Source organism: Sapajus apella, unplaced genomic scaffold, assembly GCF_009761245.1.
Source record: "Sapajus apella isolate SASKATOON/1434 unplaced genomic scaffold, GSC_monkey_1.0 scaffold52, whole genome shotgun sequence".
NCBI lineage: Eukaryota > Metazoa > Chordata > Mammalia > Primates > Cebidae > Sapajus > Sapajus apella.
In genome coordinates, this window is record NW_022436992.1 from 828 (window position 1) to 72713 (window position 71886).

The 71886-nt window shown below is 44.9% G+C and overlaps 1 protein-coding gene and 1 pseudogene across 2 annotated transcripts; both read left to right on the plus strand.

Moving 5' to 3' along the window:
- Positions 1-7285: 7285 nt before the first annotated feature.
- On the plus strand, positions 7286-41298 carry TET3 (tet methylcytosine dioxygenase 3). Its single transcript, XM_032243359.1, has 8 exons — positions 7286-7676; positions 13879-13972; positions 21156-21364; positions 22902-23052; positions 25769-25858; positions 26716-26853; positions 32435-32771; positions 33525-41298. The coding sequence occupies exons 1-8, from the start codon at positions 7561-7563 to the stop codon at positions 35306-35308; spliced, it is 2919 nt and encodes a 972-aa protein (XP_032099250.1). The 5' UTR covers positions 7286-7560; the 3' UTR covers positions 35309-41298.
- Positions 41299-55855: 14557 nt separating this feature from the next.
- On the plus strand, positions 55856-57014 carry LOC116526787 (annotated as a pseudogene). The gene is made up of 2 exons (XR_004258279.1): positions 55856-56234; positions 56555-57014. The product of XR_004258279.1 is annotated as a eukaryotic translation initiation factor 1A, Y-chromosomal-like (transcript).
- The last annotated feature ends 14872 nt before the right edge of the window (positions 57015-71886 follow it).

Consider the following 71886-nt stretch of genomic DNA (forward strand, 5'->3'; position numbering starts at 1 on the left):
TTTTCTGATTTTTATACTTGTACCTCCTTTATCTTATATTTAATAAGATACTTAATATCTTAGTTCCTAGCTCAGGATCCTTTAAGTACCATATAGACCATTTATTCACTATATAAAGTGATAAAGTGAAAACTGTATGAAAATGAGACATTTACATAACAATCAATGGGGTAGTGTATATATATGTTACACATATGCATGAACAGAAGATAATATATATAATATATCTATATGTTTTCATATAACATATATGAGGACAATAATTAAATTTGTACATGTATACTAGTTTTATAACTTTGTTGCAAGTCAGCAACTTGGTTGTCAGATTTCTTTTCTAAAGTATCTTCTCTTCTATACAGACATATACTCAGGGGAGGGGAACATAATTAAAAGAAACAATGCTTTCAGGAGACTCCTTGGGCTGCCCTGTAAACTGCTCAAAGTGGCTTTGGTTTTGTTTGGCACTTGGAGCTTTCTCTGCCCTTTGTGTTTTAGTGGCCTTCCCAGAGAAACCTGACCAGCCAGTTCTAGGTTGGCTTGGTTTTAGATCTTCGTATCTTCTTTTCCAGCTGTTGGGAAGGAGTTGCTAAGATTTAGTTTGTGCCTTCTCCTTGAAAACTTCCTTTCTCTGCCTTTAGCCATGTAAGTTTTGAGTTTTTGTGATTTAGGGCAGAAGGTGGTGACCAAAAGCTACATGATGTTTCTGTTCCCAGCATAAGACCCTGCAGTCAATTTGTTACTTTGAATTTTCTCCAGACGATAGAAACTGGAACAGAGCCCGGAAGTTCTGGCATATTCTTATGTTCTATTTTCTATATGCCATGTTGTCTTCTTAAACTTACAAAGAGCTTTCAGACCACTGCCTCCAGCACCCATATTCTCATATTCTCTTTCTCCCCTCCCCACTCCCCCCTGCTCCCACTTGGCCTTCCGCTCCCCCCACCTCTTTACATGCATCCTTCTATAATTCTATTTTATGGTTCAAAATAGTGCCCACTTGGAATGAGTCATTTCTAACTCTTTAGTTGAAAATATTCATGAAATGTTTAAGCACTGGTACCTTGCATCTCATCTAATATTTAACAGTTCTATTATGTAAATTAATTATTTTAACTACGTTAAGGCTCAAAGGTTTTGTAAATTGCCCACAGTCATGTAACTTGTTTGGCGGAGCCTGGACAACAGCTACCCATTGAGCTTGTGTTATTTGCCAAATACTGTGCTAATAAGCCTTTTGTGTATTTTACACATAGAAGCATGAGGATTTGAGAGGTAGGGAAAGTAATCTATTGTAGTTGCCCAGGTTTTCCGTCTGCAAGATCTGTATTTGTTATTCTGTGCCACACTAACAATTACATAACAATTATATAATGTATATATATACATGCCTCGATAATTGACACTGTATACAAGATGCTCTAGAAGTCCAGAGGGAAAACAGCCTGAGAAAGTCCAATAGGGCTTCACAGAAAAGGTGGCAAACTAGGCCCTTTCTTGAAGCTGGAGCTCCAAGGAAAGAAAAGCAGAAAAAAAAAAAAAAAAAAAAAAAAAAAGAGTATTTCCAAAGGGAGACATCTAGGAAGGCACTGTTGTCAATGAGATAACATATTTAAGGACACAGGGTACTGAGTGGTTGTGTGGCAGAGCCCCTGGTGGCTGGGGCAGGTTGCAAGGCAGGGAGGTGTGTGGAGATGGTGTGGTGGGGGCTTTGTGGACCGCTTTCTGAAATTCGGATTCTATCTTCTGTCCATTGTGGCATCATCAGTGGAAAATGATGTAAACAGATTTCTGTTTGAGGACTATAACTGGTGGTATTGGATAGGATGACTTAGAAGGGCTCATACCAGCTGTTGGGGGACGATGGTGATAATTCAGGCAAGAGCCTAACCCAGGACAGTAGGGAGGGACGAGGAACCTCCATGAGTAGATGCCGTCAGTGGTAAGCCACTTTGATCAGGTCATCTGCTCGGCTGCACACTCCGTGGCTAAATTTTTTTTTACTGGAACACAACGGAACTCAGTTTAAACTTGCTTTTCTTCTGCTATTCTTAGAGTTCATAATGATATATGTATATACCTTTATGTTTGTACATGTGTGTATGTACATATGTATGTGCGATTGTGTGTACATGAACTGTAGCATCTTATACATGCTGTACTGAATTTTTTTTCCTCCCACTTAAAATATCTTGGAGGTCATTTTCTGTCAGTAAATCTGAAGCTGCTTAATTCCTTTTGACAACTGCTTAATATGGTTATTTCTGATATTTTTTCATTATAAACAATGATATAATGAGTATTCTTGTTACATAGGTCATTTTTGACATATACAATTATAACGAGATTCCTAGAAATAAGTTTTTTGAGGAATTTGAAGTTCTTTGAAATTTCTAGTTCAAACAGATTATGCATTTGTCATTTTAATGTATTGCTAAATTACTCTTCATACTGCCTGTATCCTCACCAACACAATGACTTATCAGACTTTTTGATAGGAACTCCTCTGATAGATGGAAAATGATATCTCATTGTAGCTTTATGTGTGTTTGAGCCATTTGCATTTTCTGAGGACCCACTGGTATCTTTTTTTCATTTCTCTTGTGTTGCTGACTTTGTTTAGCTGCAGTAGCTCTTGATCTATTAAGGAAATTAGCCTTTTGATTGATGTGAGTTCCAGATCTCTCTTCCCAGTGTGGTGTTTTTCTTTCAGCTTGACTTTCAGTAGTTATTACCAAGTTTGCTTAGTTGATTTATCAGAGTTTTATTTATTTTGGGGAGTGGCTTCGGAATTTTATGTTATACTTAGGGAAGACCCTTCATGATTATTTTTTAAAACTTTCATCTTTTTCTTTCTAGCACATGTATAGTTTTTGTGCGTGTGTGTGTTTTAATCTTTCAGCCATTTGGAATGGATTTGGGGATTAAGGCATTAAGTATGGATGGAACTTTTTTCCCTAGTTATCCTAACACTATGCATTGAAAGTTTGATCTTGCCCTATTGATAGGAAATGCCATTGGGTATCTTATGTGTGGGTCTTGTCTACCTGGCTAGATCATACAGTGTTTAAAGGCAACAATCAGGTATTACTCTATCTTGTATCCTCCTTAAAGCTGAGCGTAATGACCTGAATAAAATGGGGGTGAAATTAATTTTTTACATTGAAAAAGTTGTGATTTGTATACGTAGGAAAGCACCCAAAATATTCATGTAGAGTTCAATGAAATTTTATAAAATGAACACCTGTGTAACCACCACCTGGATCAAGAAATAGGCTACTTCTAGCCCCCCAGGAGTCACCTGTATGCCCTTTCTTCTATTTTCTTTTCTTTTTTTTTTTTTTTGTTTTATTTTTTATTTTTGTGTCCTTTCTTATTTATTTATATTTCTTGATGCAGGGTCTTGCTCTGTCACCCAGGCAAGAGAGCAGTGGTGGAGTGCAGCAGCCTTGAACTCCTCACATCAAGCGATCCTTCTGTCTCAGCTTTCCAAGTAGCTGGGACTGTAGGCACACACCAACAAGGCTGGCTAGGTTTTTGTTGTTATTTGTTTGTAGAGACAGGGTCTCACTATGTTGTCCAGGCTGGTCTTAAACTCTTGGACTCAAGTGATCCTGTCACCTCTGCCTCCCAAGGTGCTGGGATTACAGGCGTGAGCCACCATGCCCAGACCTGTGTGCCTTTCTAGTCGCATTCCTCTTCCATCCCCCAAAAGTAACTATTCTCTTAACTTTCACGACAGTGATTTCCTTGCTTTTTTAATGTTAAGGTTGAACCATATAAAATTACCATTTTTTGGTAGGTCAAAAATCATTGACTTTTTGAAATTTCATATTTTTAACCTAGTAGTTTTTACCAGCTATGTATGGATCTCTAAGCAGTATAGTTTGAGCCTGTTATTGAATATCTTAACTGTATTCTGCTGTATTAGTCTGTTTTCATGTTACTGATATATAAAGAAAAAGGCCGTGCACAGTGGCTCACACCTGTAATCCCAGCACTTTGGGAGGCCGAGGTGGGCAGATCACGAGGTCAGGAGATCGAGACGATCCTGGCCAACATGGTGAAACCCCCCCTTACTAAAATACAAAAAATTAGCTGGGCGTGGTGGCGTGCACCTGTAGTCCCAGCTACTCAGGAGGCTGAGGCAGGGGAATTGCTTGAACCCAGGAGGCAAAGGTTGCAGTTAGCCCAGATCATGCCACTGCACTCCAGCCTGGTGACAGACCGAGACTCTGTCTCAAAAAAAAAAAAAAAAAAAAGGTTTAATGGACTCACAGTTCCACATGGCTGTGGAGGCCTCACAATCATGGTGAAAGGCATGTCTTACGTGGCAGCAGACAAGAGAGAATGAGAGCCAAGTGAAAGGGGTTTCCCCTTATAAAACGATCAGATCTCATGAGACTTACTCACTACCACGAGGACAGTATGAGGGAAACCACTCCCTTGATTCAGTTATCTCCCCCCACAAGACAGAGTTATGGGAGCTACAATTCAAGAGGAGATTTGGGTGGGGACACAGCTGGACAATATCATCTGCATTGTGCTGCTTTCGCTCACTGTGCTGTTGTAGTCAACCAGGCTGTTGCAGATTTCTGATTTTCATTGCTGAATATATTCCAAAATAATGACTACTGCATTTCAAGAGAAATCTATTCCACTGTTGCTGGATTATGGGTTGTGTCTTTATTTGGACTACTTTAACAAAAATACCGGCCAGGTCTGGTGGCTCAGGCCTGTAATCCTAGCACATTGGGAGGCCAAGGCAGGCAGATCACTTGAGCCCTGGAGTTGGAGATTAGCCTGGGCAACATGGCAAAACCCTGTCTCTACAAAAAAAAAATATAAAAATTTGCCAGGCGTGGTGGTGTTCACCTATGGTCCCAGCTACTCACGAGGCTGAGGGGGGAGGATCACTTGAGCCTGGGAGATCAAAGCTGCAGTGAGCTGTGACTGTGCCATTGCACTCCACCCTGGACAACAGAGCAAGACCTTGTCTCAAAAAAACAAAACAAAACAAAAAAAACAATTCTCACATGGGCAAGAGGGGAGAGGGAAAAGGGAGGGAAGCAAGCTCTCTGGTATCCCTTCCTATAAGGACACTAACCCCATTCAGGAGGGCACCACCCTCTTGAACTAATTACCTCCCCAAAGCCCTATCTCCAAGTGCTATCCCACTGGGGATTAGGCTTCAGCATACAAATTTGGGAGGGGCACAAACTTTCAGTCCACAGCAGGCTATCTACAGCTTTGACTCTTGCAGACAGTGTTGCTGTGAAAATCTTTGTATGTGGGTTTCAATGTGTGTAACTAAGATTTCTCCTAAGGATCAGCAAATGATGGCTCACTTTTCTTCTTCTACTCTTTAAATATTTTATTTTGAAATAATTTTACATTTATGGGAGAGTTACGAAGTTAGTGCAGAGAGTTGCTGTATACCCTTTATATACCTTCTCTTGCTTATAAATGTCTTATATAGTTATGATATATTTAAAACAAAGAAATTAATGTTGGTGCAATACTATTAACTACAGACTTTTTGAATTTTATCAGTTTTTCCACCAAAGCTCCTTTTTCTGTCATAGGACCCAATGTAGGATACTCTGTTACATTTAATTGTCATGTCTTTCTAGATATGAAGCAAACTCACCAACTGTAGTATAGTAGGTGCACCACTGTGTATGTAGTTTTTTGTTTTCAGTCTCCTAACATCCAGCCAAAACACTCTTTTCCAGAGCTGCTACTATGTAGCCTTTTGGGTCTGTTTTTATTCACTTAGAAAAACTCTTTTAAAATTCATCCATGTTGTTACATGAATGGTCTGTTCCTTTTTAAAAAATGAGTTGAGCTTCACATAACATAAAATTAACCATTTTAAAGTGAACAATTCAGCGGCATTTAGTACATTCACAGTATTGTACAACCACCATCTCCCTCCAGTTTTAAAATATTTTCATCACTCCAAAAAAACCCCTGTACCCATTAAACAGTTACTCCTCATTCCTGCCCCCACCCCCTCCCCCAGCCTCCAGCCTCTGGCAAGCACCAATTTGCTTTTTGTATCTATAGATTTACCTATTCTGAATATTTCATATGAATGGAATCATACACCCTGTGGCCTCTCTTGTATCTAGCTTCCTTCACTTAACAAAATATTTTTGGCCAGGCACGGTGGCTCACGCCTGTAACCCAAGCACTTTGGGAGGCCGAGGCGGGTAGATCACCTGAGGTCAGGAGTTTGAGACCAGCCTAGACAACATGTGAAACCCCGTCTCTACTAAAAATACAAAATTAGCTGGATATGGTTGCGCAGGCCTGTAATCCCAGCTATTCAGGAGGCTGAGGCAGGAGAATCACTTGAACCCAGGAGGCGGAGGTTGCAGTGCGCCGAGGTCGTGCCATTGCACTCCAGCCTGGGCAACAAGATTGAAACTCCGTCTCAAAAGAAAAAATGTTTTCGCGGTTCATCATGTTGTAGCATGTATCAGAACTTTTTTAATTTAAATTGTAAAGTCTGTATAACATAAAATTTGCCATTTTAATCATGTTTACATGTACAGTTTAGTGCATTAATTAGATTCACAATATTGGGCAACTGTCATCACTCTGTTTCCAAAACTTCATCAGCCTAAACAGAAACTCTGTCCCATTAAGCAATAACTCCTCATTTCCTGCTCCTCCCAGCCCCTGCTAACCTCTAATCTACTTTCTGTCTCTATGAATCTGCCTCTGCTAGATAATTCATATCAGTAAACTACAGGATTTGTCCTTTGTGTCTGATTTATTTTACTTGGCATATGTTCTTAAGGTTCATCCATGTAATAGCATGCATCAGAACGTCAGTCATTTTTTGGCTGAGTAATATTTCGTCATACAGACATACACATTTTATGTATCCATTCGCCTGCTGATGGATAGTTATGTTGTTTTAACCTTTTGGTTGTGGTGAGTAAATGCTGCTCTGAACATTGGCATACAGGTATCTATTTGAGCCTCTGTGTTCAGTTTGATTGGGTATTTAGCCAGGACGGCTTCTTTCACTTAACAAAATGTTTTTGGCTGGGTGTGGTGGCTCACTGGAGGGGAGTAGCTTGCTGACCCCTGGTCTTGAGTGTGTGTCTAGAAATGGAATTACTGGGTCATGCAGGATGCATTGATAATAGTAGGCAGAATCCCAGTGTGCTTAGATCACAGCCTTGACAACACTTGGTTTTATCAGATTTTTTTTATTTTAAGATGGGGTTTCACCAGGTTGGTCAGGCTGTTCTTGAACTCCCGACCTCAGGTGATCCACCCACCTTGGCCTCCAAAATGTTTGGATTACAGGCATGAGCCACCATGCCCGGCCGGTTTTATGAGATTTTTAAATTCTTGCCAATTTGGTCCATGTGTGATGGTGTTCTATTGTGATTTTAATTTGTATTTTCTGATTTCTAATGGAGTTGAACACCTTTTCACATGTTCATAAACCATGTGGGTTTCCTGTTTTGGGATATGCCTATTAACTTTCTTGTTGGTGGTTAGTCTTTTTAAATGAATATTGACTAATTCATATTCCAAATAATGTTTACTCTTTGTGTTTCTGCAGAACAAATAGTGGAGAAAGATGAAGGTCCATATTATACTCACCTGGGATCTGGCCCCACGGTCGCCTCTATCCGGGAACTCATGGAGGAGCGGTGAGTGATGCACAGATGTCCAAGGAGAAATGGGTATGCTGTTAATCAAATGTAGATATTAAGCAGCTCTCAGTTTTCATTGCCTTGTAATAGACAACATACAGAAAGGAAGCCCTGATAACTGGGTTATGGAAGTCTGACTGTGGGATCCTCACTTACATTGTTTCTGAGTTTCTTCATTCTGTAGTTCTGCCCAATTTATGTCCCCCTGCTTCTCTCTGTCTTGAAATGTTTTTATTGAAGAAACATGGTTATATGGCTCTATGTCCTGTAGAGTTAATTTCCCACAGTCTGAATTTTGCTAATAGCTTTCCCATGGTATTGTGGTATCATTAAAAGTGTTTAACATGCCTCTGTGTCCTGTAAATTGGTAGTTAAACCTAAAGCCCTGATTGGGATCAGGTTATTTTTTCTATTTTTTCAAAACTAATTCATAGGTGGAATTTTTTACCTCCCCTAAAAGGAATGCAATATCTCACTCCTGGGCAGTGGGAAGCTATTCAGGTTGTTCCCTAAATCCTTTGGACAGGATCGTAGGAATCTTTCATAGCTTTCTTGATTTCTCATATGACAAGATATCCTGGGTTCACATTGTATGTTTATCCAAGAAGTCCCGGTTCCTTTTATTGGAGGAAAAAGTATTTAGAAAACAGACTCTGCCTGCTAGGGTTACTCATGACCTCACAGTGTTGTTGTTCATTGTTTTAGGCCGCTTAAGTAGAGTCATGTTGAGTCTGTGAATTTTTCATTTTTGTTATTGTTTAGTGATTATATACATCATAAGTTTATATTGACACTCCAATTCAAATTCAGGAATCTAGGATTTCTGTTTGCTAGTTGTGGTTTTTAAGCAGTTCATATAGACAGAGACTTGGAAACCCAAGTGTGTGTCCACGTCAGTTAGTAAACACTCAGAGTTCCAGTGTGTGGCTCTGGGACTGAGAGCAGAGACTTGTGCCAGGTTAAGGCCCAGTCCTGGCCCTGCCACTCACTGCTGGGTCCCTAGCAAGCTGTTCTGCTCTTCTGTGACTCAGTTTTCTTATCTGCAAAATAGAGATGATGATAAAAGCACATACACTGTAGGAGTGTTGTGAGGATAAACCGAATTGATGTGTGGAAACATGTAGTGCTTGTCATGAGTACTACAGAAAAGGTAGATAGTCATTAAGTACCTCACATACAAATGTACTGATTGCATTTTTTAGAACAAACTTTAGCATTTTAATAATAAAAGCTAAGGTGATGCAGATACAGGCATATACTTGCCCACACATATACGTACAGATACATGGAAAGCTGTGTGGCTTAGAGTTCTCACAAATTTGGGAATCAGATTTTGTCTGACCATGGGAGCCTAATACTTTCTTTTTTTTTCTTTTTGGAGACGGAGTCCGCTCTGTCACCCAGGCTGGAATGCAGTGGCACAATCTTGGCTCACTGCAACCTCTGCCTCCCTGGTTCAAGGGATTTTCTTGCCTCAGCCTCCCGAGTAGCTGAGACTACAGGCATGTACCACTACACCCAGCTAATTTTTGTATTTTTAGTAGAGATGGGGTTTCACCATGTTGGCCAGGCTGGTCTCGAACTCCTGACCTCAGGTGATCCACCCACTCGGCCTCCCAGAGTGCTGGGTTTACAGGTGTGAGCTACCATGCCTGGCAAGGAGCCAAATACTCTTGTCTGTGTAGTGGGGAACGCGATTTTGAACTGAATGACTATAACAGCTTCTCTGAATGAATAAAACGTAAGATACATGGAGGACAGTGCTCTGCAGTCATCACTCTTAATTTCCTAGACCATCTGGGAACATTTATATTCACCAATCTGTAAATTCCAGCCTGGTATGAGGGCAGTTCTGAGTCCATGAGCATGAGACAGATTTGATGCTGTGTAAGTGTTGTCATGCTTGCCTGCATGTGCTCACATGCCTGCGTATTGTAATTTGCAGATTAGACCGGGCAGCTTCTGGGCCAGTGATTTTTGTAAGGAATCCTGACACTATCATTTGCTGCTGGGGAGTCAAATGTACAAGTTTGATCTGGGGCAGGTTTTTTGTTCTGGGGTGTTTTGGGGTAACAATTTTATAAGATTTCCAGACAGCTCTCTTAAACAACTTTTCATTTTAGAAAAGTACATTTTGAAACAAGGATCAAGAGATCTTTGAAATTTGGTAAGATAAGGCTGAAATGTGTCTTTTTTTTTTTTTTGCCCCTGATTGCTTTAAAAATAACAGCCAGCTGTAGATTCTTCAGAAACTGATCCAAGGGAGGAATTCCTCTCAAGACCAGGAATACTTGTGTTTTCCCTTAGCAACTGGTTTATTTTTATCTTAAGGACCTTGCAAATCATGTAACAGATTGCATTTCCATCTTTATGTTGCCTGCTAGTAAACTTGGAGCCAGATTTGTGTACCCCATCAGGAGGAAGGTAATTTCTCATCTTTGGCCCATAGAACCTGTTCAGGTTCACTCCTCTGGGTTGTTTGATTTTGTTTTGGTTTTGACATGACCCTAACAAGCCTTTTTTGGATTTCTCATATAACAAGATATTTCAGGCTCATCTTTCAAAAATACACACAAAACCCCACTGATTGCATTTTGTGTACCAACATACCTTTTTTTCTTTCGCCCTTTACTCTAATTTCATCACCTGTTAGTTTAATCTAAGAGACATCTTCATAAGATCCTTTCCGGAACAAGAGGAGTTATGAGTGATTGCTGCAAGTCCGCTGGGTAGGGGTCTAGTTTGTGAATGACGGGTCTAGGCTGTCTCTTTGCCTACCTACACTCGTCCTCAACCCTTTCTCTTCAGGACTGCTCTGCTGTTAGGAGTTGGCTGAAGGCAGAGAGGGGAAATAAACAGAAATCAGGGAAAGTTGGTTCTTTTAACTCTTCCAGTAAAGATTTGGAGAAAGGAGGGGAAGGTCTAAAGCAAATCCTAAAATATCCCAACTTATTTATGGGCTTCATACTTTGTGGGTATCTAGGCCCTTATCTTCACAGATAATTGGAGTCAGTTGTCAAACCCATATCTGAGATGGGTGCACAGCATAGAGCCTCGTGTGTTCTGTCTGGGAAGGAGATTCTCTGCAGCCTAGGAGTTCGTTAAATGCTTGTTCCAGAAACAAAGAACCAACACTGCGCTAGCAGGTTCTGTGAACTTTGGGAGAGCTGGTCTCATTACTGTGTGACAGAGACAACCCTGAAAAAGTAAAGCTTTAGAGCAGTGGTTGTCAGACTTCACTGGGCCTCAGAGTCTCCAGAGGGTTTGTTAAAGCACAGATGACTGGGCCTCACCTGAGTTTCTGACCCAGCAGGTCTGGGATGGGACCTGAGAATTTATGTTCCATACCTAGCAGATTTCTAGGGGATGCTGATGCTGCTGGCCCTGGGACCACCCTTGTAGAGCCACTGTCTTGGATGATCAGTTATCCTTTAGAATAAGATTTTAGGCTATCTATGCAGACTTAGTTTAGGGTCTAATAGTTAATCTGAATACTAGAAAGGCCTCCTCATGATAGGCCAAAAAGTAAGACACTTAAGAAGAAAGAGCTAAAGGGAGAGTTGATTGGCTGTCTTTAAACACAAAGAGACAGTTCTGGGTTTTTTTGTTTGTTTTGTTTTTTAAAGTCTAGCTGATCAGACAGTGCTTGGCCCTTTTATTTGTCTAATTCGAGGTTCACTGCAGGTCACATTTCTCACAGGGGCGGAATGGTGGGGAAGGACCTGGTTGGAAAGTGGTGACAGTGTCCTCAGCTCACCCTCCTGTGAGGAACTCGATAGTGCTTCCGTCTGAGCGAGAGGAGTGTGGTCACCTCAGGCTGTTCTCCCGACAGGGATCACCAGGACACACCAGGGGCCCAGGCCCTGCCCTTGTGGGTAGCTTCCTGATAAACACTTGTTGAAATGAAAATTGTTCAGGAACCAGACAAGAGCAGCATTATATGATCTTTTCCTCTTCATCCAGACCACACTATATAAACTCCTGAGTCCTGTCTCCCAACACTTTCTATAAGGGACAAACAGAGCCTTAGAATTTTAATGTTGTAATTATCAGAAACACTTTTCATCCTTTTGCTAAGGTCTTGAGTGAAATAGAGAACATGGAACTCAAAGGAACCTTAGATTAGCATTTAAAAAAAAATCTTTGTGGCCTGACAAGAGCTTGTTTTAAAAAAATAATTCATTAATTAAAAACATTTAAACTCTGTTTTCTTTTTCAATTATAAAAATGAAACAAAGGCTTTGAAAGAAGTCTAAAGAATGAATAAATCTCTAAAGTTTGATGCTTACCTTTCAGTATTTTCTAAGCATTTACAAAGGTGTATATATGTATATACACAAAGATAAATGTATTAATATGTATATAGAGAAGTTTTAAACCAAATGGCGTCCATCATAATATACCCACTGTCTGTAGCTTGCCTTTTTCCCCCCACTTAATTTCTTCCTATGTCAGTACACAAAACCTAATCATTTTTGATGGGACATGGTTTTTCATTGCATGAAAACTGATTTTATTTTTTTGTGAAATTTATTATAATTTATTTAACCAGTCTCATGTTAGATACTTAAGTTTTTTCATTTTTCTGTTGTTGATGAGACAGTGAATTAGTTTTGTTCCTAAAGCTCTGTGCATTTGTACAGTTATTTCTGGGGTAGAGGTTCCTAGAAGTGGAGTGGATCAGATAAAGAATATGGGTATGCTGAACTGTAGAAGCTATGATAACGTTAATGCTCTGTTAAATAGTATATTAAAATAATATGCCATGATCAAATTGAATTTATTACAGAAATACAAGGGTAGTTAGATTCAGACAAGCTGCTAAAACAGCATGCTATGTTAATTGATCAAAGAAAAAACATTCAATCATCTGTCTCCTTATAAATACATTTATAAAATGTATTTTATAAAAATAATTCTTGATTAAAAGTCCTTAGGAGAGGAGACTCTTAGTGGCACTCTTCAAAGTAAGGAAGTCTGTCTCTTTCCCAAAGTTAGCCAGTTTCCTGCTCAGGGATGAATTGTTGGAAACATTTTCAGTAAAGTCAGAAAATAAGCAGAGATGCCTGCAAGCCCTTCAGAGAGCACCTGGTCAGTTCAGAGAGACAAGAGTCAGGCTAGAGATATGAAGAATGGAAAGTAGTAGGTGGCAAATGGCCATTATCTGCAGGTGATATGACATTGCACCTGAAACTAAAACACTGCTAAAAATAAGATTCTGTAAGATGGCTTTTACATTATTAAAAATAATCACTATTTATTGGGCTCTTCTTTCATGCCAGAAACTTCAAAGCACTTTAAATAATATACTCCCTGTGGACTGTTGTTTGATCTTTCCAAGCCCAGGAGGCAGGGACCATTTTAATCTCCATTTTACAGATGAGAAAACTGAGGCTTAGAGAAGTTTAGTAATTTGGCCACAGTTATATAGCAAGAAGGTGGCAGGGCTGGCATTCAAACTTAGTCTGTCTGATATCCTGTGCTTAGACCACTGCTGCCTCTTTGTAGTTGTGTGGCCTTGGACAAGTCATTTCAGCTCCAGGAGCCATAGTTGTACCATCTCTGAATATAGTGTGGTTGTTTAGACGGTCCTAGGGAGCTGGGATTCTGAAGTCCTGAGTGTGTGTGTGTTGGGGGGGTGGGCAGGGCAGGTGGCGTGTGCAGGAACCAGATGTGTGTACTGTCCAGGGGAACCTCAGAGCTGGCGTTCGGGCTTAGTAGAGCTGCTTCTCCTTGGCCTCAGCTGTTTGTCATCATCATGGTCCAATGTCAGCTGGGGATTATTCAAAGAGAACAATAAAGGTTCCCCCATTTATTTTATTGTATTTATAAATAGCTAACTCTCAGGGTGACTCCTCTAACAGGGCTGGATACAAATGCCTGTGTTTAGCCTTTGGTTTCAGTTCCCTTCTGGAGCTCGGAGGTAACAAGACATTCTGCTTGACTGTCCTTCTGCCCTGGATCAGAGGGGGCCTGATGGACAGGAGCAGAGAAGGAGCAGGTGAACCTGGAAGCCCAGAAGTGGCCACTGTGTCTCCAGAGCCTTTAGGTACCAAATAACATTTAAACCTTTTCTTCTCTGTTGCCCTGACAGTAACCAGAAACTCAAACAAAAGCACACTGAGGCTGCCTTCTGACTGAAAGTTGTTCTCCTTTGGAGTTCTGCTGTGTTAATGGTAGCTTCTGTCTCCCCCTTCAGGTATGGAGAGAAGGGGAAAGCCATCCGGATTGAGAAGGTCATCTACACGGGGAAGGAGGGAAAGAGCTCCCGCGGCTGCCCCATTGCAAAGTGGGTGAGTGTTGAGCCCACCCAAGAGCCATGGCTGTGTCTGGTTGCCCTTGCTGCATGTAGCTGAGCGGGTGGGGGTGGGGGTGGGGGTGGGGGCCGGGGCGGGGCAGGGGCTGGGGCCAGGGGTGTGTGTTGTGTGTGTGTAGAAGACGACATGTTGACTGTCCAGGGGATCCTTGGAGCTGGAATCTGGCTCAGGGTTGGGATCATTTCTCCCAGCCTCAGTTGTTTGTCCTCATCTTGTTTAAATGCCAGTCCCTGGGTCTTGGGCTGGCCTTGGAAGAAGTGTGAAGCCGTTAGTCTTCACACTCGGCTCATTCTGTCCCCATGGCTCAGGGCTGTAGGGGTAGGAAGGGGGAAACTGGGATGCTGTCATGACTCTATGCTGGGCCCCCCAGTGGACTGTCAGCCGCCTCATCCCCTTCCATGTGCCCTGGAGCTGCTAGTGCTTCTGTCTGCTGCCTGGAAGCCAGGGGCAAACCTGAAGGCTGGCATGCTGAGATCCAACCTGAGGGAAGAGGCCAGGCCTCCAGGCAGCACTGTGGGCCAGTCTTGCCCCTGCCCTGCTTCTAAGGAATTTCCTACCAGGCAGCCTGGACATCTCTGCAGGGAGAACTTCAGTAACTCAGACCCCAAGTCACCAAACAGAGTCCTTCTGACCTTGCCCTCCCAGTCCACAGGGAGATCTTTAAATAGCAGAGCATCTGCCTCTGCAGAACAAATGTTGAGGAGGAGCAGCCAGGTTCCTTAGGTGCCTGTAAGCTCAGCCTCACGCTGTATTGGGCAGGGGGGTATGGGTGGAAGACGAGGGCTCCGTCCCTGTGTTCAAGCTGTTTGTGCTCCAGAGACACATGACATAAAGTCATGGAGATGGGGATGACTGAGAGGCAGACCTGGTGCTGTGGTTCAGAGGAAGAGGAATGCTCAGGCTAGGTTTCCTGAGAAGGTGGGAGTGCGGGGGCTGTGAACACTGGGCCGTTATTAGTCAGGCTGAGGAGAGGGAGGAAGCATTCCCAGTGAGGAGACTCATGTGGCCAGAGGCAGAGAGGCTGGGTGGACAGACCCATGGCTGACTGTGTGAGGGAGGCTGGTAAGATAACCCGTCAGCACATGTCCTTCTGTGCACACGCCCGTCTTTACCTGGGCTACACCCTGTGCCTTTGTGTCTTTGTGTTTGATGGAAAAAAAAGTGAACTTGAACTACCAAGCTTACTATTTTTAGCAATTTTTAGTCAGCATTGCAGGATAATATACAACCAAAGAACCTGGAACCACTTAGTGTATTCACAAGTATGAAGAAGCAGGCTACCCCTACCCTCATGAGAGGTGGTCACTGCAGTGAGAGGTCTGATGTGGCTGATCATGGTGAGGTGTTACCTTCCCAGAGAACTCATCAGAGAAATGACATCAGCCGTAGAGTGACAGCTGCCCCTTTTGCCTGCTAATTCATGCAGTTGTTGAGGAACTCCAAAGTCTTGGACATAAAAATGAAAATCTTGGGGCAGAGGTAGAGTTGGAGACTCTTCCAGCTTCAGTAAAGTTGGCCCCTTAAAGAACAGCTGGCCCTGTGGGTGGCATTAAAGAAGATGCATTTGTAGACCCCGGATACAGTGCTAAACCCTGGCCAGGGTCCCTGTGGCCCCACTGAGGGCTGGGAAGCACATGTGTGCCTGGAGACCAGGGCCCGTGCCTGGAGACCGGGGCCAGTTCCTGAAGCTGGGAGAGGAAGACAGGAGGCTGGAGGGGCAGAAACTTGGTCCCCAGTATGCCATTGCTCTGGGGTTTGTGGACAGATGCCCAGAGCCGGGTGCATGGGGTGCAGTGAACTGGAGGTCACATCCAAGGAGGGAAAGGAGGGAACAGCTTGTGGGTATCACTGAGCCCTGGTGGATTAGCATAGAAAGGAATGCGTGGTGATAATGTTTGCAGAGGGTGGAACTCTTCCCATGTCTGATGAGTGAAAAGAAGAGGAAAGATCATTTTTTATGGGAGGAGCAAATGGGTGGTCAATCACAGAACTATTGTAGTGGCAAGAAAATGGCAGTACTGGGGGCTGCTTTGTTTTTCTTTTCTAGCCATCTCCTTTAGTGTGATGGATTTCTCGGGTTTTCTTTTGGCTACACAGCTCCCAAATACCCTATGTATTTTGGTGAGAAGGCTCAGTTTAAAGAATTCCACCTCCTTTGTAAGTTGGAGAGGGGTTGGGTGCGCCTTCTCCCTGCTACGCTGGGGAAAGTGACCCACAGATGCTTAGAAGAATGGATTATTCTTGGTGGCAGTGTAGTGTCAGGAGCCTAGAGCCGGCTCTGTGGCCACGGGTAAGTTCAGGCATCCAGCGCCTCCTGGTCCCGTGTCCAGAGCCTGGCTTTTGTTTTCCAACCAGGATTTGTGTCTGTGTTTCAGCCTCTCCCAAGCCCCCAACCAGTACCTTCAGCTTAAAGCAGTGTGCCTTATACGTTTTGCACTTGACTTACAGAGTCAAGGCACATCATGGGTGCCCAGCAAATATGTGTTGAAAGAATGACCTAAGAAGCAGTGGGTCAGCCCAGAGAGCCTTCTGGTCATCTGTGATTTTAAGGTGGCCTGTATAAAATATGGAAGATTCCAGGCGTGCCCCGGTTTTGCACTCTGAAGGCTCAAACAACAGAGGCATGCCAAAGACAACATCTGGGACAGCGAGATGGGCTCTGGGAAATGAACTCCAGAGATGCTGCCCAGACCAGTGTGTAAAGGTCACAGAAGTCAGAAGGCAGGTATTTGTAGGCTTACTGGGGACACAGTGAAGCAGACTTAGGAAGCTGCATGTGTTGGAACCAAGCACCATGGGTGAGCTATGGGAAGGCAGGGTTGGGGTTCTGCTGGGGGTTGTGTTACCCTTCGTCTGGTGCTCAGCAAATTCCTGCCCAGAAGCTGGATGAGCTGTTAAGGATTCTGTGGCTGAGTTGAAGCTGTCTCTGTTGTTCTGCTCAGGTATGGAAGTATTTGTGCCTCTGTCCACCTTTGACTTTGACAGTCCGCCCTACCAGACTCCTTCATAGGAGTGTGGGCAGGGAGCTCTTCTGTGCTGTTTTCTTAGTTTTTTTTTTAGTGCGCCCGCAGGCCTGTGAGGATGGGCCACAGAGCTATCTGCTTGTGTCTAATGACATTGTGTGTTTGCCATTTGGGAAACCAGAATGGCACGGCCTCAGTCACAGCCACGACTGGTTGGGTGACTTTTGTGCTCTGAACACCTCTCCCATGAGTGTGATTGGCTGCGTTACCCTGGCCGGGAGTGGAAGTTAACCGTAGTGCCTCGCAAACCCTAGTCACAGAGCCTGCTGCCTTATCAGCGTCCACAGATGTGTGTCGATGCCCGTGATGCACTCAGCCTAATCTGCAGGAAGCCAGGCAATCATGCAGGGAGTTCTAGCACAGTATCTATTTAATATCATGTTGAGGTGTTACTGATACCCAAAATACACATTTCAAAAGATTGATATACTTGATACTTTAGTGGGGAAGCACTGTTCTCGCTGTGCCTCAGAACAGGAAGGAACTCATGGCCAGAGATGTGCTTTGTTCAGCCTGCAAAGTATCCTTTCAGAGTCTGAAGGAAATGCTGACACATGCTACAACATGCGTAGGACTGTCCACTAAGTGAAATAAGCAAGTCATAAAAGGATAAATCCTGTATGATTCCACTTACGTGAGGTACTTAGAACAGTTAAATTCAGAGACACAAAGTAGACCAGGCACGGGGTCTCACTTTGGGAGACTGAGGCAGGCAGATCACCTGAGGACAGGAGTTCTATACCAGCCTGGCCAACATGAGGAGACCCTGTCTCTACTAAAAATACAAAAAATTAGCCAGGCATGGTAGCATGTGCTTGTAATCCCAGCTATTCTGGAGACTATTGGTGGGGAGAATTGCTTGAGCCTGGGAGGCAGAGGTTTCAGTGAGCCGAGATCATGCTACTGCACTCCAGCCTGGGCAATAGAGCAAGACTCCATCTCAAAAAGAAAAAGAAAACAAGAAACAGAGGCAGAAAATAGAATAGTGGTTACAGGAGGGGAGAATGGAGAGTTTCTTAATGAACAGAGTTTGTTTTGCAAGATGAAAAAATTTCAGAGATGGGTGGTTAGTGATTGTTGCACACAATATGAACAATACCTGATGTGAAGGTACCTAATGTCATTCAACTGTGTACTTTGAAATGATTAAAATGGTAAATTTTTGTATATTTTACCACAGGAAAAAAAAATAATGGAACACTCATGTTTTTGGAGAGGGATTTTGTCTACAAATCTGGAATTCCGTTTTTTTTCTTGCAAAACTGGAAGAATTAACCTCACTGGGCTGGAATTTCCCCCAGGCGGCAGTTGATGGCAAGAAGGCCTGGCTTCTCCCTGTTGGCGGGGCAGATGCTTTTCACTTTGCCGCGGTCCACACCGCCCCCTAGTCTTGCATCCGGCCCACCTTCCTCACTTGTAGTGCTTGCTTGGCCACCCCATTCAGTGTCTCCCAGCACGGACCCAGTCATGACCAGGTCTGTCTGCAACCCTGCATCTCCTGACCTCCAGACCCACTCTGGGGGGCATCCTTAGAGACCACTCAGGTGCTCTAAGGCAGTGGTCCCCAACCTTTTTGGCACCTGGGACTGGTTTTATGGAAGACAATTCAGGCATTAGATTCTCATAAGGAACGCACAACCTAGGTCCCTCGCATGTGCAGCTCACAGTAGGGTTCATGCTCCTATGAGGACCTAAAGCCACTGCTGATCTGACAGGAGGTGGGCCTCAGGCAGTAATACCCACTCGCCTGCTGCTCACCTCCTGCTGTGCAGCCCAGTTCCTAACAGGCCACGGACCCAGTACTGGTCTGTATCCAGGGGTCAGGGACCCCTGCTCTGAGGTACTTCAGCCTCAGGGTGCTCCCAGTTAACTCACCAGTAAACCACGCCCAGTCACTCAGGGTTTTTCCTTGTCCCTTGGCCTCAGGAATCCATTCCTTCTCCCACTTCCTTACCCCCTGCCGTGGTTAGGACTTTATTCATTTTTCTTGTGTTATGTCAGTGGTGTACCCGGTGGTCTCCCCATCTTGCCCTTTTCCCGATTTTCTGCCCTGCCTTTCTAAAGCATGAAACGCTTTTTTTTTTTTTTTTTTTTGAGATGGAGTTTTGCTCTTATTGCCCAGGCTGGAGTGCAATTGCACAATCTCAGCTCACCACAACCTCCACCTCCTTGGTTCAAGTGATTCTCCTGCCTCAGCCTCCTGAGTAGCTGGGATTACAGTCTTGCTCCACCACACCCAGCTAACTTTGTATTTTTAGTAGAGATGGGGTTTCTCCATGTTCGTCGGGCTGGTCTTGAACTCCCGACCTCAGGTGGTCCACCCACCTTGGCCTCCTATAGTGCTGGGATTACAGGTGTGAGCCACCACACTCGGCAGCATGAAACTCTTTATGTAAGCCCCCTGCTCACCATCCTGGGTGGAGCCCCTGCCTCGAGGCCCTTCCCCCTTGGAGCCCTTCCTAGTCTACCCTCATCCTTCCCCTGCCCACAGGCCCCCACATCTTATCTGGTCACAGAATCACCTGGCATTCTCTGGCAATTTTCAGCCACCTCCTTCCCCAGCTCCCAGGCCTCTTGGCTCTGAAATCTTTTTGTCAACCAGGACGGTGTTTGGGAGTGAGTGAGAACCCGGACCCCCAACCTAGATCCTGAGCAGCAGAGCGGTTGATACCCAGGGCTCTTGCTTTTTTTTTTTTTTTTTTTTTAAAAGCTCTTTTGAGTTATAATTCTCGTACCATACAGTTCAAACTCATTTGAAGCATACAATTCAATGATTTTTGGTGTAGTACATTTTTTAAATTGTGGTAACAATATATAAACAGAAGCTGGGCGCAGTGGTTCCTGTCTGTAATGCTAGCAATTTGGGAGGCTGAAGCAGGAGGATCATGTGAGCCCAGCAGTTCAAGACAAGCGTGGGCAACATAGTGAGATCCTATCTCACTTGATCTTAGCCAAAAGGCCGAGAAGCAGTGAGACCCTATCTCTTAAAAATTTTTAAAAAGTAGCCGGGCATGGCTGCGTGTACTTGTACCCCTAGGTAATCAAGAAGGCTGAAGTGGGAGGATCACTTGAGCCCAGGAGTTCGAAGCTGCAGTGAGCTATGATCATGCTATTACACTCCAGCCTGGGCAACAGAGCAAGACTCTGACTCAAGAAAAAACGTGTGTGTGTAGAAATAAAATCTAACATTTTAACCATTTTTCAGTGTACAGGTTGGTGACATTAAAACATTCACATTGTGGTACAGCCCTCACCATAGTCTATTTCTAGAACTTTTTCAACATCCCATACTGAAACTCCACACCCATTAACAGTAATTCTCCATTCTCCCCTCTCCCAGGCCCTGGTAAGCTCTAATCTACTTTCTGTCTCTCTGAATTTAACTGTTCTGGGTACCTCCTATAAGTGAAATCATATACTATGTGTCCTTTTGTGTCTGCTTATTTCACTTAGCAGGTTTTCAGGGTTCATCCATGTTGTAACATGAATCAGAATTTTGTTTCTCTTTAAGGCTGATTGAGTCTTGTCTGTACCACATCGTACTTACCTGTTCATCAGCCGATAGACACTGGGGGTGCTTCCACCTTTTGGCTGTTGTGAATAGTGCTGCAGTGAACGTGGGTATTTAGGGATCTGCCCGTGTCCTGCTCTCAGTCCCTCAAGTGTATTCCTAGGCATGGAATTGCTGGATCATATGGTAGTCCTATGTTTAGTTTTTGGAGAAACTGCCAGACTGTTTTCCATAGTGCCAAACCCCTTGCTTTTTAACTAAAACATGCAGGTATGCAGCGTTTTCTCTGCAAATGCTTTAGGATACATAAAAATTGGACTGTATTTTGGCTTACAGTGTTTATCCATGTATTTTTACTCCTAAGCCTATGTAAGTCATCAGCAACTTAAACTTTGTGCTAATTATTTTTTACTTCACTCTCAAAAAAAAAAATAACATTTATGTTTTTGTCCCCTAACTATAATGGTCTCTTAGCCTGTAGAGGTTGCTGTCGTCAGGGCATGATACCCCTGGTACCTTGCCCTAAAGACCTGCGCCCTGGGTCCATGTGACAGAGGGAGGGATGGCACCATGCAGAGGAGCACAGGTGCCTGTCTCCTGCCCCTCACACCCTGCGTCCCCACAGGTGATCCGCAGGCACACGCTGGAGGAGAAGCTGCTCTGCCTGGTGCGGCACCGGGCGGGCCACCACTGTCAAAATGCCGTGATCGTCATCCTCATCCTGGCCTGGGAGGGCATCCCCCGTAGCCTTGGCGACACTCTCTACCAGGAGCTCACCGACACCCTCCGGAAGTACGGGAACCCCACCAGCCGGAGATGCGGCCTCAATGATGAGTATGTAGCAGGGGGCTGCAGGGCCAGGGCCCGGGCCCACCCATAGAATCACAGGAGACTTCGGGCAACCCCAGGGAAGGCTCCTGCCATCTCTGCAGCACTGTGTGTCCTGCACAGTTAGGACTGTGGTTGAGGAAGGTTTTTCCATAGGTCTTGCTTGAGCTGGGTTCTAGCTCAGGCTTCGGAGGGTCTGCTAACTTGACTTCGCTGTTAAACCCCAGGTCAATGTACTGGCCACTAATGATGTTAGCAAGTGTGAAGTACATGTGCCCCAAAGATAGAAGGTATCAATGATATTTGCAAAACCTGCCCTTTAATTGGAGTTTTTCCCATTTAAAAAAATGAAGGTATATTTATTTACAATAAAATTCGTCCTTTTAGGTATATAGTTCGGATAGTTTTGACAAATGTTTACGGTCACGTAGCTACCACCACCACTATCAAGATACACAACAGGGCCGGGCCTGGTAGCTCATGCCTGTAATCCCAGCACTTTGGGAGGCTGAGGCTGGTGGACTGCCTGAGGCCAGGAATTCGAGACTAGCCTGGCCAAAGTGGCGAAACCTGGTCTTTACTAAAAAATACAAAAATTAGCCAGGTGTGTTGGCACATGCTTGTAATCCCAGCTACTCAGGAGGCTGAGGCACGAGAATCACCTTAACCCAGTAGGCAGAGGTTGCAGTGAGCTGAGATTGCGCCACTGCACTCCAGCCAGAGCAACAGAATGAGACTCCGTCCCAAAAATAAAAAGATACAGAACAGTTTCATCTTCCCTGCAAGTCTCCCGTGCCCTTTATCAGCAAGCCCTCCCCTAGCCCTGGGCAGCCAGCAGACTTGTTTCCTGTTCCTGTAGGTTTGCCTCTGCAAGAATGTCACATAAATGGGATCGTACAGGGTGTAGCTTTCCGAGCCTGGCTTCTTCCGTTGAATGTAGTGTTTTCAGTGTTCATCTGTGTTGTGTATGTTAGTACCTCATTCCTTTTTATCACTGAGTCATAATCCACTGTGTGGATCTGTCACAATTCGCTTATTCATTCCCCAGTGAGGGGCATTTGGGTTGTTTTTCCTGATTGTATTAAGCAGTAATTTTCATCTTACTATACTTTGTTGAAAAGCCTGTTAACATCTGGGCTGTGGGAAATAGGCACGCTCAAATCCTGGGGCTCACGTCCTTTCCCTGTTCATATGGTGTATGTTGGAGACGTTTAAGATATTAGAATTAAGGGAAAGTATAAACCTTCATGGGTTTTTACCAGATTCTTCCTCCTTACTTCAGTAAACCCATGTGCTGCTCCCAGCAAGACTCAGTGTTAGGCCTGTAGGTTCTCAGTGGTGGGGGCAGAAGAGGCTGCTTTAGAGCTGCCATTGTACTCAAAGAAACTTGAGAAAGAGGTTGGGGGAAGAGAAGGGTGAGTCCCAGTCACTGGGAGGCTGGTGGATGCCAGGGGTCAGCACAGCCACCCCTTGAGGGAGGAGAAATACTCCAGAAAGAAGGGATGTCGCAACTATACACCCGACCTGTGCTGTTATGTTGCAGCCGGACCTGCGCGTGCCAAGGCAAAGACCCCAACACCTGCGGTGCCTCCTTCTCCTTTGGTTGTTCCTGGAGCATGTACTTCAACGGCTGCAAGTATGCTCGGAGCAAGACACCTCGCAAGTTCCGCCTCGCGGGGGACAATCCCAAAGAGGTGAGCAGAGCTGGGCGGGAACCCTGCCTCCCATCCTTTCTCGCCTGGCACCCTTAATAGTCCAGCGGGAGGTAGGGCTGGCACGCCATGACTCAGATGCGCAGGAAGTGGAGCTTGTTTTAGTTTTTTTAAAAGCTGACTTTATCTTACTGTGAAATAAGGGGTGTGGGATGTGTGGAGGGCACCAAGTGTGAAAAATTAGACTTAGCAGTTACAGGTGCCCCAGACCCTTCCCATTTAAACCATCTCTTTTAGGCAAATATTCCAGATATTGAAGATACATATTCAAATTCCTCATGAGAATTTGGCCTTCTCAGAGGTCATTTCCCTCATCTTCCCAGGTCATCTTTCTGGGTGTGAGGTTTAGCAGGAAAGGCGGTCTGCGTTGCATGGGCCACCCTCTGGGTCTTTGCTGTACTTCCCGAGGCATCTACCACCCTGCCTGGCTGCTGGACAGACGCTGGGCAGTCATCCGGGCCCTTGCGCTCTCCATGTCGGGAACCTGGCCTGGTCCCTGGGCTCTGGACTGGCGCCCACACAGTATGGCCACTAGATACAGCACCTCCTCTTTGCAGGCTTCTTACCTGCGCCCCTGCCTGCAGGGCCTCCCCCAGCCCTGAAACAACAAGGGAAGGCGCCCTCAGGCCCCCTCCCTGCCGTTTCTCCTCTGAATGCCTGCATGGTAAAGGCCCTCCCGGGAGGTGGTCTCCACTCAGCTCCAAATGCAGGGAAGGTGCAAGCCTGTCCAGGCTGTCTGCCATTTCACCTCCCTACTGCCTGGGCTCCTGAGTGGGTGGGGTGCTGGCTCCCTTTGCTCGGATACAGACCAGTATCTAAATATCTGGACTCAGTCCCAACCTTCCAAATCTCTCCAAGCTCCTAGTACCAGAAGGGCTTCCCACTTGCCATGGCGCACGGACATCCTCTCCACACCAACGCCCATTTCACCTGCTGTGCTCTGACTGCCAAGCTCAGGTCCTCATAAGGAAAAGCAAGCATTTTAAAATTCAGAACTCTTTATTTACCCCAGACCTGGGTTTTAGACTATTGTGTGACCCACAAATTGTCTAATTTGTTACTAGATTTGTATTTACGGTAAGATCCACCCTCCCCCATGAGCAGCAGATGCAGTTGCTTCAATGAATGGAGCCCTGGGGCCACCAAGACCTATGAACTACCATGAATGGAAAGACATTGGCTTAATTTCTCTCAAATCCTTTCCCTGTTCCACCAGCTGCCACGTCCTGTGCTCTTGCGATATGCTAAGTACTGTGCCAAGCCCCTCACAGTTTTCTCAGATGGCTTCCTCAAGGCCATGTGGCTGATGGTGAAGGCAGGATTGAAACCCAGGCCTATGTGTCCCTAGAGCTCACAAGCCTCACTGCATGCTGTGCTGGTGGCAGCATCTGGACAGCAGGCAGGGAGGTGTCCTGGCCTTCCTGGCCTCCCTGGCCTCCCTGGCCCAGGCTGGCCTGGTCAAGAGTGGCTGGCAGCCCTGGTCACCCCACTGGATGGACAGCTGAGCTGTGGGTCTCTACCTTCCGTTTCTCATTCTGTGTGCTTTATTCTTTTTCTCTCTCCTCTCTTCCTGCTTTCTTCATAAACCCTTTGTGCCTGTGCTCATGGTGTCCTAGGATCCCTTCAAGCCCTGCTTGTTTTTGGAGGGCCAGAGTCTGTGGACTCCTGGAACTCTCTGTCACATGTGACCAGGGGCTGCTGCTTCATGTAGAGCAGTGCTGTCCCACAACACTTTCTGTGATGGTGGAAACATTCTCTGCTGTCCCTACAGGAGCCACATGTGGCTGCTGAGTATTTAAAATGGACTAGTGCAACTGAGGGACTGAATTTCTTTAATTTTTATTAGAATTCAGCCCAGGCGCAGTGGCTTACACCTGTAATGCCAGCACTTTGGGAGGCCGAGGCAGGTGGATCACCTGAGGTCAGACCTCAGGCAAAACCCTATCCCTACTAAAAATACAACAGAAATTAGCTGGGTGTGGTTGGGGGCACCTGTAATCCCAGCTACTTGGGAGGCCGAGGCAGGAGAATCACTTGAACCCAGGAGGTGGAGGTTGCAGTCAGCCAAGATCGTGCCACTGCACTCCAGCCTGGGTGACAGAGTGAGACTGTCCTAAAGAAAAAAAAGTTAGAATTCACCTGTATTTCTGTAGCTACATGTGGCTTGTAAATAACACATTACATAGTACGAGCCTAGCGGCTGGAGATTTGAAGTCTGTCTGTGTCCTTGGCTCGTGGCAGGCTCTGGGCTGGGCTGGCTATGGAATTTCTAGCATGGATCCTGCCTGCCTCTCTTCCTGTCTGTAGCCTAGGAGGCAGGAGCCACACTTGGTCCTCATGGCTTTTTCATTTCCACTGTGCCACACCCTTGACCTAGGGTGTTCAGCATTCAAAAGCAAGAAACTGTTTGATGTGTTCTGGGCTGAACTGGGCGGGAGCCTAAAGGAGCAGTAGTTTAGCAGTCAGGATGACGAGACCTTCAGGCCATGGCTTCCACAGCTTTTCCTGGGAGCCTCAGTGTCCTCAGTTGTGAAATGGACATGGCACCACAGCCCTCCTGGAGGAAAGGCGGGGAAGACACCTGATGACACCTCCTTCCGGCCTCCCCCGCGATGCTTCAGGAATGCCGGTCCATTTCCAGGGTGCAGCGTCTGCCAGGTGGGCTGCTCTGGATATGTGACTGCTCCTCTCCCCGCAGGAAGAAGTACTCCGGAAGAGTTTCCAGGACCTGGCCACCGAAGTCGCTCCCCTGTACAAGCGGCTAGCTCCTCAGGCCTATCAGAACCAGGTAATGGGTCCCGGGCCTTTTGCTGCCCACATGTCACCGTCCACATCTCTGCTCAGGCTCTGAAGGTGGGAAGTGGGAGAGTGGGCTCATTTGCTCTCTTACGGGAAGAGCCCAGCCCAGAAGTAAAGTGATGATGTCATTCTTTGATGAAACTCCCCCCCCCCCTTTTTTTTTTTTTTGGAGACAGAGTCTTGTTCTGTCGCCAGGCGCCAGGCTGGAGTGCAGTGGCACAATCTTGGCTCACTACAATCTCTGCCTCCCGGGTTCAAGCAATTATCCTGCCTCAGCCTGAGTAGCTGTGACTATAGACGTGGGCCACCATACCCAGCTAATTTTTGTATTTTTTTTTAGTAGAGACAGGGTTTCACGGTGTTGGCCAGGATGGTCTCTATCTCTTGACCTCATGATCCACCCGCCTCAGCCTCCCAAAGTGCTGGGATTACATGTGTGAGCCACCGCACCCAGCTGAAACCCCTTTTTTACACCAGGCTACCTGCATCCCACACTGTTCCTCTTCTATCCTGGTCTTCCCCCTTCCCCTGGTAACCTGCCACCTACTCTGGTCTGGTTTCCACTGGTGAGGCTCGAGTTTCTCTCCACTGTCACACCTGCATCTCCCAGACAAGGCAAAGGGACTTGGGATAACCCAGAAGGAAGTAATTCCTACAGGAGCCCTAAAGTAACTTTTTTGGAGCTGGGGCCTAGCCTCTCAGCCAGAAAGCCTCCCTCCTGCAGTTGAAGGGCAAGGTGACGATGATCCTTTACATCCCTCCTTCCAAGACCCAGCCTCCTCAGTTGCAGAATCGGGGCCACTCACCTTAGGTGATGTGAGCACCTCTCCTTGGCCATCTACACAGGTGACCAACGAGGAAGTAGCGATTGACTGCCGTCTGGGGCTGAAGGAAGGACGGCCCTTCGCAGGGGTCACGGCCTGCATGGACTTCTGTGCCCACGCCCACAAGGACCAGCATAACCTCTACAACGGGTGCACTGTGGTAAGGAAGCCTGTGCCCTGTCACAGCCCCACCTGTGGGGCGACTGTGGGAGGGAACCCAGTGTGGTCTGTGCAGAAAGACAGGCTGAGGGTAGGGAGGGACATGAAGACAGGACCCTCAGAACTCTGGAAGGTGCCCTGCAAGACAGCCTGCTCCTGCCCACCTCCCAGAGAAAACCCTCGAACAGACAAGGCTATTTTTGTGTCTGTGTCTTAGGGAGATGCTGGAGGATGCAGCCCCTTGGGCACCTGAAGTGCCCAGTATCTAAAGCATGGGTCCTGGTCTCTGTGGACACTTGGATTTAAACGCAGACAAACCCTTGATTCATTCTTTGGACAAATGTGTATTGAGTACCAGCTGTGTCCAGGCACTGCTCTCCGTGCTGCAGGATGAAACGAACACAGTTCCTGCCCAAGTATGTGAGGGAATGTCCTGTAGCAATGAAGGGCCAAGAGGGAAAAATGAAGCAGAGTGAGGGACAAAGCGACAGGAGATGCTACTTTGGATGAGAGGCTGCTCTGAGGAGGGGACATTTGAGTTGAGACGTGAGTTGAGACGCAAGAGAATGAGGGAGCCACTGTCTGGGAGTAGAGTGCTCCAAGCAGAGGGACCAGCATGCACACAGGCTCCAAGTGGGAAGCAGGCTGGGTGTGTGTTCAGGGAACAACGGAAAGGGAGTAACAAGGGGCGGGGGAGCGGGATTGGAGAGGCCAGCAGGGACCAGCTCACAGGGAGCCTTGAGGGCCAGGTGAGGGTTGCAGGGTTTGCTGTAAATGTGATGGGAAGCTGTTGAGAGCTTCTCAGCTGGGCAGCAGTAAGGTTGCATTGTAAAGTTAGACACACTCTTGCTGCTGCAGTTAGAGAATGAGGTGTGTGATGGTGGGGTCAGGGTGAGGCAGACGGGAGGGAATAGGTGGAAGAATGAGGTGTGTGATGGTGGGGTCAGGGTGAGGCAGACGGGAGGGAATAGGTGGAAGGAGGCCAGGGAGGAGGCTGGGACAGCCGTCCAGGCCGGAGGAGACACAACTTGGGCAGGAGTAGGGGCAAGTGCTAATGGGACAGATTTTGGATGCTGTGTAAGGGACCGCCAAGAGAACTGTGTAGTTGTTACATGAGCAGGACTTGAGGAGCACACCAAGGCTTTTTGCTTGAGCATCTGGGTGCGTTGGAACATTGACTGAGATGTAGAGTAGCAGGGAAAGGCTGAATTTAGGAGTAAGAAATCAAGAAGCCTGTTTCAAGACGCCTGCTACACATGCAGGTGGAGATGTGGATAGGCAGGGGCGGGAGGGTCTGGAGAGCACATGGTTTATAGTTAGAGCCGTGAAGCTGATGCCATCACCAGGAGAGTGAGTGCGGATGGAGAAGAGAGAGGTTGGACTTGGGTAGGGGCTTCCTTGAAGAGATGATGCTAGCTCTCTGCTCTTCTTTTAGCCAGGTTCTGGGCAGACAGGGCTTCCAGGGGCTGAGGAAGAGGCAAGGGCACCAGCACATTCACCTGGAAAAAGGGCTCCCAGATTCCAGGCGTAGCTCATGCCCCCTGGGGATTGATGGCCCCACCTCATGATTTCATTTCTCTACTTGTCTTCCATCCCCATGTCCAAGACTGAGAAGCAAGAAGGGGCAGCTCCTGCCAGCACTCTGTTGTGAGGATTTCTAGGTAAAATACACGGAAAGGGGAGGCCCACAGGGTTAGAGAGGCGGAGGAGCCGGGGGGCACTGGAAGGTGGGTGACAGCAAAAGCACCATGAGGTGATCTGGACCCCAGAGCTTCTAGAGTTTGGGGTAGAAAAAAGGACTATTTTCTTCCAAAATGGAAAGCATTATTTTTTCCTAAAGAGTAACTACTCATTTTTTAAAATTTTAAATAATATTTAAAAGGTTGCCTGAAATCTCAGAGATAACTAGTTAGCAGTTTGGTGAGCATCCATTCAGATACCCAAATATGTATGTGTATGTATATGGCTTTATGAAATTTTACCCTAATGGGGTCACATTATATATACATGCTGTTCTATGACCTGCTTTTCTTAACTCAAGCTTTCTGTGTCAATGGACTTCATTTTCTGAGGCTGTGTGTATGGCTCTGCCATCATTTATTTAACCAGTCCCCTATCAATGGACAGTAAGTGCTTTCAGCCATTTCCCTTCTGTAAACCACAGGGAGAGGCCATTCTTCTCATGTATTTGTGCAGTGGCACAGTAACCTCCTTGAGATTGCATTGATGTTTACTTTTACAGGCTTGGGGCACTAATTCTGCTTGCTTGGCAACACTGGATTTAGGTGGTCTCTTTCATCTTTGCCTGCTGCCTGACTGGGAAGCATACGATCTCATTTTAATTTGTGTTTCTTTTGTTACTAGAGAGGTTGAACATTTTTTCCTGTTTCTTCTTAACCATTTTAATTTCATGTTTGTGACTCTCCCATTCATGTACTTATTTTTTTAATCAGGATAGCCTTACCTTTTGACATCTGTAAGTTATCTCTTGTGGGAAATACAGCTTCTGCCACATCTCATCCTTAGCGTTTTCCCTTTGGTCTGTTGTTTATAGCATTGGGTTTGACAGGCTGGTAGGAAGCGGGGCTGATGGCCAGTTTCACCCAGAAAGTACACAGGAGACTGGTCAGAGCAGAGGAAGTCAAAGACCCACACATATTCTGGGAAGAAACAAGCTGGGGTAGGGCATGACACCAAACTCACTTAGAGTGCCTCTAAGTGAAATGGTTAATAAAGTTAGTGCCATAAAAATATAAGTTTTCTGTTCAGTGTAATAAAACACCAGAATCACAATTGAAAGGCCAGCACAAACTGGATAACTTGAATTATCCTTGAGTTAAGAAAAGCAGGTCAGGCTGGCTCACGCCTGTAATCCCAGTACTTTGGAAGGCCAAGGTGGGTGGATCACCTGAGGTTAGGAGTTGGAGACCATCCTGGCCAACATGGTGAAACCCTGTCTCTACCAAAAACACAAAAAATTAGCTGAGCATGGTGTAAGGTGTCTGTAATCTCAGCTACTCAGGAGACTGAGGCAGGAGAATTGCTTGAACTCAGGAGGTGGAGGTTGCAGTGAGCCGAGATCATGCCATTGCACTCCAGCCTGTGAAACAAGAGCTAAACTCTGTCTCAAAAAAAAGAAAAAGAAAAGAAAAGCAGGTCAGGCTGGGCACGGTGGCTCACACCTGTAATCCCAGCACTTTGGGAGGCTGAGGTGGGAGGCTCACTTGAGCCCAGGAGTTTTAGACCAGCCTGAGCAATATGGCAAAACCCAGCCTCTACAAAATTACCAAAAATTTGCTGGGCATGGTTATGCATGCCTGCAGTCCCAGCCACTCAGGAGGCTGACTGAGGTGGGAGGATCACTTGAGCCCAGAAGGTTGAGGCTGCTGTGAGCCTGATCATGCCACTGCACTGCAGTCTGTGCAGTAGAGTGAGACCTTGTCTCAAGAAAAAAAAAAAAAAGAAAAGCAGGTTATAGAATAGCATGTACGTATCATGTCATCCCATTTGTAGTTTTATATAGCCATACATGCACACACATACACGTCTGGGTAGTTAAACACTAACAGTGGCTAATAATTCACAGAGCTCCAACTGCTACAGTATTTGTAACACATGATAAAGAAACAGTAACCTTAATATACAAAGATGACTTCATGATTTAAGAAATGACTAGTCATATATAGTAGTGGGCAAAAGTTATAAAACTCACAAAAGGAGGAGGACAATGAGAGCATTGTGTTAAAATGGGCCAAGGATTCATTTTAAGTGGGTATGGTAAGACATGTAAACCTGGATAATAGGAAGGAAGTTTATACTCAGATCCTAGAAACAGGAGGCAGGTCGTGCTCCGGGGGCCACTTGGGGAAGCACCAGGCCAGTCAGGAGCAGAAGAGGAAGAGGGGAGCATGGCCCGGAGTCTTTAGTGGGGTTTTGCAGGAAAGAATGGGTGACACAGGGTAGCTACACCGGGGACATTTAGGATTGGGCAGTTTGAATACTTTGGCTGGCTCTGAGCTATGGGATGGTTCCTCATGGCCGTCTACGATTTAAGGCCGGGGAAATATTGGCTTGGTGTATGAGTATGATAAAGGAGATGGCTGGGGATGTGGGCTCTGGATTTGCTAGTTCATATATCAAAGGCACACTTGCAGGGAGTCATTTGCTATCTCTGGGAATTAAGTAGCCCCGGGAGGGGCAGCCTGTCTGGGATCAAGACCTCAAATGCCAGAGCATCAAGAATATAGAAAATAAGAAAATAGAGTCAACGCAAGCATAGAGAGTAAACTTGGGGGAAAAAAAGCAAATCTTGTTGAGAAATGTACACCAACAAAATCAATTTTAACAATGAGGAAAAAGTTTTAAAGAAATTAGTGGAAGGCCGGGCGCGGTGGCTCACGCCTGTAATCCCAGCACTTTGGGAGGCCGAGGCGGGTGGATCACGAGGTCAAGAGATCGAGACCATCCTGGTCAACACGGTGAAACCCCGTCTCTACTAAAAATACAAAACATTAGCTGGGCATGGTGGCGCGTGCCTGTAATCCCAGCTACTCAGGAGGCTGAGGCAGGAGAATTGCCTGAACCCAGGAGGCGGAGGTTGCGGTGAGCCGAGATCGCGCCATTGCACTCCAGCCTGGGTAACAAGAGCGAAACTCCGTCTCAAAGAAATTAGTGGAAAAAATATAGGGAAGTTGGAATACATTCTGCTGCTATGAGGGAAAAACAAAATCATTTTTGAGGGCAGTCTGGCAGTTCTACTTAACATTCATTCTAAGGAATTAAGAATCTTAGAAAATTTAGCTAAAAGGGTATTTTGAAAAGTACTGTTTATGGTATAAAAAATTGGAAACAAGTTGAAATATCTGATAATTAGTTAAACTAATACATTGATACAATAGAATAATATTATACAACTCTTATCATATTGGGGGAGAATAATGCACAGGAAAATATTTATACTATGTTAAAAAAATGAAGCTATTATATGACCATTTACATAATGTCCCCTTTATATCCAAAAAGTAATTGTGTACCTATGTATGTACACAATTAGATGACCCTGGTATTTAAAGTGATTACTTCCGGGTGGTGGCATGGGAGATTTTATTTCCTTTTTGTTTGCCTAAATTTTCTACAATCAGCATATAGAGATTTTTCATAAAAAGGAAACTTTTTTTAAGAGCAAAAGGAGGCTGAGTGTTTAGAACAAGGAAGATAATGGTAGGTGGTCCGAGCTCCACTGGGTAACGTGGTGCCATGGCCTCAGTGCTATGCCAGAGGGCAGAGCAGGCCTCCTTGTCCTGGCCAGGCCCCTCGCCAGGCATCTCATCCCCTCTCAGCCTTCTTAGGATCACAGGAGATAATGTGCCTTGAAAGTTGATGAGTGGACTCTAGATGCTGGCGATACTGTTACCCTGTGAACCAAGATCAATGTGCTTTTCAGAAACTCTCGGAAGTAGTAGTGGCTGGTGTTGGGATTGTGTGGGGAAAGACGAGTTCACGTGTTTGGGGTGCTCAGACCCCTCTCTGCCAGCACTTGGTCCCCCAACCCCATGTCCTCTCTCCCCCACTGCTTGGGGCAGGTCTGCACCCTGACCAAGGAAGACAATCGCTGCGTGGGCAAGATTCCTGAGGATGAGCAGCTGCACGTTCTCCCTCTGTACAAGATGGCCAACACAGATGAGTTTGGTAGCGAGGAGAACCAGAATGCAAAGGTGGGCAGCGGAGCCATCCAGGTGCTTACCGCCTTCCCCCGCGAGGTCCGGCGCCTGCCCGAGCCTGCCAAGTCCTGCCGCCAGCGGCAGCTGGAAGCCAGAAAGGCAGCGGCTGAGAAGAAGAAGATTCAGAAGGAGAAGCTGAGCACTCCCGAGAAGATCAAGCAGGAGGCCCTGGAGCTGGCGGGCATCACGTCGGACCCAGGTGTGTGGGGGAGGGTGCCTGCCAGGGGTGGCATTGGCGCTGTCCTCATGAGGGCCCTCGCTCTTCCACGCACCCTCCTGCATCACGCAGGAACTGCGGCCTCTGCTTAACTGTCAGTCAGAAAGGTATCAGCAGCAGCCGCAGGACACCCAGCCTGACGGGAGGCCATGGGGATGCAAGTATAGCAGGACTTGTTATCTGCATGGAACTGAGCTTGGTAGACGGGGAGCACTGGGTTTCTCTAGATTGCTCCCCTGGGAGAATCGGAGGCTCCCCTCTGAGCTCTAGTTTGCTCTTCTCTGAGATACTGAGGCGAGTAGCAGCATTTCAGGACACGTGGTTGTGCTCCAGGGCAGAGGGGCTTATGGGCAGAGATGGTTGCCGGCAGGCATCTGAGTTCTCATCTCCTGCCCTGGTTCCTGCTGTGATCCCCACTGGGCTGGGCACAGGGGGTGGTGGTGCTTCAGTGCAACTTCTGGAGTTCTTTAGGGTGGGGGCAGGGGGGACTGTGGACCCTGCATGAGCTGCTTCCACCAGGGGTTGCCTCCTCCCACCCCCAGTGGGGCTGGGGGCCTCTGCTGAGCAGGGCCCACATCCAGGTCCAGACTGGACATGCCTCAGCACTGCACCTGCCTGTCCCGAAAGAGGAAACATCCCTGGAAAAGAGGAGGGTCCATCCCCAGTCCCTCGCCCAGGGCCTCTCCAGGCAGTGGTGGTGTCTACCCCTCTGCCATCTTGCCTTCTATTTCTCAGGCCTGTCTCTGAAGGGTGGATTGTCCCAGCAAGGCCTGAAGCCCTCCCTCAAGGTAGAGCCGCAGAATCACTTCAGCTCCTTCAAGTACAGTGGCAACACGGTGGTGGAGAGCTACTCGGTGCTGGGCAACTGCCGGCCCTCCGACCCTTACAGCATGAACAGCGTGTACTCCTACCACTCCTACTATGCACAGCCCAGCCTGACCTCCGTCAATGGCTTCCACTCCAAGTACGCTCTCCCATCATTTGGCTACTATGGCTTTCCATCCAGCAACCCCGTCTTCCCCTCTCAGTTCCTGGGTCCTGGTGCCTGGGGACACAGTGGCAGCAGTGGCAGTTTTGAGAAGAAGCCAGACCTCCATGCTCTGCACAACAGCCTGAGCCCGGCCTACGGTGGTGCTGAGTTTGCCGAGCTGCCCAGCCAGGCTGTTTCCACGGACACCCACCACCCCACTCCTCACCACCAGCAGCCTGCATACCCAGGCCCTAAGGAGTATCTGCTTCCCAAGGCCCACCCAATCCACTCAGTGTCCAGGGACCCCTCCCCCTTTGCCCAGAGCTCCAGTTGCTACAACAGATCCATCAAGCAAGAGCCAGTAGACCTGCTGACCCAGGCCGAGCCTGTGCCCAGAGACGCTGGCAAGATGGGCAAGACACCTCTGCCCGAGGCATCTCAGAATGGGGGACCCAGTCACCTTTGGGGACAGTACTCAGGAGGCCCAAGCATGTCCCCCAAGAGGACTAACAGTGTGGGTGGCAGCTGGGGTGTGTTCTCATCTGGGGAGAGTCCTTCCATCATCCCCGACAAGCTCAGTTCCTTTGGGGCCAGCTGCCTGGCCCCTTCCCACTTCACAGATGGCCAGTGGGGGCTGTTCCCCAGCGAGGGGCAGCAGGCAGCTCCCCACTCTGGAGGACGGCTGCGAGGCAAACCGTGGAGCCCCTGCAAGTTTGGGAACGGCACCTCTGCCTTGGCTGGGCCCAGCCTGACTGAGAAGCCCTGGGGGCTGGGGGCAGGGGATTTCAACTCGGCCCTGAAAGGTGGTCCTGGGTTCCAAGACAAGCTGTGGAACCCCATGAAAGGAGAGGAGGGCAGGATTCCAGCCGCAGGGGCCAGCCAGCTGGACAAGGCCTGGCAGTCCTTCGGTATGCCCCTGGGCTCTAGCGAAAAGCTGTTTGGGGCCCTGAAGTCTGAGGAGAAGCTGTGGGATCCCTTCAGCCTGGAGGAGGGGGCAGCCGAGGAGCCCCCCAGCAAGGGAGCGGTGAAGGAGGAGAAGGCTGGTGGCGGCGTGGAGGAGGAGGAGGAGGAGCTGTGGTCGGACAGTGAACACAACTTCCTGGACGAGAACATCGGCGGCGTGGCCGTGGCCCCGGCCCACGGCTCCATCCTCATCGAGTGTGCCCGGCGGGAGCTGCACGCCACCACACCACTCAAGAAGCCCAACCGCTGCCACCCCACCCGCATCTCGCTGGTCTTCTACCAGCACAAGAACCTCAACCAGCCCAACCACGGGCTGGCCCTCTGGGAAGCCAAGATGAAGCAGCTGGCGGAGAGGGCACGGGCACGGCAGGAGGAGGCTGCCCGGCTGGGCCTGGGCCAGCAGGAGGCCAAGCTCTACGGGAAGAAGCGCAAGTGGGGGGGTGCCATGGTTGCCGAGCCTCAGCAGAAAGAGAAGAAGGGGATCGTCCCCACCCGGCAGGCGCTGGCTGTGCCCACAGACTCGGCGGTCACCGTGTCCTCCTATGCCTACACGAAGGTCACTGGCCCCTACAGCCGCTGGATCTAGGTGCCAGGGAGCCAGCGTACCTCAGCGTCGGGCCCGGCCCGAGCTGTCTCTGTGGTGCTTTTGCCCTCATACCTGGGGGCGGGTTGGGGGTGCAGAAGTCTTTTTATCTCTATATACATATATAGATGCGCATATCATATATATGTATTTATGGTCCAAACCTCAGAACTGACCCGCCCCTCCCTTACCCCCACTTCCCCAGCACTTTGAAGAAGAAACTACGGCTGTCGGGTGATTTTTCCGTGATCTTAATATTTATATCTCCAAGTTGTTTTCCCCCCCTTATTTGGGGGGCTTTTATTTTCTCTTTGTTTTTAAAACTCTATCCTTGTATATCACAATAATGGAAAGAAAGTTTATAGTGTCCTTTCACAAAGGAGTAGTTTTAAATTCCATTTAAAATGTATTTATTGGATTTTTTAAAAGCGACAATAGTAATGGTAAAGGATGGGCAGGAAAGGCCAGCAGTGCTCCCCCGCCCAATCTCGCTGGGCCCGGCGAGCCAAGCCCCTCGGGCGCTGGCAAAGTCCTCAGCCATCTGCCCCTCGAGAGCCAAGCGCAGACGGTAGCCACCCAGTTCATCCCTCCCGACACACACACCTTCCCTTCGGGGAAGGGAGCCTCAGGACAGCCTCTGTCCTCTCCGATAGGATGGGAGAGTCTGCAGAAAACCATCTGGGGTCCCTTTTCCAGCCCCCGGCTTGGAGTCGAGGGGCAGATGCACCCCAGGCCAGCCCCCCTGAGATGCTGGCACAGCTTTCCCCAGAAACCAGGTTGGAAGTAGATGGCTTCAAGCTTGCTAGTCTCCACACTGAATCCTCTGTCCGTTATTTATGGAGTCACACGATGTCACGGTTCACTAGGCAGCACCTCAAGCTGGAACTGGAGTGCAAGGTTCTTAGGGGCCGCGCCTACCATGTTGCCAAGCCAATGCATGCTGGGCTGAAGGAATTTGTCTTAGTGGCAGTTTTTTTAAAAAAATGCCCCCAAAGTCTATGCTGATATTGAAAAAGGGCTACTGTATCTATCTTTAAAAACAGGAAGTTGAACCCAAGCTGTGAAAAGCCAGTGGTGCTCTGTGCATGGTGCTGTGCGGAGCCTGGTGCTGTATAGTGTTGTGCTGGGACTTTCTTGACTCTTGGGAAGGTCACATCCTACAGGAGCTCAGCAGACCAGTGTAACAACAGTTAATGCATCTATCCTGATCCCTGAATTTCCACATTGGACAATGGTGCATGCCTCATACCTGAGCCTGCTTCCTCCATGCTATCGTCAGGTTCAGGGGCCTACACTTAACAATTTTAAAGTGCAAGAGTCAAACATTTTCAACAGGTTGCTATGATTTTCCTCCCTAATTGGTGCCATTTCTCCATTTGATCATTTTTTTCCTTTCTCCCCTCTTCATCCACTTTAACATACTCATTCGAAAATTCTGGTGCATTCATTCGGTTCTTTGAAATGAGAATGTGGTGCTTACTTTTTGTGACATTGTTGAGATAGGTTGGGCCTGATGGGAGCAACACTCATTGTCACCAAGTCAAACTGCTTGGGAGTGTTGGTTGTTCTTGTGATATTAGCAGAAATGATCTCACGCTACCCATGTGGATGTGGATGTGGATGTGGTGAATGGGGGGCTTCATCAGGACACACAGAGGGGAATGTGGCCACACAGTGGATGACCACCAAGCCCTGAGATGACCAGGTATTTACTGAGCAGTTGTATTCAGATATGGGTCTTCATGAATCATGTTTAACAATAAGATGACAGCTAGAGGCAAGTTCCTGAGCTTCCGGGTGCCTTGTTTAAGAGCTGAGAACCGGCCTGCTGGGTGTTTACTGTACCTGTTTGGAAGCACTGGCAGAGGGTCGTTGTAAGATGTCCTGAGCATTTATGTGGTCTGGTTTTAACTGTAAATAGTGAAAGATTTTTTTAAGCACTTTTGCCTAGATTTAAACAGCAACTTGAAAAAAAAAATGTTTTAACATGTAATTGTGGGAGAAACTGTAAATAGTAGCTGAATATTTAACGTGCTTTGTCTATCCTCCACTTTTACCATATTCTGTAAAGTTGCATTTATTTTACAGGACAAAAAATGAAATATTATTGCTTTTGAAATAAATACCCAAGAGCTTATCAGGACTTAGAATTATTCAGAACTCAGATCTATAGGAAAACCTCTGACCTTCAGTTTGACAAGCTAAAGGAAGCAGAGTCTTTAATGAGCATGCTAATTTTCTAGTTTTGAGGAAAAATTGGGTCCTTTAAATGCTATTTTGCTTATCGCATCAGTACTTTTATGCAGGTCTCATTTGACTCCGTGCTTAGGTAGATGCGGGGGTGCCTTGAAAACTTCATTTTAAATGATCTTAAGCAAGAAATACAATATTTTACGAAACATGTGGAGAATGTGACCGTCTGTATGACCCATGAAGCCCCAGGTTGGCTGTTGGTTTGGAAGGTCCCGAGTGTAACCCAGGTGATGCTGATACTTGGCATGTGTGAATCTTCCTCATGTGTGTTAAATACACTCTTCCCTCATCACCTTTTGGTAGGAAAGCCATTAGATGAAAGGAGAAACCAATACAAGCTAAAAGCATGCGACGTCTGTCCCCCAGCCCAAAATGCCTTGGTTCATCAGTTTCTAGGGTAGGAAATAGGCTGCTGAGAGGTGAGTCAAGAGGCAGTCTCCATTGGATGTCCCCACTCCCCTCAGAATAGCGTTTCCAGAGTTAGGCGGTGCGATTGCCGTGCTCAAGCCCATGCTGATTTGTACACTACATGTCTAACCTACCTCAAATCTCAGTCATTAAAATTAGCATGCTTTAGACATATATTTAAAAAGTAACTATGCACAGCTCTTTATCCCCCCTTGCTGCTGAAGGTTTCTTAAAGAGAAAAATCAAATTTTTATTTTTTACTGGCACTATCATTTTTTAAATCCTAAAGATGATTAACAGACATTTTTATCATGAGAAGAAAAATAAAGCCATTGCAACTAAAGAAACTAACAGCATGACCAAGTTCGAAGAGTAATATTATAGCAACGGAAACCGATGGCGTCTCAGTCATCTCCCCAGTGTGCCCTGTCCATGGACACCATCCACGTGCAGTGCAAAACATTTGGTTCCTTTTCTGCTGTGTTTTGTTTTCCCTGCCTGTCGCGTGCAAGGGAAGTACTTGTAAAGTTCTGTGCTAAGAGATTTTTAAAATAAAAATCGCTTTGCAGCAGGTTCTCACAAAATAACTGGTGCTAGCTCAAGAAATCATTATCTGACCATCAGAAATCTTGACTAAAGGTGTTGCATGGATTTGGGGGTTTTTTGGTTTTTGGTTTTGGGTCTGGTTTTTAGCAGGGCCAATGTTTCCCACACCCCGGCTTCATGGTTACTGCTTTGCCTTCTCACTAAGGTGACGATGGTGTGCGTGGAAAGAGATGATATACCCCACCGCCCCCTCTTGGTCCTTCCACCAGCCTCTTTTGGAAACAGTAGTTTGCAGAGCAAGGGATTTTTAAAGTGCTAAAGCAAGGAAAGAAGTGGCAGAGCTTAACTGCTTTGTATCACACAGCAGCAGATGTGCAAGGATGGTTGACAATGAGTCAATGATAACCTGATTTCATTGAGAGAAATCCAGCCAGACTTGCTTCTAGAGGTTTAACCACCATGAGATCTCAAAGCAAGGCAAAGCTGGTGGAAAACAATATGATATCCCTGACGTGCCTCAACCAGTATCTCTTTCCTTTTGTTACTGAAGTGTGTTTTATGGACTAGGAAGCATTTTTATGAATTGAAATAGTCTAAATAAAATGGTGCTATGGTGTTTTAATGTGACTGTCCCTGATCCTGTCTTGCTGAGGTGCTATCAACGTTCTGAAACCACAACCAACCAAAAACAAGGTGGGCTCCAGTCTCTTGGCTTTTGTTTTCCCTCCCCTCTTTTGGTGCTGTCTTAGACCCGTTTACCGTGCTATAATCTGCTCTGAGCAGTGTTGTGTTTTGTTGTATCGTTCTTCCCTTGGTGGCCAAACAAAGCAAGTCGAGAAGGCAGCTAGCTCCCTTGCTGTGATCCGGAGTGGGCCTGCCTGGCTTTGCAGGTGCTTTGGTTCCACACTTGTCTTCTCAGGCTTGATGTGAGAGAAAGGGCGAAGGGTTTTTTGAGTTTTTGTTTTTGAGGAAGGGGAGTTGGATACTCCTGCCTCTCCTAGCATGATAGGCATTCTCATAGCCAGGGACACAGATTTTCTCCTGCAGCCCAGGGTGCTAAGCAGACATCTCTGGAAGTCCCAAGGGCACACCAAGAGAGACCAGATGGACCTCCTTCCTCCCCTGGCACTGGCCGGGACCGTGGTGGGCAGGGGCTTCATTCTCTAACCCAGCGTTGCTTCTGCCTCTCATTGGTAACCCATTATGTTCAGACTAAAGGAAGGAGCTTTCTTTGCTCACTCGATGCCACTGAGGCTGCTTTTTAGTTGGTGCTAACCTAAATTTCATCTTGGGTCCACAGAAGTTGATGTTTTAAAAACAACAGGAAGCTCCATTTTGTGTCATCCACTGTCACAATAATTTTTTTAAATACCTCAAAAACAGGACATCATGACAACTTCAGTAAAGTAGATTCCATGAGGGTCTGATACCTGCAGGTTGTCCGTCTCATGACGTACTTGACCTTGAAAAATCTGGGGTCATTTTGTTTTTCATTCTTCAGCAGTTAAAATAACGGAACGCCGAAAGGAAGGAGTGTGGTTGGCTGTAGTTCATGTTTAAGTTTTGCTTTTGAATAAAATGTGAATTTTCTATGCCCATCTCCTTGAGCTTTCTTGGTCATTGTTGCTGTCATTTGAAATGACTCCCTCAAAACCTAGTTTTATCAGCCAGCCACCTCTGCTGTAGTACATGGCCAACTTCAGTATACCCTGGACCAAAACATTTTTGAGGTGCATACCCCCAGCATAAGTTACACAGTCCCACATCCAGGTGCACAGTTTCCTCCACAAGTGCGGGGAGAGGGGCGGCCCCCTCTGGTGCTCCCAGCCCTTCCTCCTGCAGAGCTGCAGGCAAGAGCAGAGCAATAGGCTTCTCACCTGAGCAGAGACCGCAGCACAGAAATGCGAGGTCTAAAGTTGCTTTTTGCCTAAGAATCAGCGAGCGATTTGGCCTACTTCCTCATTGGCTTCTATTCTGATATCAGGGATGCTTTTTGTAGTGGTATTGTTTGCTCCCTCTTCGCGTTTTGACTACCCGTCATTCAGGGGTAACTCATCACTCTTCACGTGGGGATTTAAAGTAAGAAACTAATTGGCTTATTTGAACATTCCAAATTTTCTTGGTTTCAATGCTTTTTTTTTTTCTTTTGAGGGGAAAAGAGGGGAGAAAAACAGGAGTGATGTCATTTCTTTTTCATGTATTCCAATCAAAGAAACAAGGGCAGGTTGTATAGTGGCATATTAATACATTAGACTTAATCTAGAACCCCTGTAGCTTTTTGATGTGTTTTATTTCTTATCTCTTTGAATTCCTGTTTGGTTACTTGGCTTCCAATGGAGGTGAACTTAACAACCATACTTGAATATTCCGTCTTGACTTTGTAAACTGTGGCTACTTGAAATGAAGTTTATCTGGGGTTGATGGATGAATGGTAGATTTTTGCAATGTCTCAAGGCAATAGGATGTGTATTAAACTGTAGATATTCTTAGTACAGTAAATTTATGCTGATAATTTTATTTTGTATAATTTTTACCTTTTTGTTAATATTTTTTCTTTCCACTTTTTTGGTTTGCCTCCTGAGCTACCCCTCCTTACCCTCCTTTTTCCCCCAGTGTTTCAGTAAATTTAATTTAGGGTGCCTAGAAATTGCAAGTATGTATCCTTTTTGATTTGTATTTTATTATAATTTACACAAACAGCTGGGTTTGTGAACTGTATTACTCCTGGTATCTTTAAAATGTTGTGGGTGTTTTAATAAATTTTATATTTATTTTTTGCACTCAAATTCATTGTGGGCTCTTTTTTTCCCCTCCTTGAACCAGTTCTGGAATGTGATGTGTCAGGTACCCTGTAACTTCACCTGCCCGCCGTATGTTGTAGATGCACAAATGAAGCCCTCACTAATAGCAGTGGCAGAACCTGTCCATTCTGCCACCTACATAAAGGAATGTTCAAAGGCCATCAGCTGTTAAAACGGGATCTAAAGGGGGAAAGTAGAGATGGCCTTTTTCTCATCTATGTTCCTCTGTTTTCTTTCCCTTTTATGTTTTTGTCCCTTTCTTTTCTTTCCACTGGGAGATACCCCCCTTCTGCTAAAATTAACATCTGATGTTAGGTTTGCTAAAGGATCACTGAATGCTGCTTGGTTCCGATGGCTTGAACAGCAAGTCTAGTAGGGAGTGGCCAATATGGAACCCAAGATTCTGCTGACCCGTAAGGTTTCCCGTAAGATCCCATGCCTGGAGCTACCTTCTTTAATTCAGATTGCCAATTCTGGAGGTAGCTGTTCTTGAAAAGGGAACATGAATTGAGGAAGAAGAGTGAGTGGGGGAACCATCCTCGTGCTCTTCCCCTTCCTCTGGCTTGAAACATCTGACTGAAATTGATCCAGCATCTTTGAGGGACAACCAGCCCAACTGTTGATAAGGATTTCAGCAATATCCCAACATCCCAAGTCACTCTAGATGAGGAAGTTCATCTCTGAGGGCATCTGGGTGAAAACCTCATGATCATAATGAGTGCCAGGTGATGGGCTTAGAGGTTTTTATGTCCATTTTACTTTGCTTGCAAAGGAACCCACTGGAAATGCCTTGGCACACCTGGCTATCCAGGCATCCTCAAACATGTTTATATGTTTTACAAAAGTGGAGTCACACTGTGCTTTGTAACCAGCTGCTTTCCTTCTTGAGTTGGAAGAGACCTAGTTCTGTCCCCTTCCTGAGCCCCTGTCATGATGGCCCCATCTGCAGAGCCTGAGGGGAGGGCCAGGACATTCCTGCTTCAGCTAGGGCTGGTTTCACTATTGTTAGCTATAACTGTGCTGCCAGCTCTTCTTATACAAGTTCCATGTTAAATATAGAAAATTAAACACAGAAGTTCTTAAAAGTTATCTGAAATTCCACCACAAGAGAACTGCATATTGGTTGCAAACATTTTCTGAGTGTGTAAACATGAGCCACATGTATTTTTTTTAATGGAATACGGTAATACAATGTTGTAGTCTTTTTGCACATAAACTGTCTTTATCAGTATGCAGAGTAGCATTTTTTAAATAGTTGCCGCTGGGCACGGTGGCTCAAGCCTGTAATCCCAGCACTTTGGGAGGCCGAGGCGGGTGGATCACCAGGTCAAGAGATCGAGACCATCCTGGTCAACATGGTGAAACCCTGCCTCTACTAAAAATACAAAACAGTAGCTGGGCATGGTGGCACGTTCCTGTAATCCCAGCTACTCAGGAGGTTGAGGCAGGAGAATTGCCTGAACCCAGGAGGCGGAGGTTGCGGTGAGCTGCGATCGCACCATTGCACTGCAGCCTGGGTAACGAGTGAAACTCCGTCTCAAAAAATAAAAAAATAAAAAATATATAAATAGTTGCCTAGCAATTTTTTTTTGGTATGGATAGAGAAGCATTTAATCATTCCTGTAACTCTAACATCCCAACTTGTTGCAATTATAAATTGAACTAATCAAAATGTTCCTCCATGTAAATCCCGCTCAGTCTATTTCTTTCTGTGCTAAGAAGTGACACAGTAAATTCCCCTCTGCCACATGACTACATCCTTAATTCCATCCTTAATTCTTGTAGCAGATCCAGGCCCTGTCCACTACTACTCCCCACCGCGCCCCCGTCTGTTCACACCTACAGCATCATTATTCATACTGGGATCTCTAGAAATGAGCAATTTGTTCCAGATGGGATCCGGCTCATGCAAGCCAAGCTCAAAGACACCAAGGAGCCCCACGATCTGGACACACTATTTTTACAAATGCATACTGAGGCTTATTAGCTTTTTAAGCAGCTGAGTTTTACCAAAGGCTTGTGGCTTGGAAAGAACATGGCTCCCTCCCTTTGCAATTGTGTGATTTGATGAGCCATTTCATTTCCCTGTGTCATTTTGTCAATAAAACAAGCTAATGATACCACATGAGATTGATAATAAGGATCCAAAAGTTGCTACAGTAGTGAAACTGCCAGGCATTAAGGATATAGTAGGTAATAAGAGCTATCATTATTATTCTTGACATATACAAAGCTTTAGGTCACTAAGGAGGCCAAGACTAGTCTTGGACCATATAGTGACCTCTTCTGTGAACTCCCGCCAAATCAGGTCCACCAACTCCAGTCTTCATGCAATTCATTTTTTTTTTTTTTTAATGCTTCACACAGCAGTTGAAGTGTAGCCATCTTAAATAGACTGCTTAACCCACTCTTCCTGCCTATTTTGAATCTTAATTTTGTCAAAGTATTTGTTTACCCAACCCAGCTACACAACTTGGTCAGCAACTATCGTTATGTATTCTGATGCTCTTGTAAGCTTCTTAAGCTTGGAGAGCTATTAGTCATCTTTGCCTCCCATTGTACTCCGAAAATAATAGGCATTCAATATCCCATGTCCATGGCATGGTACATCCATCCATCCATGAAGCCCTGTAAACAAGTTCAACACACATAATCTGGTGTATGTTTTTGTCAGAGCCAGGAAGACAACATAGAAGACGTGAAAGACGAAGACAAGGCTTTGTTAAAGTCTAGATATCCGCAGTGCCTCATCCCCACTCCAGAGGTCTTAGCAGAGGCCTGCTTTCCTCTTCTGAAAAGCCCAACCCCAGGCCCAGGGAGCCTGCCCAATTTCCCTCCCTACACTTCAAACCATCTTCCTGTATACCCATCCTCTTTACCACACACACACACTAAGTCCTGCTGCTCGGTACTCCCGCCCCATCCCCACTCACTCTCTCCATGTGTACCCTGTGCTGCTCCTGTGGAACATGCTTCATCCATTAACCCTTTTCTGTGGCTTCTCCCTGTCACGTGCTTTCAGGTTCACCCCAGCCTGACCCTGCTCTTCCTCATACGCCTTTCCCACTCCTTCCTATCACCGCCACATGTCTGCAGGTATAGACAGCCTACTAGCTTCAAGGTCCATACCACTCATTCACCTGTACCCGTTTCTCCAGAAACAGCCAGTTTCTAGGCCAGTGATCCTCATCCTCACTGACTTCTGTAAAGCCTTGAAAACCCTCTGCTCCCAGACTGCATAGCCAGAAACATTCCACTGTCCCAGGACCCTGCCCCCTTTCATGGGCCCCTTTGTGACTTCATGTCCTTTAAATACAAATGCCCTCAAGAGAATCAACTCAAACTTCTCCACAGACTATGAGCTTTCCCTCAAAGGACTTGTTCAGCCACCAGGCCTCAACTATGACCCTAATGCCAATGATTTCCAAAACCATGTCTAGCCCTGACCTCCCTCATGAGTTTAGGCTGTTGAATAGCTCAGGGTGGCTCCCTATGTGGCCTCTCAAATATGAAGGGCCTTCTGATGGTAGTGCCAGTAATACCACAGGAACTCACCCCAATTTAATTTATTTATAAAGTATCTAAGAAACTCCTTTCAAAATCCATTAAAATATTTACATAAACTATAAAACTCCAAATAAAGAAAATTATCAATAAGAACCAAAACATCAGCAAAATTATACTCAAGGAAGTAAAAAAATTAACAGGGAACCAAGTTACTTAAAGCCAAATAAGTTTTACTATGTAAAAAACAACATGCAAATCTAAGGGGTATAAAATTTTTTTAATTATAACTCGATCAAGACAGAAAAAAATTTTTTTAATTATTTAAAAAAAAATAAGAACTCAAAGACTAGCAATGAGTGCTTTGCAAGAAATACAAGAGATTAGAGAGTGACTACAATCAATTAGACAGAAAGTACAATCTACTTTCAAACAGGTTAAAAATCCCCACAGCTAACATCTTACTGAAAGGGGAAAAGCTGAAAGTTTTTCCTCTAAGAACTGGAACAATACAAGAATGTCCACTCCCATCACTCTTATTCAACATAGTACTAGAAGTCCTACCCAGAGCAATTAGGCAAGAACTTGAAATAAAAGGCATCCAAGTTGAAAATGGGAAAGTCAAATTGTCCCTGTTTGCAGACGACGGGATCATATATATAGAAAAAACTAAAGACTCTACCAAAGAATTCTTAAAACTGATAAACAAATTCAGTAAAGTTGCAGGATAAAAAAATTAACATATAAAAATCAGTAGTATTTCCATACTTGTACAACAAACTTAGCAGAAAAAGAAATCAAGAAGGCAATCCCATTTACAGTAGCTACCAAAAAATAAAATACCTAATAATAAATTTAATCAAGGAAGTGAAAGATGCTACAAGAAAAACTACAAAACACTGATGAAAGATATTGAAGAAGATAAAAACAAACGGAAAGACATCCCATGCTCACAGATTTGGAAAAATTCATATTATTAACATAGCAATACTACCTGAAACAAGCTACAGTTTTAATGCAATCCCTATCAAAATACCAACGACAAAAAAAAATGAAAAAAAAAAATACCAATGACATTCTTCACAGAAATAGAAGAAAAAAAATCCTAATATGTGTATGAAACCACAAAAGACCCCAAATAGCCAAGTCAATCCTGAGTAAAAAGAACAAATCTGGAGGTATCAAATAATCAGGCCTCAAAATACACTACAAAGCTGTAATTACCAAAACAGCTTGGTACTGGCATAAAAACAGACACAAAGACTAATGGAATACAATAGAGTCCGAAGTTAATCCACTTCTTTACAGCCAACTGATTGTTGGCAAAGATGCCAAGAATACTTATTGGGGAAAGGACAATCTCTTGAACAAATGGTGCTGGCTTATAAGTGGGAGCTAAGCTATGAGGACACAAAGGCATAAAAGTGATATAATGGAATGTGGGGACTCGGGGAGGGCTGGAAGGGGGCAATGGATAAAACACTACATATACTGCTCTGGTGATAGGTACACTAAAATCTCAGGAATCGCCATGAAAGAACTTATCCATGTATCCAAAAACCACCTGTACCCCAAAAATTACTGAAATAAACAATGTGATTATACTTAGTGCCATTAAATTGTACACTTGAAATGGTAAATTGTATGTTCTGTATATTTTACCACAATAAAATTAAATATCTTTTAAAACAAAAAAAAACAAGCATGGTGGCTCACGCCTATAATCCCAGCAGTTTAGGAGGCCGAGGCAGGTAGATCACTTGAGGTCAGGAGTTCAAGACCAACCTGGCCAACATGGTGAAACCCCATCTCTACTAAAAAAATACAAAAATAAGCTGGGCATGGTGGCGCATGCCTGTAGTCCCACCTACTTGGGAAGCTGAGGCAGGAGAATCGCTTGAATCCAGGAGGTAGAGATTGCAGTGAGCCAAGATCATGCCACTACACTCCAGCCAGAGCAAGGCTCATCTCAAAAAAAAAAAAAAAAAAAAAAAAAAAAAAAATGCTGAGGAAACTGGATATCTATATGTGAAGAACTAGAACCCCATTTCGCACCCTATATAAAAAAAATCAACTCAAAATGGACCAATGACCTAAATGTAAGACCCCAAACAATAAAACTACTAGAAGAAAACACAGTGAAATGTTTCAGGACATTGGTCTAGAAAAGTATTTTATGAATAAGACCTCAAAAGCACAGGCGATAAAAAGCAAAAATAAGCAAATGAGATAATATCATACTAAAAAGCTTCTGCACAGTAAAGTTGAAACAATCAGCAGGGTAAAAAGACAATCTACAGAAGGGGAGAAAGGATTTGCAAACTATTCATTTGATAGGGGACTAGTATCCAGAATATACAAGGAACTCAAACGTCTCAACACCAAAACAAACAACCTCATTTAAAAATGGGCAAATGATTATCCTAAGTGAACTTAGGAACAGAAAACCAAATACAGCATGTTCTCACTTATGAGCAGGAGCTAAGCCATGGATTAAAAAGGCATACAGAGGGGTATAATGGACATTAGAGACCAAGAAGTAGGGAGGATGGGAGAGTATGAGGGATGAAAATTTACCTAGTGGGGACAATGTAGACTATCTGGGTGAACAGGTATACCAGAAGACCAGACTTCACCACTGTACAATTCATCGATGTAACCAAAAAACACTGTACCCCTAAAGCTGTTGAAATATTTAAAATTTTGTTAATTTGGATAGAGCTAAAAAAAAAAAAGAGAGAGAATCCAGGCACAGTGGCTCATGCCTGTAATCCCAGCACTTTGGGAGGCCAAGGCGGGCGGATCACATGAGGTTGGGAGTTCCAGACCAGCCTGACTAACATGGAGAAACCCCGTCTCTACTAAATATACAAAGTTAGCTGGGCGTGGTGGCGCATGCCTGGGAACTACCCAGGAGGCTGAGGCAGAAGAACTGCTTGAGCCCAGAGGCTGAGCCTTGAAGGTGGAGGTTGTGGTGACCCAAGATCGTGCCATTGCACTTCAGCCTGGGCAACAAGAGCAAAACTCCATCCGAGAGAGAAAGAGAGAGAGAGAGAGAGAGAGAGAGAGAGCATGAGCGAGCACGCGAGCGCACCCTAGCTGAGAGAAAAATGTTGAAGATGATTCAATGGAATGTGCTAAAGGTGCAATTGCTTCTATAAATTAAAAATAAATAAGCAAATATAAATAAACATTAAAAACGGGCAAGTGAGCCAGGTGCAGTGGCTCATGCCTATAATCCCAGCATTTTGGGAGGCCGGGCAGGTGGATTGCTTCAGCCCAGGAGCTCAAGACCAGCCTGGGCAACATGGAAAAACTCTGTCTCTACAAAAAATACAAAAAAATTAGTGTGGCATGGTGGCACATAGCTGTGGTATCAGCTGCTTAGGAGGCAGAGGTGGGAGGATCGCTTAAGCCCTGGAGGACAGGGCTACAGCGAGACATCATTGCGCCACTGCACTCCAGCCTGGGCGACAGTGAGACCCTATCTCAAAAGAAAAGGCGGTGGAGGGGGGGGGGGGGGGGGGGCCAAATAATCCAAGCAGACATTTCTCAAAAGAAGGCATTTACAAATGGCTAACAAATATATGAAAAAATGCCCAATATCACTAATCATCAGGGAAATGTACATCAAAATCACACTGAGTTATCATCTCATCTCAATTAGGATAGCTATTAACAAAAAGACAAGAAATAACAAATGCTGGTGAGGATGCAGAGAAAAGGGAACTCTTTCTTTTTTTTTTTTTTTTTTGTTAAGACGAAGTCTCACTCTGTCTCCAGGCTAGAGTGCAGTGGCGCGATCTCAGCTCACTGCAACCTCTGCCTCCCGAACTCAAGTGCTCCTCCTGCCTCAGCCTCCCCAGTAGCTGGGACTACAGGCACGCGCCACCACACCCAGCTAATTTTTTGTATTTTTAGTAGAGATGGGGTTTCACCATGTTGGCCAGGATGGTCTCCATCTCTTGACTCTGTGATCTTCCTGCCTCAGCCTCCCAAAGTGGAGAAAAGGGAACTCTTATGCAATATTGGTGGGAATGTAAACCTAGTTCAGCCACTATGAAGAACAGTATGGAGGTTCCTCAAAAACTACAAATCAAACTCCCATATGATCCAGCAATCCCACTACTGGGCATTTATCCAAAGGAATGGAAATTATTATATCAAAGAGATTATCTGGGTGAGCATGGTGGCTCACACCTGTAATCCCAGCACTTTGGGAAGCCAAGGTGGGCAGATCACTTGGGGTCAGGAGTTTGAGACCAGTCTGGACAACATGGTGAAACCCCATCTCTACAAAGAATACAAAAATTAGCCTGCCATGATGGCGGGCACCTGTAATCCCAGCTACTTGGGAGGCTGAGGCAGGAGAATTTCTTGAACCCAGGAGACGGAGACTGCAATGAGCCAAGATTGTACCATTGTACCCCAGCCTGGGCCACAAAGCAAGACTCAGTTTAAAAAAAAAAGAAAAGGCCAGGAATAGAAAGTTAAACACTGCTTGTTTACTCATATGTGGAAGCTAAAATAAAGTTGATCTCATAGAAGTAAAAAGTAGCACAGAGGGTACTAGAGGCTGGGAAGGGTATGGAGAAGGCAGCGATAGGGAACTATTTGCTAAAGGATGCAAAATTACAGCTGGGCCAGGGCACAATGGCTCATGCCTGTAATCCTAGCACTTTGGGAGGCAGAGGCAGGCAGATCACCTGAGGTCAGGGGTTCGAGACCAGCCTGGCCAACATGATGAAACCCCGTCTCTACTAAAAATACAAAAAAATTAGCTGGGCATGGTGGGGTGTGCCTGTAGTCCCAGCTACTTGGGAGGCTGAGGCACAAAAATCACTTGAACCCAGAAGGCAGAGGTTGGAGTGAGCCAAGATTGCACCATCGCACTCCAGCCTGGGCAACAGAGTGAGACTCCATCTCAAAAAATAAAATAAAATAAAATAAAATAAAATAAAAATTACAGCTGGATAGGAGAAATAAATTCTAGTGTTCTAGATCACTGTAGGACAGCTATAGCTAATAAGACATTAAATAGTTTCAAATAGCCAGAAGGAGGATGTTGAACTTTCCCAACACTAAGAAATGATAAACGAGATGATGGATATGCTAATCACTCTGATCTGATCACAATATATTACCTGTATCAAAACATCACTATGAGGCTGGGCACTGTGGTTCATGCCTGTAATCCCAGCACATTGGGAGGCTGAAGTGGGCGGGTAACCTGAGGTTGGGAGTCCAAGACCAGCCTGGTCAACATGGTAAAACACAGTCTTTACTAAAAATACAAAAAGTAGCTGGGCTGAGGCATGAGGATCGCTTGAACCTAGAAGGTGGAGGTTGCAGTGAGCCCAGATAGCGCCACTTCACTTCACTTTAGCCTGAGCGACAGAGTGAGACTGTCTCAAAAAAAAAAAAAAATCACTGTGTACCCCATGAATATGTACAATTATTGTCAATTTAAAAAATAAAATTAAAAGGACAAACAAAAAGATTAAAAAGAGCATCTTGCTGGGTGCGGTGGCTCATGCCTGTAATCCCAGTACTTTAGGTGTGGCTGGGGAAGCTGTCAGCAGTCCATGGTAAGCAAAGCCCCAGCTGCGCATGAGACACTCCAGGGAGGGAGAAGGGGAGTCAGACACTAAGGGGCTGGCAGGGAAGAGAAGCCAGGAGGGAGGTGAGCAGCAGTCAGGGAACTCAGGGAAGCACTTCAAATAGGCAAGGGAGAGGGGAGCGGAAAGATGGGGTACGAAGAAGAACCCAGTGAGAACTCTGAGAGCAGAAGAGGTAGTAAGAAGCAGTCAGATTGTGCTCGTGTTTTGAAGGCAGATAGATAAATCAGGATTTGTTTTTGAATTGCAACCTCTGCCTCCTGGGTTCAAGCAATTCTCCTCCCTTGGCCTTCCAAGTAGCTGGGATTACAAATCAGCTGCCACCATGCCCAACTAATTTTTGTACCTTTAGTAGAGATGGGGTTTTGCCATTTTGGCCAGGCTGGTCTCGAACTCCTGACTTCAGGTGATCTGCCTGCCTCGGCCTCCTAAAGTGCTAGAAATACAGGCATAAGCCGCTGTACCGGCCTATTTATTATTTTTTAAGACAAGGTCTCTCTTTCTTCCAGGCTGGAGTACAGTGGTGCCATCCTGGCTCACTGCAGCCTCTGCCTCCTGGACTCAAGTGATCCTCCTGCCTCAACCTCCTGAGTACCTGGGACCACAGGTGCGCATGGGATTACAGAGCTTTTTTGTCCAGAAAAATGTCAAATTTATAGAAAAGTTGCACCAATGGTACAATGAGCACCCACATGCTCTTCACCTAGATTCACCATTTTTTAGCATTTTGTTATACAGGTGTCCCTTGAACACCAGTTTGTCATGAATGCATAAAATATATGTAGATATCAGTCTATTTTATCATGTTCTGCCATAAAATACACACAAATCTATTATAAAAAGTTAAAATTGGTCAAAACTGAGTACTTGCTTTAAATGCCTGTGACACTAATCATCATGTCCACAGTGGCCGTTACTATCTCCAGTCAATTGCATACCGTAGTAAAAAAAATCACCTCTTGTGGTTTTCACATGTCTTTCATTGTGTTTAGTATAATGCTGTAAATCTTGAATAACACCATGGGACCCACAAGGAGTGCCTCTAGTAATGCTGGAAGCGCTCCCAAGAAGCAGAGAAAAGTCGTGACATTATAAGAACAAGTTGAATTGCTTGATGTGTAGATTGAGTGAGGGTTGAGGTCTGCAGCTGCAGGTGCCCACCATTCCAGACAGACAATTCATCTTATAAAGATAGTTGAAACTTACGGTATCAGTAAATACAGTACAGTACCATAAGTGTATTTTCATTATGATTTTCTTACTAATATTTTCTCTGGCTTACTTTATTGTAAGAATACAGTATGTAATACATATAACATACAAAATAACTATATTATCAGTAAGGCTTCCTGTCAACAGTAGCCTATTAGTAGTTAAGTTTTGGGGAGTCAAAAGTTATATGTGGGTTAGTCAGAATCCGTGACTGATGTTGTTCAAAAGTCACACTGTATTTGCTTCTCTGTCTCTCTGAATACACACACACACATATGTTTACATTTACATGTCTACATTTACGTATATATTAACATACATATATTACATATATATGAGCCACTTGGGAATTTGTTGCAGACATCAGGACACTTCCCCTGTAAATACTTTTGCCTGTGAGTCCTAAGAAGAAAGTCTTTCTCCTTCATAACTATGATGAAAATATTATATCAGTTTCCTGGGTATAATAATATCTAATATTGAATTCATATTCAAATTTATGCAACTTTGGAAATAATGTCTCTTATAATTGTGGTGTTTCCCTCCTAAACCAAGAAGCAAACAAAGGTCCAGTCCAGAATCACGCCATGCATTTAGCTGTAGTTTTTTGAATCTTCTTTGATCTGCAGACTGCTGCCCTACCACTTTGTTCTTTCATGATATTGCCATCTTTTTTTTTTTTTTTTTTTGAGAAGGAGTTTCGCTCTTGTTGCCAATGGCACCATCTCGGCTCACCGCAACCTCCGCCTCCTGGGTTCAAGCAATTCTCCTGCCTCAGCCTCCCAAGTAGCTGGGACTACAGGCGTGCACCACCATGCCCAGCTAATTTTTGTATTTTTAGTAGAGACGGGGTTTCACCATGTTGACCAGGATGGTCTCGATATCTTGACCTCGTGATCCACCCGCCTCAGCCTCCCAAAGTGCTGGGATTACAGGCGTGAGCCACCGCGCCCGGCTGATATTGCCATCTTTTAAGAGCTCAAGTCAGTTGCTTTGCAGAATGTTCCTCAATTTTGATTTGTCTGTTTCTTCATTAATCAGGTTAAGTGTATTAGAAATACTACCCAGATGATGTGTGTTCTTCTTGTTCTTCTCACAAGGAGACACACTCAGTTTGTCCTACTACTGGAAAAGCTAAGTTTGGTTTTTGGCTAAGGCAATGTCCAGCAAATGTCTCCATTGCCTGAAAATTGTCTCCTTTATAATTAATAAGCAATCCAGGAAGTGCTACTTTAAGACTGTAAATAACCTATTCCCAGGCTTTCAGCTAATAGTTTAGCTTCCACTGGTGATTCTTGGCTGAATCAATTATTAACAGGCTTGTTGCAAAATGGTGAATTCCTAATTTTATAATATTTATTTATTTTATTTATTTATTTTTTTTGAGACGGAGTTTCACTCATGTTACCCAGGCTGGAGTGCAATGGCGCGATCTCGGCTCACCGCAACCTCCGCCTCCTGGGTTCAGGCAATTCTCCTGCCTCAGCCTCCTGAGTAGCTGGGACTACAGGCATGCGCCACCATGCCCAGCTGATTTTTTGTATTTTTAGTAGAGACGGGGTTTCACCATGTTGACCAGGATGGTCTCGATCTCTTGACCTTGTGATCCACCCGCCTCGGCCTCCCAAAGTGCTGGGATTACAGGCTTGAGCCACCACGCCCGGCTGTAATATTTATATTTATTGGTTGTCATTCTTCTGTTTAGAAAAAGCACCTTTACTTCTCTCTCCTGTTATATTAATATTAGTAGCAGCACTAGTGTAGTAATCATAGTAATATGAACCCATGGATTCTTTTTAATTGAATGTTTTTAAATAAATATTTGTAAAACTACCAAATTCAACCAATGGCAGCCCCTTCAAACTTATTCCTGTGGCCTTTTGACATCATCATTTGTCCCCATCATTCCTTGGGTGCTTGTTTTCTGTTACAGGCCTGAGGTGTCAGCAGGAAAGATGCACTAGCGGCCTCTAGGGCCATCGGTAGGCCACCTCCCTTCTCCTCTGAGTCCGCAGCTTGGACCTCCAGACTCTTCCTTGGCTACTCCCGGGAGAGCTCCACCCCCAGGACACTGCTCCAGGCTCCTCCCAGGGGCTCTCCATTCCTGGAGCCCGGCTTCCCCACCCTCTTCCACCTCAACCCCAGAGCGCTTCATCCCCAGAGCCGGGCTGCAGGCTCCACCCTCCAGTCGCTCGGTCAGTGGCCCAGGCTGACGGTCTCCGTGGCTGCAGGGGGTGACCTCTCAACACGGCTCTTTGCTGGGCCTGGAGCTTCCGGAGAGATGGCGGGTAACATCCGGACCTCTCCGTCCATCCCTTTCGGGCAGGTGCCCTGGCTGCGCCCAGCCCCTCCCCGGGGGGAAAGTGTGCGTGCGCCGCTGAAGTTGCGAATGGCGGGTCACTCACAAGTTCAAGTACGCAGGGCGAGCGGCACTGCAGGTCGTGGCGCGGGTTCCTCCGGCCATCTTGGTGAGGGGGGGACAAAAAGAAGGAGCTGCTGAGGAGCCTACGGAGTGGGGCGGCAGCCGCCTCCCTGGAGGGGAGGGGATGGCCGGGTAGGGACCTGCGTCCCTGCCTGCGCCCAGAGCTGGGCCCTGAGCTTGGGATCAGTTTGACAACTTAGAAAAATGGTAGTCTTGAGAAATTCATCACATCTGCCAAGGAAAGGACTGAGACTGAACTAGCTTCAGCTATGCGAAACAACTCGGGAATCGTTTGAAGAAATGCCAACCTAAAAAGCACTGGAAGGAGAAAGAATACATTAAGCAAAACTCTCCTTCCCTCCCTGTGAACAAAACGAGTGATCACGCTGGGCAACATTAAGTTACCGTCTTTGGCTGGGTGCGGTGGCTCATGCCTGTAATCCTAACACTTTGGGAGGCTGCGGTGGGCGGAACACTAACTAGGTCAGGAGTTTGAGATCAGCCTGACCAACATGGTGAAACCAGTCACTACTAAAAATACCAAAATTAGCCAGGCGTGGTGGCCCGTGCCTGTAGTCCCAGCTACTCCAGTGGCTGAGGCAGCAGAATCGCTTGAGCCCAGGAGGTGGAGGTTGCAGTGAGTCGAGATCAGTCCACTGCTGCCTGAGCGACAGAGCAAGACTGTCTCAAAAAATAATTAATTAATTAATTAATTAAAAAGTTATCTTCTCTAAGGTCTTGAACTTTCAGATCACCATGGAGTTACAAGGCCATGTTCAAAACCAAAAGCCAAAACCACCAACAGAGACCTGATGGAAGCAACCTGAGTCAAGTAAAAGACAATAGAATGAGATTACAAAAAGGCTGCTGAGCACATCAGTATTATGAGAAAATGATGTTTTAAAGACATACACGTTTTTAAAAGTCAGTGTTGAAAAAGATGCACCACAAGCTGAGAAAACATCACCAATGGCAGAAGACAGCAGACTGCTCAATGAGAATTGAATTACTCATCAATTCTTCAAGAAATTTGACACTGAGCTGCAAGAATTTTACTATCCTAATATTTGCAACAACTTTCAGAACATACAAGAGATGGAGGAAAAGAGGATGGTGAGAATGGGAGAATCAGTGAAGACATAGGAGAGATCGGTCAACAAGTGATAGCAATCAATAGGAGATGCTTGGAGAGAACAGTAAAGGCAGCTGAATCAATTATCAGAAAAATGCCACAGCTGGTAATAAAAACTTCCAAGTCAGAGTATGAGCCTCCTGGAGATATATGAGGATTACACTCTGCCAATGAAGTGCTTGATAATAGTCTTTCAAATTTCTGAGGAGAAGGCAAACCAAGGTCAGTTGTGGTGGCAAATCCAAAGGAAACTTTTGGCTATTCATAAAAATGTATAAATGAGGCTCCCAAGCAGCCAAAGGAACTGACTGCTTCAATGAGCTCATGATCAAACCCAAAATTGGCTGCTTCAAAAGTCTGTAACGTAGGCTGGGCAGTGGCTCACACCAGTAACCCCAACACTTTGGGAGGCCTAGGTGGGTGGATCACTTGAGGTCAGGAGTTTGAGAGACCAGCCTAGGCAACATGGTGAAACTCCATCTCTACCAAATATACAAAAATTAGCCAGGTGTCAGTGTGCGCCTGTAATCCCAGCTACTTGGGAGGCTGAGATGGGAGAATCACTTGGACCCAAGAGGCAGAGGTTGCAGTGAGCTGAGATCATGCCACTGCACTCCAACCTAGGTGACAGAGTGAAACTCCACCTCAAAAAAAAAAAAAGTCTGTAGTATAAGGGGTGTAACCCCAGAGGATATTGGCAGTCTTCTACCTCAACTGAAAAGGAAAAACCTAAAGAGAATGTCAATGAAATAAACACAAATGGAGATGGATCAGAGATGGCATAACGAAAATGGAAAACATGTACCAAAAGAATTCTCAAATGGGAGACCCAGCCAGTTTGTCACAAATGAACAAAATTTAGACAAAAATATAGAAAAACCAGAGGCCCAGCCAGTCTCTTCTGCGTACCTGTCTAAGACGTCTTAGTTCGGCCTGTTGTGGAGTAGTAACCGCCAAAAAGGACTTGGAAGAGGTCGCACGAGGCCCTCAACGCCACCATGCCCAAGAATAAAGGTAAAGGAGGTAAAAACAGGCGCAGGAGCCGGGCGCGGTGGCTCAAGCCTGTAATCCCAGCACTTTGGGAGGCTGAGGCGGGTGGATCACGAGGTCAAGAGATCGAGACCATCCTGGTCAACATGGTGAAACCCCGTCTCTACTAAAAAAAATACAAAAAATTAGCTGGGCATGGTGGCACGTGCCTGTAATCCCAGCTACTCAGGAGGTGAGGCAGGAGACTTGCCTGAGCCCAGGAGGCAGAGGTTGCGGTGAGCCGAGATCGTGCCATTGCACTCCAGCCTGGGTAACAAAAGCGAAACTCCATCTCAAAAAAACAAAACAAAAAAAAAAAAACAGGCGCAGGGGTAAGAATGAGAATGAATCTGAAAAAAGAGAGTTGGTGTTTAAAGAGGATGGACAAGAGTATGCTCAGATAATCAAAATGTTGGGAAATGGACGATTGGAAGCATTGTGTTTTGATGGCGTAAAGAGGTTATGCCATATCAGAGGGAAATTGAGAAAAAAGGTTTGGATAAATACTTCAGACATTATATTGGTTGGTCGACAGACTATCAGGATAACAAAGCTGATGTAATTTTAAAGTACAATGCAGATGAAGCTAGAAGTCTGAAGGCATATGGCGAGCTTCCAGAACATGCTAAAATCAATGAGACAGACACATTTGGTCCTGGAGATGATGATGAAATCCAGTTTGTGATACTGGAGATGATGATGAAGACATTGACGATATCTAAATTGAACTGAGTGATTTTACATTTGAAGTTTTCTGAGGATTGTTCTACAGTTGGGATTTTGACTATCACCAGTTAAGAGAAATTCGTTTCGTTTAGTTTGTTAAAGCAAGCTGATATTTTCATTGTTTTAAAGTATTTCTTTCTTTTTTTTTTTTTTTTTTGAGACGGAGTTTTGCTCTTGTTACCCAGGCTGGAGTGCAATGGCGCGATCTCGGCTCACCGCAACCTCCGCCTCTTGGGTTCAGGCAATTCTCCTGCCTCAGCCTCCTAAGCAGCTGGGATTACAGGCACGCGCCACCATGCCCAGCTGATTTTTTGTATTTTTAGTAGAGACGGGGTTTCACCATGTTGACCAGGATGGTCTCGATCTCTTGACCTCATGATCCACCCGCCTCAGCCTCCCAAAGTGCTGGGATTACAGGCGTGAGCCACCGCACCCGGCCTAAGTGTTTATTTCTGTAAAAGCTGATGACACTGAATTGTGTCATCAAAAAAGAAGTATTAAATGTTAACATTGTTTTGATGTAATGGAACTTAGAGATAAAAGATCATAATATTTGCTGTAAAAACAAATAAACGAATGCCTTTTCTACTGTGAAAAAAAAAAAAAAAGAGAAAAACCAGAGGCCCAAAAATGTGAAGTCTAGCTGGCTGAGGTTGAAGGCAGGCTCACATAAACCAAGTGAGCAGGCCTGACAACAGAGTGGAATGTACAAAAACCAAATCCAAAATCCCAGAGAAGTTTGCACAAGATTGGAAGAGCTCAGAAGGCAGTTACATAGAGGAGCCAGTCAAGAGAGTGGGATGAGGACTTCTGGTCGTGGATTTTGATAGTGAAAAATAAATATATATATTTTGAGACAGTCTTGCTCTGTCACCCAGGCTGGAGTGCAGTGGCTCCATCACGGCTTACTGTAGCCTTGCCCCCCCAGGCTCAAGCTGGCCTCCCACCTCAGCCTCCCAAGTAGCTGGAACTACAAGCATGTGCCACTACGCCTGGCTAATTTTTATATTTTTTTTATAGAGATGGGATTTCGCCATTTTGCCCAGGCAGGCCTTGAACTCCTGGGCTCAAGCGATACATTCACCTTGGCCTCCCAGAGTGCTGGGATTATAGGCATGAGAAACCACACCCAGCCTTGATAATGAATTTGATGATGAGGAACTGCTTCCTGCTTTAGGGACTTGGAAAGCCCTCTACATGTTTGAAGGTCAGAATGAAGGAACAATTTCAATAGTTGAAGCAAAAATATTGTATGTTATAGAGGGAAATGAAGGTGCTGGGTGAATCTGCTTTTGGAAAAATGAAGATGAAGAGTTAAGTCCCTTATTTATTTGTCAAAATTGATTTGGACTAAAATGCCAAAGGTGCTAAGATGTATATTTAATATCACTCAATTTTTTTTTTGAGATGGAGTCTCATTCGGTCGCCAAGGCTGGAGTGCAATGGTGCAACCTCAGCTCACTGCATCCTCCACCTCCCAGGTTCAGGTGATTCTTCTGCCTAACCCTCCCATGTAGCTGATATTACAGGCTCCTGCCACCATGCCTGGCTAATTTTTGTATTTTTAGGAGAGATGGAGTTTCACCATGTTGACCAGGCTGGTCTCGAACTCCTGACCTCAGGTGATCTGCCCGCCTTGGCCTCCCAAAGTGCTGGGATTATAGGTGCAAACCACTGTTCCCAGGCTCACTTAGATTATTTTTAAATTGTAGGGCTTTCTCCCCTACAACAGTGACTGTTACAGGTAGCTTCAAAAGGCTGGCTGGATGGATAACACCATGGTACAATACATGTTTTCAGACAGCCACACAGTAGACTTTTAGGTATCATACACTTGAATTTTCCTTGGCTAGTTTTGACTCTAATCAAGTTTCTCATGCTGAGATGAAGCTTTATATGGAAAGCTGCTAACTGCCAATTTACATCTGTGTTATTTGAAATTTGGTAAACATTTCTTCTTTTGGCAGCATTTATAAACACCAAAAAATGTTGTATTCTAGCTTCTAACCATCCTTTGTGAATACGAAAGTATGGCAATGTGGAGGTACAGAAGACTTTAGCTCTCATATATAGTGCCTGCCGCAAAGCACACTAAAATTTTCCTTTTCTTTAACTTTATAGAGATGGAGTCTCACTGTGTTGCCCAGGCTGGTCTCAAACTCCTGGCCTCAAGCAGTCCTCTCACCTTAGTCTCCCAAAGTATTGGAATTACAGGCATGAGCCACCATGCCCAGCTGAATGTTATATTTTCTAGTTTAGTAAATTGAACTATGCTAGTTTGTTAAATTTTACCGTTATTCACTTTGAGGAAATCACAAACAAAATTTAAATCTCAATTTTCTTTGAGGCAGTGGTCTTGCTATATTGTCCAGGCTGGTCTTGAACTTGTGGCTCAGGTGATCTTCCCACCTCAGCCTCTGAGTAGCTGGGATTCTCACCCTTTATGAGTACCGAAGTAAACAAGTACTTGTACTAAAAGTTTGTATTTTTTCTTAAACATGGTTAAGATTATTGTTTTCATCATGATTGCCCTATCATGTCTATTTGATCCCATAGAGCCAATTGAAATCTGGAAAAGTTTGGTCAGTTAACCTGTTGGTTTTTACATATGGCACCAACTGATCTCTACCAGGTTGAAACAGTAGATCAGCTGTTTTAATGCGGAAAAGAGAAGCTTATATAAATATAATGCACATCTATTAATACTTCTCACTTCCTTAGTTCTGTTTCAGACAGAGGTTTTGTAGCAAGGGACCTGTATTCAGCTGATACTTCCCTAAGCGAGACTAAAACTAGAAAGCCTCATGGCAGTAGCTACACTCATACATAGGCATTGATCTTAGATCTGTGTAGATTTTTAAATCATTGGCATCTTTTGGACCTAAATTTTGTTGGAAATTTAGGTCCAAAAAAAAAAAATTGCTGGAATTTTTTTTTCCCCCAAGATGGGGTTTTACCATGTTGGCCAGGCTGGTCTTGAACTCCTGACCTCAGGTAGTCCACCCACTTTGGCCTCCCAAAGTGCTAGGATTACAGGTGTGAGCCACCATGCCCGGCCTGGAATTTTTTTAAAAAGTTAGTAAATGTAAAGGCTAACTTTAGAAAATGTTAATATGATTAACTTTATCCAGAATAAAATAATTTGCCACCTTTATAGAAATCTGGCCATGTAGGAATTTGCGTTCTTAAAATTGGCACTGATGCCAGAGGATAGATAGTGAAATTGGTCACATGCATAGGCAGCTACCAAGTCCAGTGTTTAATGGTGCCCAGGGAAGAGGATTGAAGCACATACCAGAGAACTAGCTGTAACTGGGTCAGAGGGAAAGTGTCAGGCTGAGACATTAAGTTTTAGATAGAAAAATGAGCTTCTTGCCTCGGCATTATTGGCTCATCTCATAAGCTCAAATCAGGGGATCAGAAGCTGGCAGAAGGGACTGACTCATTCTTGTTGATCTGGATGACCTCTGTTTCAAGGTTTCAGCAGTGAGTTAGCTTACGACTTATAAGGTCTCCCAAAGTGAACTACTGTAGTCTTTACTTAGTGACAGACTAATTTACAACTATATAATTTTTTTGTTTGTAATTAAAATTTCTTCTGAATTATTAATGGTTTTACTGACATGATGTTGATAAAGCCTCTCATCTTGCTGTTAAGTATTGTAGTGAGAAAATCAGCTGACCTGGAAACCACGAGGATTGGTTCTAATGAGCCATAAATGCTTCCTCTCTTCCTTTAACACTAGATTACCAGCTTTAGGCATTTAACCAAGCGAATTAGAGACAGAAGATATTAAAATCTGACCATTCTATATCAGATGATCAACTCATTTCTAGACTACCCAAGAAAGCAAGTTAAACACTGAAAAAGCCTAAAACAGGGCAAATTGACATTAGCTTTTTAAACGCCTGCCTTGAAAAACATGTTATTCTGTGAGGTTTTTTCTTTTTCTTTAAAGTCGTGCAAATTTGATTCAGAAAAATAGCTCAATTGGTTTGTATACAGCATGGGAGAAGGGGTTGTGTGCATAAATGTATGATGATTATGTTCTCCTTAAACCCATCCCTTTCGTGCAAAGCTACTGCTTCTTGATGTCCATAAGTCAAGGCAGTTATTTTTTTGTCCTTGTTGTTGTTTTTGCTTGGTGTGGTTTCCGAAATGTGATTATTTAATGTTTGCCAAGATGTTTGGAATAGAGTAACTTTCAACTGGTCAATTGATTGTGACTTTCTTCTTTGGTAGTTTTTTGTTTGTAAAATTGTTTCCTGTCAAACCCATCTATAATTCCCCCAGAATATATTTACATGGACTAAGGCTTACCAAAAATAAAGAAAATCTGAGAAACTGCCATAGCCAGGAGGAACCAAAGGGACATGATGACTAAATGTAATGTGGTGACATGGAGGGCCCACCCAGGAAAAAGACATTAAGGTGAGACTAAGGAAACCTGAATAAACTATGGGCTCTCATTAATAACCGTGCAACAAACTTATTGTAACAAATGCCCCATACTAATGTAAGATGTGAATAATAGGGAAACTGCATGTGGAGCATATGTGAACTCCACTATCTTCAAAATTTTTCTGTAAATGTAAAACTGTTCTAAAACAATAAAGGCTATTAAAAAAAAAAAAAAAAAAAAAAAAGCTGGGCTCATGCCTATAATCCCAAGACTTTGGGAGGCCAAAGCAGGAGGGTCACTTGATGGCAGTTCAAACAGCCTGAGTGACGTAGTAAGACCTGAACTCTACAAAAAAATAAATAAATAAATAAATAAAATAAAAAAAAGAAAGAAAGAAAGAAAGAAAAAATTAGCCAGGCATGGTGGTGTACACCTGTACTCCCAGCTACTTGGGGGGCTGAGGTGGGAGGATCAGCTGAGCCCCAAAAGTCAAGGCTGCAGGGAGTTGTGTATGCTCTACTGCATTCAAGCCTGGGTGACAGAGTGAGATCCTGTCTTAATAAAAAAGTATTTTTTAAATTGGCACGGTGGCTCATGACTGTAATTCCAGCACTTTGGGAGGCTGAGGGCAGGCAGAGGTCAGGAGTTCGAGGCCAGCCTGGCCAACATGGTGAAACCTTGTCTCTACTAAAAATGCAAAAATTAGCTGGGAATGGTGGTGGACACCTGTAATCCCAGCTACTTGGAAGGCTGATGTGGGAGAATTGTTTGAATCCAGTAGGTGAACACGGTTGCAGTGAGCCAAGATTGCGATAGTACATTCCAGCCTGGGCGACAGAGCGAGACCCCGTCTCAAAAAAAAATAAAATAAAAATAAATAAAAATAAATTTTTAAAACCCTGAAAGGCATTACTTGAACATCAGTTGTTATACGCTTTTATGTGATCATTTTTTGTGCCTCCAATGACTTTTTGTTTTTATATCTTCCAGAGAGAGGCAGGAGTCTGTTGTTACACTCACACTGAATTCCCTGGTGGCTCCTTTAACAGCTGGCTTTAGGCTGGCGCGGTGGCTTACACCTGTAATCCCAGCATGTTGGGAGGCCGAGGTAGGCGGATTACGTGAAGTCAGGAGTTTGAGACCAGCCTGGCCAACATGGTGAAACCTTGTCTCTACAAAAACCCAAAAATTAACTGGGAGTGGTGGCGGGTGCCTGTAATTCCAGCTACTCAGGAAGCTGAGGTGGGAGAATTGCTTGAACCCAGTAGGCTGGCTTTAGTATAGACACTGGGGTCTCCGTTTTGTTTGACTCTAGTCACTATGATTGCTTCTTTCTAGTCTTACTGTAAAAGAAAAGAATCTGCAAGATGGCCAAATAAATCTCTTAGAAAGACATTGAAAACAATATTTTAAAAAATTAATTAAAAAGAGATGGCCAAATAGGGACAGCTCTGGTGCACAGTTCCCAGTGAGAGCCGCAGAAGGCAACTGATCTCTGCATTTCCAACTGAGGTACCAGGTTCATCTCATTGGGACTGGTTAGACAGTGGGTGCAGCCCAAGGAAGGCAGGCCAAGGCAGGGTGGAGGTGTCACCTCACCCAGGAAGTGCAAGGGGGTGGAGAACTTCCTCTCCTAGCCAAGGGAAGCCATTAGGGACTTTCTGGACACTCTGGCACTCTGGCTCAGATACTGCGCTTTTCCCACAGTCTTCACAGCCTGCAGACCAGGAGATTCCCTTTGTTGCCTACAGCACCAGGGCCCTAGGTTTCCAGCACAAAACTGGGTGGCTGTTTTAGCCGCAGCACTTTTTTTTTCATTTTTCTCATACCCCAGTGGTGCTTGGAACACCAGCAAGACAGAACCACTTATTCCCCTGAGAAAGGGAGCTGAAGCCAGGGAGCCAAGTGATCTGGCTTAGCGGGTCCCACCCTGACAAAGACCAGCAAGTTAAGATCCACTGGCTTGAAATTCTCAAAGCCAGCACAGCAGTCTGAGCTTGACCTGGGATTATTGAGGTTGGTGGGAGAGGGGCATCTTTACTGAAGTGGTTTTAATCTCGCCTGTGTAAACAAAGTCGCCAGGAAGTTTGCACCGCAAGGCATCTGCAGGCAGTCTGTCACTAGACTCCCTTCTTTCTGGGCAGGGCATCTCTGAAAAAAGGCAGCAGCTTGTCAGGAACTTATAAATAAAGCCCCCACCTTCCTGGGACAGAACACCTGGGAAAAGGGGTGGTTGTGGGTTCAGCTTCAGCAGACTTTAACATCCCTGCCTGGCAACTCTGAAGGGAGCAATGGATCTCCCAGCACAGCGCTTGAGCCCCAATAAGGGTCAGACTGCCTCAAGTGGCTTCCTGACCCCCGTGTATCCTGACTGGGAGACACCTCAGACAGGAGAGCTCTGGCTGGCATCTGGTGGATACCCTTCTGGGACGGAGCTACCAGAGGAAGGAACAGGCAGCAATCTTTGCTGTTCTGCAGCCCTCCCAGGTGATTCCCAGGCAAGCAGGGTCTGGAGTGGACCTCCAGCAAACTTCAGCAGACCTGCAGCAGAGAGGCCTGACTGTTACAAGGAAAACTAACAAACAGAAAGAAATAGTTTCAACATCAACAGAAAGGATGAGCACTTAGAGACTCCATCCAAAAGTCACCAATTTCGAAGACCAAAGGTAAATAAATCCACAAAGATGGAAAAAAAGCAGCACAAAAATGCTGAAATCTCCAAAAACCAGAATGCCTCTTCTCCTCCGAGGGATCACAACTCCTCACCAGCAAGGGAACAAAACTGCATGGAGAATGAGTTTGACAAATTGACAGAAGCAGGCTTCGGAAGGTGGGTAATAACAAACTTCTCTGAGTGAAAGGAGCATGTTCTAACCCAGTGCAAGGAAGCTAAGAACCTTGAAAAAAGGTTAGATGAAATGCTAACGAGAATAACCAGCATAAAGAAGAACATCAACGACTTGATGGACCTGAAAAACACAGCACGAGAACTTTGTGAAACATACACAACTTTCAATAGCTGAATCAATCAGGCAGAAGAAAGGATATCAGAGATTGAAGATCTACTCAATGAAGTGAAGTGAAGTGAGATGGCAAGATTAGAGAAAAAAGAGTGAAAAGAAATGAACAAAGCCTCCAAGAAATATGGGATTATGTGAAAAGACCAAATCTATGTTTGCTTGGTGTATCTGAAAGTGATGGGGAGAATGAAATCAAGTTGGAAAACACTCTTTAGGACATTATCCAGGAGAACTTTCTCAACCTAGCAAGGCAGGACAACATTCAAATTCAGGAAATACTGAGAACATCAGAAAGATATTCCTTGAGAAGAGCAACCCCAAGACACTTAATTGTCAGATTCACCAGGGTTAAATGAAGGAAAAAATGCTAAGGGCAGCCAGAAAGGTCAGGTTACCCACAAAGGGAAGCCCATCAGACTCACAGTGGATCTCTTGGCAGAAACCCTACAAGCCAGCAGAGAATGGGGTCCAATATTCAACATCCTTAAAGAAAAGAGCTTTCAACCTAGAATTTCATATCCAGCCAAACTAAGCTTCATAAGCGAAGGAGAAATAAAATTCTTTACAGACAAGCAACTGCTGAGAGATTTCATCACCACCAGGCCTGCCTTACAAGAGGCTCCTGAAGGAAGCAATAAACATGGAAAGGGACAACCAGTACTAGCCACTGCAAAAACATACCAAATTGTAAAGATCATTGACACTATGAAGAAACGACATCAACTAATAGTCACAGGAACCAGCTAGCATCAAAATGGCAAAATCAAATTCACACATAACAACATTCACCTTAAATGTAAGTGGGCTAAATGCCCCCACCAAAAGACACAGATTGACAAATTGGATAGAGCCAAGACCCATTGGTGTGCTGTATTCAGGAGACCCATCTTACCTGCAAAGACATACATGGGCTCAAAATAAACGGATGGAGGAAGATTTACCAAGTAAATGGAGAGCAAAAAAAAGCAGGGGTTGCAATCCTAGTCTCTGATAAAACAGACTTTAAAGCAACAAAAATCAAAAGAGACAAAGAAGGGCATTACATAATGGTAAAGGGATCAATGTAACAAGAAGAGCTAACTATCCTCAATATATGTGCACCCAATACAGGAGCACCCAGATGCATAAAGCAAGTTCTTAATGACCTACAAAGAGACTTGGACTCCCACACAATAATAGTGGGAGACTTTAACACCACACTGTCAATATTAGACAGATAACAAGACAGAAAATTAACAAGGATATCCAGGACTTGAACTCAGATCTGGACCAAGTGGACCTAATAGACATCCACAGAACTCTTCACACCAAATCCACAGAATATACATTCTTCTTAGCACCATATCACACTTATTCTAAAATTGACCACATAATTAGAAGTAAAACACTCCTCAGCAAATGCAAAAGAACGGAAATCATAACAAACAGTCTCTTGGACCACAGTGCAATCAAATTAGAACTCAGGATTGGGAAACTCACTCAAAACTGCACAACTACATGGAAACTGAACAACCTGCTCCTGAATGGCTACTGGGTAAATAATGAAATTAAGACAGAAATAAAGATGTTCTTCAAAACCAACAAGAATGAAGACAAAATATACCAGAATCTCTGGGACACATTTAAAGCAGTGTCTAGAGGGAAATGTATAGCACTAAATGTCCACAAGAGAAAGGAGGAAAGATTTAAAATCGACCCCTAACATCACTATTAAAAGAACTGGAGGAGCTAGATCAAACAAATCCAAAAGCTAGCAGAAGACAAGAAATAAATAAGATCAGAGCAGAACTCAAGGAGACAGAGACACAAAAAACCCTTCAAAAAAAATCAAATCCAGGAGCTGGTTTTTTGAAAAGATCAACAAAATAGACTGCTAGCCAGACTAATAAAGAAGAAAAGAAAGAAGAATCAAATAGATGCAATAAAAATGATAAAGGGGATATCATCACAGATCTCACAGAAATACAAACTACCATCAGAGATTACTACAAACACCTCTATGCAAATAAACCAGTAAATCTAGAAGAAATGGACAAATTCCTGGACACTTATATCCTCCCAAGACTAAACCGAGAAGAAGTTGAATCTCTGAATATACCAATAACAAGGTCTGAAATTGAGGCCGCAAGTAAAAGCCTACCAACCAAAAAAATGTCCAGGACCAGACGGGTTCACAGCCAAATTCTACCAGAGGTACAAAGAGGAGCTGGTACCATTCCTTGTGAAACTATTCCAAACTATACAAAAAGAGGGAATCCTCCCTAAATCATTTTGTTGTTTTTTTTTTTTTGAGACGGAGTTTTGCTCTTGTTACCCAGGCTGGAGTGCAATGGCGCGATCTCGGCTCACCGCAACCTCCGCCTCCTGGGTTCAGGCAATTCTCCTGCCTCAGCCTCCTGAGTAGCTGGGATTACAGGCACGTGCCACCATGCCCAGCTAATTTTTTGTATTTTTAGTAGAGACGGGGTTTCACCGTGTTGACCAGGATGGTCTCGATCTCTTGACCTCGTGATCCACCCGCCTCGGCCTCCCAAAGTGCTGGGATTACAGGCTTGAGCCACCGCGCCCGGCCTCCCTAACTCATTTTATGAAACCAACATCATCCTGATACCAAAACCTGGCAGAGACACAACCAAAAAAGAAAATTTAAGGTCAATATCCATGATGAACATTGATGCGAAAATCCTCAATAAAATACTGGCAAACCAAATCCAACAGCATATCAAAAAGCTTTTCCGTCACAATCAAGTTGGCTTCATCCCTGGGATGCAAGGCTGGTTCAACATACGCAAATCTATAAACATAATCCATCATATAAACAGAACCAAAGACAAAAACCATCTATGATTATCTCAATAGATGCAGAGAAGGCGTTCGACAAAATTCAACAGCCCTTTATGCTAAAAACTCTCAATAAACTAGGTATTGATGGAATGTATCTCAAAATAATAAGTTATTTATGACAAACCCATGGCCAACATCATACTAAATGGGCAAAAACTGGAAGCATTCCCTTTGAAAACAGGCACAAGACAAGGATGCCCTCTCACCACTCCTAGTCAACATAATATTGGAAGTTCTGGCCAGGGCAATCGGCAAGAAAAAGAAATAAAGGATATTCAATTAGGAAAAGAGAAAGTCAAATTGTCTCTATTTGCAGACGACATGATTATATATTTAGAAGACCCCATCGCCTCAGCCCAAAATCTCCTTAAACTGATAAGCAACTTCAGCACAGTCTCAGAATATAAAAATCAATGTGCAAAAATCACAAGCATTCTTCTACACCAGTAACAGACAGAGAGTCAAATCATGAGTGAACTCCCATTCACAATTGCTACAAAGAGAATAAAATACCTAGGAATACAACTAACAAGGGATGTGAAGAACCTCTTCAAGGAGAGCTACAAACCTCTACTCAAGGAAATAAGAGAGGACACAAACAGATGGAAAAACATTCTATGCTCACGGTTAGGAAGAATCAATACTGTGAAAATGGCCATACTGCCCAAAGTAATTTATACATTCAATGCTATCCCCATCAATTGACTTTCTTCACAGAATTGGAAAAAAACACCTTAAATTTTATATGGAACCAAAAAAGAGACTGCACAGTGTGCAGAAAGCAGAAACTGGACCCCTTTCTGCCACCTTACACTAAAATTAACTCCAGATGGATTAGAGACTTAAACATAAGACCGAACACCATCAAAACCCTAGAAAAAAATCCAGGCAAAACCATTCAGGACACAGGCATAGGAAAGGACTTCATGACTAAAACACCAAAAGCATTGGCAACAAAAGCCAAAACAGACAAATGGGACCTAATCAAACTCCACAGCTTCTGCACGGCAAAAGAAACAGTCCTTAGAGGGAATCGGCAACAAACAGAATGGGAAAAAATTTTTGTAATCTACCCAACTGACAAAGGGCTAATATCCAGAAACTACAAAGAACTAAAACAGATTTACAAGAAAAAAAAAGCCCATTCAAAAGTTGGTGAAGGATATGAACAGACACTTTACAAAAGAAGACATATGTGAGGCCAACAAACATGAAAAAAATGCTCATCATCACTGGTCATTAGAGAAATGCAAATCAAAACTACATTGAGATAGCACCTCATGCCAGTTAGAATGGCGATCATTAAAAAATCTGGAGACAACAGATGCTGGAGAGGATATGGAGAAATAAGAACACTTTTACACTGTTGGTGGGAGTGTAAATTAGTTCAACCATTGTGGGAGACAGTGTGGCACTTCCTCAAGGACCTAAAAATAGAAATTCCATTTGACCCAGCAATCCCATTACTGGGTATATATCCAAATGATTATAAATCATTATATTATAAGGACACATGCACACAAATGTTCATTGTGTCACTGTTCACAATAGCAAAGACTTGGAACCAACCCAAATGCCCATCAATGATAGACTGGACAGGGAAAATGTGGCACATATACACCATGGAATACTATGCAGCCATAAAAAAACGATGAGTGTCATGTCCTTGGTAGGGACATGTATGAACCTGGAAACCATCATTCTCAGCAAACTGACACAAGAACAGGAAATCAAACACCACATGTTCTCACTCATAGGTGGGTGTTGAACAATAACATATGGACACAGGGAGGGGAGCAACACACAGTGGGGTCTGTGGAGGGGAAATAGGGAAGGGACAGCAGGGGGTGGGGAGTTGGGGAGGGATAACATGAGGAGAAATGCCAGATATAGGTGATGGGGAGAAATGCAGCAAACCACACTGCCATGTATGTACCTATGCAACAATCTTGCATGTTCTTCACATGTACCCCAAAACCTAAAACGCAATAAAAATAAAAATAAAAACCTAAAAAAATAGGTTCTTTCTGTACTATCTTTGCTACCTGTAATATATACTTGATACTGACTACATGTGATTAAACAGGATGCAACTTGTCTTTAAAAAAAAAAAAAAAAAAAAAGCTGGTGGCATTATGCTACCTGACTTCAAACTATACTACAATACAAAGGCTACAGTAATCAAAACAGCATGGTACTGGTACCAAAACAGAGATATAGACCAGTGGAACAGAACAGAAGCCTCAGAAATAACACCACATATCTTCAACCATCTGATCTTTGACAAGCCTGATAAAAACAAGCTACGAGGAAAGGATTCCCTATTTAATAAATGGTGTTGGGAAAACTGGCTAGCCATATGCAGAAAGCTGAAACTGGATCCCTTCCTTACACTTTATACAAAAATTAACTCCAGATGGATTGAAGATTTAAACATAGGACCTAACACCATAAAAGCCCTAGAAGAAAACCTAGGCAATACCATTCAGGACATAGGCATAGGCAAGGACTTCGTGACTAAAACACCAAAAGCAATGGCAACAAAAGCCAAAATAAACAAATTGGTTCTAATTTAACTGAAGAGCGTCCGCACAGCTAAAGTTACTATCATTAGAGTGAACTGGCAACCAACAGAATGGGAAAAATTTTTTGCAATCTACCCATCTGACAAAGGGCTAATATCCAGAATCTATAACAAAGGGCTAATATCCAAAATCTACAAATAACTTAAACAAATTTACAAGAAAAAAACAAAGCTGGGCACAGTGGTGCATGCCTGTAGTCCCAGCTACTTGGGAGGCTGAGGCTAGAGGATCACTTGAGTCCAGGAGTTCTGGGCTGTAGTGCGCTATGTCAATCGGGTGTCTGCACTAAGTTCAGCATCAATATGGTGACCTCCCGGGAGTGGGGGACCACCAGGTTGCCTAAGGAGGAGTGAACTGGCCTGGGTTGGAAACGGAGCAGGTCAAAACTCCCGTGCTGATCAGCAATAGGATTGCGCCTGTGAATAATAGCCACTGTACTCCAGCCTGGGCAACATAGCATGACCCTGTCTCTCTAAAAAAAAAAGAAAAGAAAAAATCAAACAACCCTGTCAAAAAATGGGCAAAGGATATGAACAGACACTTCTCAAAAGGGGACATTTATGCAGCCAACAAACACGTTAAAAAAAAAAAAAAGTTCATCATTATGCAGCCAACAAACATTAAAAAAAAAAAAAGCTCATCATCACTGGTCATTAGAGAAATGCAAGTCAAAACCACGTTGAGATATCATCTCATCCCAGTTAGAATGGCAATCATCAAAAAATCAAGAGACAACAGATGCTGGAGAGGGTATGGAGAAATAGGAATTCTTTTACACTGTTGGTGGGAGTGTAAATTAGTTCAACCATTGTGGAAGACAGTGTGGTTATTCCTCAAAGATCTAGAAATAGAAATTCCATTTGACCAGCAATCCCATTACTGGGTATATACTCAAAGGATTATAAATCATTCTATTATAAAGACACATGCACACATATGTTTATTGCGGCACTGTTCACAATAGCAAAGACTTGGAACCAACTCAAATGCCCACCAATGATAGGCTGGACAAAGAAAATGTGGCACATATACACCACGAAATACTATGCAGCCATAAAAAAGGATGAGTTCATGTCCTTTGCAGGGACATGAAGCTGGAAACCATCATTCTCAGCAAACTGACACAAGGACAGAAAACCAAACACCGCATGTTCTCACTGATAAGTGGGTATTGAACAATGAGAACACATGGACACAGGGAGGGAAACATCACACACCGGGGCCTGTCGGCACTGGGGGACTAAGGAAGGGATAGCAGAGGGTGAGGGCAAAGGGGATGGATAGCATTAGGAGAAATACCTAATGTAGATGACGGGGTGATGTATGCAACAAATGGCACGTATATAACTATGCAACAAACCTGCACGTTCTGCACACGTACCCCAGAAAATAAAGTATAACAAAAAGAAAGAAAAGAATCGGTCGCGCATCTTTTAGGTGTACTCTCTCATCTACCACTCTAATAAACACCTTTTCCTTACAGAAAAATTAAGTTACGCAAGTGGTCTTTTCAATTCACAGCCGCAGGGTATCTTACCAGGAGTTAAGAAACGAGGTCAGCTTCCTGGAATGAGGTGCCTAAGGGTAGAGCTGACCCGTAGCATAGCTGGACCAGCATCACTAGCGCCAGTGCAGGCACAATGTTGGGTGATTAGGCAGGGAGTGGAGAGGCCGCGGGCGTGCAAGAGTGCGCGCGCTGCGGGTTGCGCTCCTTTAGGCGGCCGGAAGAAGGCAGCTGGAGCTCACAAGCCACCTCTGGCGAACGTGAACTCCGAGCGAGTGTCACGTAAACGACATTTCTTGTAGAGTCGTGGCGAGGAGGCGCAGACTGGGGCGCGCTTGCCGCTCCCCAACAACGTCTGGACCCGGGAACACAGGGTGGCGGAACCCCCTCGCGTCCCTCCACCTCCACCTTCCCTATGCTTGGGTGCACCCTGTGGATAGAGCCGGCCGTTGGAACCCAGATTCCTCGGGCTGCTTTCTGATGAGAGGATTAACTGACCACTGCCCGCTGCGACCATTTTCCTGGGCAGGCATCACCGGCGCGCAGGCCACGTCTGGCCTGCCACGGCTCTAGC

What these genes read in the sequence shown, in the direction of transcription:
- TET3 (XM_032243359.1), top strand. Translation starts at nt 7,561, where the DNA reads ATGTTTACTCTTTGTGTTTCTGCAGAACAAATAGTGGAGAAAGATGAA. An exon ending in CGGGAACTCATGGAGGAGCG is followed by an intron (nt 7,677 to 13,878) that starts GTGAGTGATGCA and finishes CTCCCCCTTCAG; the next exon opens with GTATGGAGAGAAGGGGAAAG. An exon ending in GCTGCCCCATTGCAAAGTGG is followed by an intron (nt 13,973 to 21,155) that starts GTGAGTGTTGAG and finishes GCGTCCCCACAG; the next exon opens with GTGATCCGCAGGCACACGCT.